At 39.1% G+C, this 72,089-nt stretch overlaps 1 long non-coding RNA gene across 1 annotated transcript; it reads right to left on the reverse strand.

Annotated features, from left to right (window-relative positions):
- Positions 1-18,690: 18,690 nt before the first annotated feature.
- On the reverse strand, positions 18,691-54,984 carry LOC135418225 (uncharacterized). Its single transcript, XR_010432347.1, has 4 exons — positions 54,124-54,984; positions 53,003-53,038; positions 26,056-26,680; positions 18,691-19,814 (listed from the first exon to the last, which is right to left on the reverse strand). It is a non-coding gene; the product is annotated as an uncharacterized LOC135418225 (long non-coding RNA).
- Between the last annotated feature and the right edge of the window lie 17,105 nt (positions 54,985-72,089).

Genomic DNA, 72,089 nt, shown 5'->3' on the forward strand with positions numbered 1-72,089 from the left:
AGACAGTGACTATAACATTCACAGCCATAGAGCTCATGTCTTACCAGGCACAGGAGGTTTCCTATGGAGAAAAGAAAACCTCAAAAGCCATAAAACAAAATCCTTGATAAAAACAAAGATGTAGAAATTCTGCTACTCGGAATTATTTGTTTGATTAAATCTGAGCTATCCTAACCTTTTTCTGCAATGATAATTCATCCACAAACATCTGACACTTCAAACATCTTTTACATTTTCCTTTTCTCTGTGGCTCCGGTGCATCTGTGTTCTCACAGCAGAAGCATCACCACTGTTTCTCTATCCTTTTCATTTTCTGTAATGAATCTGATGCACTCACAGAATTGGTGAAGTCATTAGACACATCTTTAAAAGACTGTCACAGCATGGACTCCTGAGGATATGGTGTTCTTGTCTCTTTAAATGAATCAGCTATGTAGAAGCTAAATTGGGAAAGCAGCCAAAAAATTCCCAAGAGACCTGCTGGCAGAAGGGCATCATAGTCCTGTAATATAAAAATATGAACTCTCTGGCATTAGAGCTCCTTTGTTGTAATGCTTTCCAAGATGACTTTGAATAACAACATGTAACGGCAATCACAGAATCATATGGGATTTGAGGGCATAGACAAAAATCACCCAAGTTTTCCACACTTCTTCCTGCCTGTCTGGAGGTGCTCTCTGATGCCTAAAAGAAAATTCAGAGAGAAAAAAAAATTACGTGGCAAATTAGTTTCAAAGACGAGATAAGGAAAGGATTTTAATTTGTGCCTAGGCATAAAGTTACCAGACGCTCACCTGCCCCTGTGTTACAGATGTTACAATTTATAATACTGCCTGTCCAATCCGAGGTTCTCCCACCCTCTGGCTTTTGCTCTGGTCCTGCCCCTTGGGAATTGGGGCTGGAGGGTTTAAGACTGTCTTACTTTATCCTTCTAGTCTTCCTCAGAGCACAAAGTGCACATAGTTACCCAGAGTTTGACTGTACGCTGCGGTTTAGGCCAAAGTACAAGTGTTCTCTAAACAGAATAGGCCTACCTTGACAAGAGACTAAACATTTTCTAATGGAATTCAGGGGATAATTGATATGGGGAGCATGGAATGGGGTAATAGGGTTGGGGAATGTGTGTAGTTACTATGCTAAGGGTAAGGGAATAAGTGCTGCTGCTTCTAAATCTATTTCTATTATATAACTACTTATAAAACTTATAAAAATTAGAAAAATCAAAAAACCAGATGGACCTTAAGGCATCATCTCAGCTCTGTGTCAGCCAAAAATGAGACAACAGACCAGTGTTGATTGGCATTTTCAGTTGAGTTGTCTATACCTATATTGGTCATGCTGTGATTCCTGGCAGTGCAAAGCTATGGGAACATGTGGGACAGGCACTTGGAAACCCTAAATGGGCCTCACTTTGCTGCTGTTCAGACACGGGGAAAGACACCAGATACAAACCTGAGGCAACAGATGAGACTGAATTAAAAAAAAAAAAAACAAAACCAAAACCCAAACAACAAACCCCAAACAAAGGAACACTCTCTTTGTTTAAACAAACTTTTGATATCTCTACGACATGAGTAAAGCCCTTTCCTGTGTAAGGTAGGGAAGAGTTTTTCAGGCCCAAACTCCATGCAAGCAAAGACAAAAGTACTCTCTTAAGCATGAGTCAGGACCTTAATAAAACTGAGCCCTGAAGAATAACCTCTGTGATTTTTGCCCTAAGGAAAGGTCTCAAATCAGAGGCAAAACTGAAAAACCTGAGCCCAGATGGTTTGAATCACAGCCTGGGGCCCAGCTTGGTTAGTTTTCATGTCTGTCTGATGACAACAGCCTCACAGCCAACCACTGGAAGTTCATTCTTACAAGAGCAAGTTGAGATGTTGCTCACTGTGAAAATATATGACTGTGACATATAGGGAAAATATAACTGCTTTGAAGTCTCACAGAAATAATGCTTTCTGCTGAGATTCAGCAGGAAAGTAGCAACCAGTGGTTTGACTGTCAAAAATCCACCTGACATTCAGAAAAATAACAACTGTTTTATATATGTCTGCAATAGCCAGATGCTATGAATCTTGTGCAGCCTCAGGGAATATCAAGGTACTGGATAACATGTGATTTGATATTCCAAAGAGAAAAATAACCTGACAAAACTTTGCTAAAGAAACATTACCAGAAGCATCCAACTGTTGCAATTTCTTTCTCATGCAATGTCTCCGTGGTACCCAACAGGAAAAACTGAAAGTACAAGCTTGCCACCACCAGACAGAAAGATCAAGAGCCATTTTTATAATATGCAATCCAGTGCAAATATAGTATTTAATTCTATTGTCACTGAAGGGATGAGCATCTGTTTACCACCCAAATAATAAACCATATTCTGTGCTGAAGATTAGTTGCCCATTTAAATATTTAAGTCTACAGGTATTTCCCATTGAAAAGCATGATTTATGGGAAAAAAATCACTAACTTACTGAAACAATAATTATTCTCAGACAATGTGAAGAGAGGAAGCAGTCTTGGTAAAGCTATTGACTTTGTGGTCCACAGATAAATCCACTCGTACTCTTGACTTTTAGAAATATTCTGGGCTGTGCACGGACAAGGTGGTTTCAGCATCCTTTTAGGAAGTAGAGCTACAAGGGCAGTGACTAAGTGCTGAAGGGATTTATCTGCTCAGCTCTGGGGCAGCCATCAGAGATATATTCCTGTAGAGTCTTGGCCAATGAAAACAAACTTGCCTGAGAGAGGAGGGAAGTTCTCCTTCTGTGTTATGAGCCATATGGTAACTGGGTTCACACAAATAAACAAATAAAAGCAGTTTCTCTCCTACTCTGGCTCCCCATACACTAAAAAAAAAAAAAATAAATCCTGAAGCAGCACGACCAGGCTTTCTAAAAATAAAGAAGCTGGTTTTGTTTTATTTTTGTAGCTCATGAGGAAAGCTGCTCTAATTTTGCTTGTAGAGCACAATCAGAACTGAAATAAAATATTGCATTTTTTTGCTAAAATCCTTGCTGCCTGGTGCTTTATCCCAATGGTTAGTTAAAATACCAAAGATATTGGTCCCAAACACTGCTTATCATCAGCTCCCAGTACAGCCTCTAGGATAGAGCATCTAAAGATGAAGTTGCAGACAAGATCTAACAGATGTGAAGAACCACAAATTTCCTTTCTGCTAGAGGTTGGAAACAAGATGTCTCCAACCTGAAACAGGATAACATGCTTACAATAAGGACCTGTGAGACAGCTGGTTTTGCAAGTGATGGGTAATTATGATATTTAACTTAATAATTTCAATATTAATGTTGAGCTCCCCCAGATCCTTCAGAGATAATGTTTTCAGTCAGGCAGCTGGACATTTAAATATCCATTCTGTTAATCTATAGGCATTATGTACTGACTACAGCTTTACTGAGAACACTGACCCAGTTCCTGTGAATATATGGCACAGACAGAAAGCTGACATATGGACTAATTACTTTATTTAAGAACAGATGCAAAAATCTACCCCTAAATAAAGGATGTTTGTGGTGGCTATTTAAATTTCATCCAAGAACAACATGCAAACAGATATTTTATACAACTATAAAGCCTTGCTGAATTTTGGGCTGCCTATGTCTGACCTACACCAGTTTTGATTAAATTTACTGGTACAATTCAGTGGTCCGGAATACCTATTTCAAGAATCAGGAGAGCCCCTTTATTTAGTACTGCTTTGTAACACAGAATCTGGATGTTTGTTTCCCTCTCAGGAGTAACATAAACAAGGACAATGCTTTTGTAGGTCTCTGATTGAGATTTAGCTCAGGCTTAAGAAGGGTTTTTACTCGAAAAATATTCACAGTTATATGTAGATAAAATGAAAAAATATAATAAATCTGCAACAGCTACTTTTGGTCAGAAGTAAATTATATTAGCCAGCCCAATCCTATAAGTGAATATTAGTCTCCAGCTTCTTGTCAAAAAATCTCAGGAGTTCTGATACTAATGTGGAAAGTATTGGAGTTCACTGATTACCAGCGGGATAATCATTCCATGTTTCTGGATCTTTGCTTTTAGCAGTTTTCATTACCTAAATTATAGTAAGTGCAGTTTTGTTTCACAGGAGTTATCATCACCATATTCTCTTTAAAGAAAATCCTGACACAAAAGACCACCCAAGACTGAGCTCTCCCTTGCAAGTTGATGTTAAGGGCTAAAGCTGTGTGTGTGAAGACAACATTCGGGTCACCCGGTTCCAACGTCCTCAATTGCTTTCTGTAGTTTCTCAGTCTGAGATCTTATTCTGGCAACTTCAAACAATATTTCATCTAAAACTGGATATGTTTTCTTTCATTTTTAGGGAATTAAATTGGCTTGTACAATATTCTAGTTCTGAACTTTGCTCCAGGTCACGTGACAGCTCTGCGAAACGCTGGGGAGAGGGTAAGTCCACAGCACTCCCCCTCCCCCAAGTACCACTCCTCTTACAGACATTCTGAAAATTGTAAATTTATAATTCAAAGCTTAAATTGGTTTCTCAGAAGGCCTTTTTCTGGGTGCTTTTTGGCAATTATAAGGAGTGTCTTGCTCTGGCTAACAAACATGACATTTTTACATTGCTGTGAAAAGCCTTAAACCTCCATCTGGTTTAGAGAATACCAGGTTCCTTTCTGCAGTGTGAGGAACATAGGAATGGGTTCCTTGTGACAGAGGGATGCCTGTAGTCACTTTTCTTTTATGCTGTTTCTCCTAGGGAATAACATAAGGTCCATGTGCTCTCTTCAGAGTTGCACTCTTATTCTACCTATTGACCCCTGAACTTGTTCTGGTTTCTGAATCACAAACTAAATTTCCTACTTTGCTGGAAATTACAGGGTGCCTTCATTCTGTCAAAAATGGCAGCTTCTCTTTATGGATTTTTTTTGTTTGGTTGGTTTGTTTGTTTTTCCATTCTTTCAAAGGGACACATATACTTTGTTGGCTGGATATGTTCCTATAGCTTTTCTTTCCCCTCTACAGATTGCCACATAATAACATGTGTTTATGATTATTTTGAAAGCATTTACAGAGAAGAATGGAAAGCTCGCTACCAACACAATCCCTGTATCAGCTTTCCCTTTCTTTAATACTTAATACTGGCTACAGAAGAAGAAAACAAAATCTAAAAATGAAACACTTAAGTGTATCCACACAACTCTTTCCCCCTTGCTTTCCATGACCTTGGACTGTGGTATTAGCTTCTCATATAGAACAAAGCTTTGCAGCAAGCAGCCTGGAAAAATAAATTGACTAGTATTTTAATACCATACGCCTAAAGAGTTTCCAAATGTTTATGAGAAGGGAACTCGAAGTACTGAAAACAATGCTCACGTCATGCTTTTGCAAGCTTTCCATTTTTATTTGTTAAAAATATCTCCCCAGACTTTCCCATAACTACATGTTCACAGCTCTATCACCTCCAGCTGTGATCTCATCAGATGTCTCAGGCACAGCAAGGTCAGACCTAGCTGATCCGTGCACACAGAGCTTCCAAGAAAGGCCATTCTGCAGTATGCAATACCAGTAATACTGAATACCAAAGTGCTGGATAATGGCAGCTCTAATTTAACCTTGGCTTTTGCTACCCACCAAACAAAAAAAAAAGTTCGTTGACAATGAAACTCAACGGCAGTGAGTGAATTAATAACTGTTTACATTAACAATTTTTTGTAAGTCATAAGTGCAAATCAAATGTTCAAAGATGGCCTGGGTTGGGAATAAGACCACTTCACTTCATGTGCACAATAATGAGAGAAGTGGCTTGGATTGGCAAAGAGGATCTGTAAAAGGACTGTGGAATTTAAGATATACTTTGACACAAGCTTTCAATGACTGTAGAGCTCCACTGGATAGTCAAGGTAAGAAGCACAGTGATTGCTACTGAGTGTTTCTCTGAGCCCAGGAGTAACATCACACAAGATAGTATACCTCAATTGTTATGGAAATTACAGAATTTATGGAGGAGAAGAATTACATGGGAAATGAGAGATCAATTCCAGGGACTACCTTCTTGGTAAAGGGAGTTTTGTTTGTTTTGAAGAGCCTCTAGTGACCTGAAACCTCATTTGCACTGTCTTTGCTCACTAGTGAGACAGCTGAGGTTCTGTTCATTGAGTGTTAAAACCAGGCTGGTTCCCTCTTCTCAGCCATGATAAGCAGCCTTGCAGTAGCGTGTTCATACTCTCACAATCCTACTTTATTAACTTGGATGAATCCTCACTAGCCTGCCAAGAAGGTCTTTGCTTTGTCAGCTCAAACTGTTTTCATGCATAATGTCACATTTGCATTTCTTTCATGATGTCATTATGCCTGAATCTTCATCTCCTCTTTTCTCCCCTATGAACAGCAGTTCAATGTTCTGTTTCTTGCTTCAGTTGCCCATACTCAGAAGAAATGCACTACTCAAGTTCACAGGAGTTTATCTTTAGACCTGAGGACAAGCAAATCCTGTCCTCCACACACATCATACCTGCCTCCCAGTGTCACACCAGATCAAAGGGACAAGGGACCTGTGAATTTCAGAACAACATCATTCATATAAGTAGTTTTACATGCCCAGAGGCTGTATTTTTTTAATGACTGAAGCTAAGATTTGGGATCCACACCACTCTGATATATCCAAGCAGACTGGGAACCCACATGTGCTGCATAACCTCCAGCTCCCACTGGAGCTGATTTTGAGAATGCTTTTGTATCACTTAGAAGAACACGCTTGCTAGGGTGTTTTTATCTAAGTGTAACTATTAAAGCTCTGAATAGAAGATGCCAAAGGCTGTGACACACATTTATGTGCACCGCATCTCTCTAGGATTTAAAATTATGTTGAAGAAGTCAAAGATTTCAGTAAGTCTAGTTTATTCAGAGGAATCAGATTTTCTCACCTCCATTAGGGAGGACAATGACAAACAGCAAGAAAACCTTGGGCAAGTTAATTATTTACTTGCCTCTGCTGAATTCAGGAACTAAGCCTTAGGCATTCGACCTTGAAAACCATTAGCTAAAAATCTTTGAACACTGGAAACCTGACAACACAGTACCCATGCCAAGCAGAGCAGACAAGGACAGGTACAAAAGTTTTGTAGAAATAAGTACAAGGGAAAGAGACAGAAAGAAACTGAAGAGAAACATTTACTTTGTTGTGCTAGGATGAACCGCAAAAGTTTCAAGACTGGCTTCTTGAAGGACTGGTTGCTAGCCTGACTGAGAGGAGCAAGAATAGTAACAACTTCTAGCAACATTAGTTTTAGTTGCTGCAACATGCAAGACAACTCGAAGAGAAATGGGTGTAATAAAATATAGCAAGATTAAAATAAAAATCCAGAATAGTGGCTCAGTATTGATACTTCTCTCTCAAAAGACTGGATGGTGCAATAAACCTAGCAGTACTCTTTGTCAATCATAATGAAGACATAAGAATAGGAGCAGATGATCCAGAGACAACAAACAATTACTTAGAGAGCCACCAAAGAGCTAGATGGGGCCTACATCTAACCTTAGCAATGTGTGAGAACAGTGGCACTTTGATAACACCCTCTAAATTTTAGCTCTTAGGCTTCTAGAAATTGTGACAGGTGAGCAGTACGGAGAACAAAAAAAAAACAAAGCAAACAAAAAAACAACCAAAAAAAAAATCCCAGCCATATGCAATTTGGAGGAACTTGCAGCAAACAGTCTCTCTCTAAACATGTTAATTTTTCAATAGCCTCAAATTGACTCCCAGATGTAGCTCAGGACATGATAGAGAATGAACAATAACTCCAAGAACAACTGCTCTCAACTGTGCCTTATTAAATTACACATATGTAACCATACTAACCACTGTCCTGTTTATGCTATGTCTCTCAAAAGCCACAAAAAATAAATCAAACCCCTTATCTTTATAATAAATGCCTCTTGTATACTTTGCAATATGCTGTGTCCGCACACAAGTCTGGAGACAAGTTGATTCCACACATAGGACTGTACAGAGAGCACAAGGTCTGCTCCATAAACACAGAGAAATTATTTGCTTAACACATTTCACTTCTCAGAAAAACACTTTGTAATATGCAGGTATTTTATTAATTTGTACACATGATTCTGATCAGGGATTATGATAAAATTTTGTCTGTTTTTTTAACCCCAAGACAAAGCAAAACATAAAGAGGGAGGCTTAACACACGTTCAGTCTGCAGGACACAGCACTCTCAGTTTCATGTGTTCCTGGAAAAAACTAAGTGTCCTCATGGCTCTGTCATTTTTCATGCTCACAGTAAAATAATCAGTCCATATTTTGGTGAATAACAGGGTTTTTTTATGCAAGAGAACCTCATGTGATGCCTTGGTTATATCAAGAGCAGCACATGTTGGATATAGCAAGGGAATGTAGAAAGGCAAGGGAAGAGAAAACTACTTGTTGAAGAAACAGTTGAGCCTGACTACGTGAAGATGTTTTGTACCACAGCTTGAAAGCCTTCATGTGAATGCAATGGATGTGAAGTCAACTAGAGGAGTGCATGGCACTATAACTGTGTTCCTGGGGTTCTGGGCAAGATAGATGGTCAGTACATCAGGATAAAATTAATCCTACAGTGCCCTGGTGGTGAAGGTAGTTCTGTGTTAAGTAAATCTGGGTTTGGAAGCTAACAAGTCCAGCCTGGAACAGTCTTTTTCCTGTCTTGAACAGGTAAAATTTGGGGACCTTTACCAGTTGGGTGCTACCTGCATGCTCTCACAACTTTCCCAAGGTTTTAGAGAGCTCCCTGTTTGTTCTAGAGCCACAGTAGCAGCAAATCCCTCAATGACCTTCTTGGCACTCCCATCAGAGTGATGCAACAGGAGCCATCCACACATGGAACACACTTGGCACAATAGAAATCATGTGGCTGCTACAGAAAGCAGATGACACAGCAAGTGTCCCAACAACTTTAACCAGCCAACAACCCAAATGTTCCCTGTACCTGCACGTGCTTGAGCAGCCATCAGTGCCTCTCTACAACAGGCAATCAGAGAGCTAAATCAAAGTAGAACTTAAGCCAAACCCTCCAGGAGGTATCTATATGTGAAGGCATAATCCTACACATAGTCTACAAAGACAGGTTTGCAATATGGAGACTGAGCACCTCAGATACACTTGCAACTGTGAGATTTGGAGCTTGGGAAACCAGCAGAGCTTGTGGCTACTCTCAGTAGAAGCATCTGAGAACTCCTCTGAGCTTCCTTACCAAAGGCTGACAGAAGGTTCAAGAGAGACATGGTACAAAGCTACTAATGAAGAATCAAATCAAAGTATTTGCCAGCTACCTCTTTTAGATGCAAGAAAGAAGCTCAATTCATTCACTTCTAATAAAAATGTAAAACAACAAGGAGTCAGATTTGGTAGATATTACCTTTGTTGGGTCTCCAGAATTCCCCTTGCTCTTGCAGTGACAAATCCCGAGAGCAACAGTTGCATCATTTCTGCTTTTGAAACATCTTTCCCTTTCCTGCCTTTGAATTTCTTACTCTCAGGGAGAGAAAGGCTCAAAAACCAAAACACGACAAAACAAAAAAACAGCCAAAACCCAAACCAAACACAAACAAACAAACAAACAAACAAACAAAACCACCAAAAACCCCACACACTTTCTAGAAAACAACTATTATTATTCAGAAATCAGTTTTGCCTCAATATTTATCCTCATACTATAGCTAAATCACTGGGGGGGAAAAAAAGACAGAAAGAAACAATCCCTCTTACCATGTTCCTTTTCTCAGCTACCTCTCTACTACAACCATTGCCTTACCCTTTGTATAAATCAGCTGTTCTTTTAGCAGCTTCAGCTGTAAAGATTCACAGGTGTTCTCTCTGATCTTCCCTCTGCACCTGTCAACACCATCTTCATTAATGCTCTTTGGTGGCAAGCTCAGTGTATTTCCTATTATTGTTTGCAAATGTTTAAGGAAACATTATTAGGAGATTCTTATAAGACATCACACTACTCCTTCTTTAGGGAAAGGAATCTGTTAGTAGAAAAATTTTCAAAAGAGGTCTCTGCACTCTCCGCGCAGTGAAGATCAGAGGCTTTGGAAAATCTGACGGAAAGGGATGTAGATGGAGCTTAGCTGTGAATTTCAGCCTGCTGGCAATTGTCTCCTCTACAAGAATGCATCTAGTAATAAGAGTCTTAGATAAGTGTATAATTGAATTTCTGTTGTAATTAAAAAATCGATCATTTCCTCTAGTTTAAGCATTGACCTGTGGTTTTTCTTTTTTCGTGTGATTTTAGTACTGACAAAGATAATACTGTCATTTGCATAACAAAATGACAGGATGACTCTGCATCTATTGAATATTGCTTTTTAATCCTAAAATGGAGTTTAGGCCTGAGGAAATATGTGTTTAGGGAAATGAATTGCTCTTTCAGAAGTAGACATTTGATGTTGCTTTTGGCTCTGGAGCACATGCAGAAGCATAAGCTATGAATGAACAGAACTTTATCCTCTGTTAATGTGACATTTTCCAAATGGCACTTCTCACAAGAAGTAATTCATGACTTCCCTAAGGGTTTGGGGGTTGATTTTCTTACCATCTGTTGGTGAAGAGGTAGCCAAAAGGACCAAGAAACCATGGGTTCTCACTCCAAAATTACCATCTCAAATACCACTGAGAAAAGGCGATAAACTGAGTCACAGAAAGTGTAAATCGACAGCTGAGGAAGGACCTGAATCTACCTTCTCCTGAATACACATCACATCTTTTAAACAGGTGAAGCTTAAAAATAAGCTCCAATACCAAGCAATGGTAACTCGAGTCCAGACTGTCAAGCTGAGAAACAGGCAGGGTCCTGAATGGGGAACCATGTAGCTGAATGATGGGGACTTGAATGATGGGAACTTGCTTTAATCCATAAATAGCACCTCTGTCAGTAATCTAAAAGAGGAGGACCCTGGAAATGAGTCAGTGGTGACTGACTCTCCTTTACATAGATGCTTTTTATGGAGTTCTTCCTCCTCTGTCAAAAGGATCCACACACGTCTGCTATTATGGGTTAGATTAGGCAGCTGGGACCAATTTTGCACATTTTATCTTTCTTTTTTCCAATACGGCAAAAGAATTTGCTTAGAGGAAAAGAAGAGGAGTAATTGCATTAGCATTGAAAACAGATCACTCTTAGAAAGTAGTGTTTTTTAGGTCTAACCAATTTCATAAAATTTACTTAACTTAAACCACAAGAACAGAGTACAGAACTGCAAATTTTAATCTCATATTTTTTCTGTCTTTCTGTGTGTGGTTTTACATGTACATACATAGATGCATACATATATACACATTTTTTAGTGTATATATTTACAGAAGAACATTCACTATTAAGTGTGTGTGTATAAACAGTGATACATTTAATTTTACTACTTTGGCAGTAAAAAAAAAATCCGTGTTTGAAATATTGCAAAGAGGAAACATTAACCACTATGGTTCCCTAAGAAATAGCGGCTTATTAGACGTGGGAACATATTTTTAATTGCAACAGTATCAACTGACACTGCTTGGGCAATATTGGCTAAATAAGGACCAGTAGGCATGAACTTGGCAAATTATCCTGTTATATTCCAGACACTCCAACATGCACCACATCAGGAAAGCGTGGTTTCCCCTCACACCATTTTTCCCATGAAAATAAAGTAGTTTGAAGAGGAGGAGACCTAGTACAGGCCCAGGAAACATTTTGGGAGTGCTTCACAGTACAGATGGGTTATCCCGGATCCCTTGCCTGGAGACATGTCAGAAGGGGACCACTGTTTTCTTAGGCTTCTCTGTGCACAGCTGAGGGTCTGCTAAAGCTGTAATATTGCTAATGAGAGCAAGTACAATGTCCGTGTCTCACTCTACAGAACATCAAAGATAGGAGGTGTTTTTTAACCACCAGAGGAGAGTCCCGCTCTTAATAGTACCATAAAAGGGATCAGAAGAGTCAAGTTAGAGAAGAGGCTTTTTCTGAGTACTTAGGAACTTTCATTCCCCTTCTTTAATGTGTTTTGTACAGTCAAACTTTAGAAGCCAAGAAACTGATGGGAAAATTAAGGCTGGAGGTGAGAACTAAAATGTATAGGCTGAAGATCACTGGAAGATTTGAGTGAATTTTTTGCAAAAGAAAAAGAGATTTCTATGTACTGTGTGATAAAAAAATATGTAGTGAAAGGAAAATGTGTCTCTTGAAAGTAATTTTTTCTGCTGAGGATTGCATAAAATTCTTCTTTTTTAGCTATTCCCTCAACATTCCAGTTGGCTAATAGCACAGATAGACAGAATGGAAATGATTCCAACCTTCAAGAACATCAGTTCTCATGTCCGGGTTTTTCTAAAAGAAAGAAGAACATAGAACTTGCTTTCCAGGATTGCTTTCTGCAAGTGTGGGCGCTTTCTGAGCTTTAAAATTTACCTCTCTTATCCTCAATAAATTAAAAAGAGTTGTTTCACTTTTCATAAAATTATCTCTCTGAAATAATTTTTTCCATTACTAATTTTATATACTGGAAGGTTTCAGTCCTATTTAATATCTTTGTTGATGATCTGGATGAGGGGATTGAGTGTACCATTAGAAAATTTGAAGATGACACTAAGTTGGGAGGGAGTGTGGATCTGCTGGAAGGCAGGAGGGCTCTTCAGAGAGACCTGGACAAACTGGAGAGATGGTCTGATTCCAACAGGACAAGGTTCAACAAGGCCAGTGCCGGGTCCTGCACTTTGGCCACAACAACCCCCTGCAGTGCTACAGGCTGGGCACAGAGTGGCTGGAGAGCAGCCAGGCAGAAAGGGACCTGGGAGTTTGGATTGACAGGAAGCTGAACATGAGCCATCAGTGTACCCAGGTGGCCAAGAAGGCCAATGGCATCCTGGCCTGTATCAGGAACAGTGTGGCCAGCAGGTCCAGGGAAGTGATTCATCCCCTGGACTCAGCACTGGTGAGGCCACACCCTGAATACTGTGTCCAGTTCTGGGCCCCTCAGTTCAGGAAGGATATTGAGGTGCTGGAGCAGGTCCAGAAAAGAGCAATGAGGCTGCTGAAGGGACTGGAGCACAAGTCCTATGAGGAGAGGCTGAGGGAGCTGGGGTTGTTTAGCCTGGAGAAGAGGAGGCTCAGGGGAGACCTCATCACTCTCTACAACTCCCTGACAGGAGGTTGTAGCCAGGTGGGGGTCGGTCTCTTCTCCCAGGCAATCAGCAGTAGGACAAGAGGGCATGGTCGTAAGCTCTGCCAGGGAAGGTTTAGGTTGGATATTAGGAAGAAATTTTTTACAGAGAGACTAATCAGACATTGTAATGGGCTGCCCAGGGAGGTGGTGGATTCACCGTCCCTGGAGGTTTTTAACATGAGACTGGATGTGGCACTCAGTGCCATGGTCTGGTAACCATGACGGTGTAGGATCAAGGGTTGGACTTGATGATCTCAGAGGTCTTTTCCAACCCTGATTCTATGATTCTATGATTTCCACTGCAAAATTATCCTGATGGATGTATTTCGGCTAACCTGGAAAAGGACACTTTTACTTGCTGTGATAAGGAATGGTAAGGAAGCAAATTCATACCATCTAGTATCAGCTTCTAAATGAGGCACCTAAATGAAGATTTTAGCAGTAATAGGCTTCCACTGAGTTAATGGAACAAGATGGGATCTTGCAGAGAACTATTTGTGAGAACTGGATGTGTGTGTCTGTCTGCTAGCTAAAGAGGGAACTTCAAGGTTCATGAATCCTTTGGTGCTATAGAATTGGAGATGAGTAAGCAATATTACCTCTTTGATAGCAGAAAGAAGGCATTAATGCTCTTCCCTGAGGGTGACAGGAGACTGAGACTTCTTCCCAGTGGACTTACACATATATTATGAGTAAGGATCCTCTAGATTCTTAATTCTGAATTTCCTAAGTGTTTTTCCTTGACCTTCAGAGTTTAAGGGGGCAGGTGACACCAGACATGCCTATGCAGAGACCGTGTAAACGACAGTTGATGGGCCATGCTACTAACTGATACCTACACAGCAGTTTGCAGCACAGTATATGTTGCCCAATCCAGACCCTAACATATTCTGTGAATTTCAAAAAAGATTAATTCACTTGCTGCCATTTTGTGGTACCACACATGCTATGATTGTCCGGTCATAGCAACATGGAATGTCTACATGACATACATGTCTCCATGTCTACCTGGAGAAAGACACAATATCTAGAGTGATTTCATCCCTTAAGGAATTTCATTTGGCAGCTATTAAGGGTAAAAACAATGCATAACTTTAGAGCAGTCTAACAGAACATAGGGTTTAAAAAATATTTTTGTTGCTGCATAGTTGAGTAATGGGTAGGAAAAACACGTTCACAATAAAATATAAATGAAACCCAGCTGAAATCTCTGTCGAGTGTCAAATGAATGGATTGTCTCCCTGCTCAGCCTTGGTGCACTGTATGCCCTGGATCTGAGCCAGGCCAGAATGTATACTAAAACTCTGCTCAGAAAGATCCTTCTGAGTTATTTCCCTTCTGGCATCACAAAACTCAAAATGGCCCCACTGGCTGGTTTCCAGTGCAGAGAGTGTCTGTAAATTCCTCTGAAGTTGTTGATAGATGCTAGTACTTATTCTATAAGATGGAGACAAAATTAAAGTTGCCGTGGATTTATTAGAGATACTGTTTTCTGTGGCACACAATGACCTACCCTGTAAGCCTTTTGCAATAAAGGCTTGCTAATACCCTAGAGCATCTCCTGGGGTTTCATTCAGAAGGCACCAGGACTGCACTTCGCTGGACAGTTCCTGTTTGTCTTGAGCTGCTAGAGATGCTTGGTAGAACCATATATGAGCAGCACCCACTATTTACCAAGGCCCTAACTTAGTTTTACTGCTTCTGTACTCCTGCTTATGACTTTTCCCCCACATATTGCCGTGGCCACAAGGATACACATTATTCTACAGAATACAATATCTGTGCTTCTGCCTTTCAGGACAGGCAAAGATGTCACAGGTCACATCAGCTACACTACAGGGGCTGGGCTCCTTCTGCCTGTTAACCCTCAGGTGCTAATTTTTTTAGACAGACTCTCCTCTGACCAAAGGCTGATGTACCCCACCTTGTTAGAAAGAACATTGCACGGAGCCCAGGGAAATGTAATGGTTCCATGGGAGTGAGGAGCAGCAGCTGTGTCAGCATGGTGCTTGCTATGATTACACACCCAGGTTACTTTATAGTGCACTGCTGGGATTTCTGGGATGAGTTATTGTTTCAGCAGCAGTGTGTGAATCATTGTTGGCACACTCATTTCACTCAGAGGAACTATGAGCAGCTCTGAGATAGTGTTAATTCGCCTCTGTTAATGCACAGGACTGTTGTTTTTGGTGTTTCCAATACCTTGTGCAAGGGCTACATGTCACTTCTTGTCACTGTGACAGCAAAGACTACCAAAATAGTGAGGGCCCAGGGAGTTTGCTGCTATCCTGAGGGAGCATCTCAGTACTCCTTTGCCTTGTTTCATAATAAATTTTGTTTGTGCTCTGCAGAATTCATTTTAAACTGGCTGAAATACAGCTCGGGAGAATGGTGGTCTGGAAGACAGGAATGCTGGGGTTATTATTTCAATCTGCCACTGGTTTGCACTGCAGCTTTGAGCAGACTGGCCTAGAGGTGCAACACCTTCAGGAAAATGTACATGGATATAGATATCAGCACCTGATTTATTACCCCATCAGCAAGCCTAATGTTAACTCTTAGCATTTACTTCACAGCATATGAGCTTACTCATTAAAATCAGCCAGGTGATAGATTGTGGGAGGGGCTTTCCCTGGATGAGGTGCCAGTGGTGGTAGATGATGCAGCATGAAATCCTCCCCATGGCCCTGTGTGGAGGCTGCTGCTGGGCAGGGCATCACTCCTCTTTGTTCCCTGCATCACTTGTGGATTTTGGGTAAGGGCTGCAGCACAGACCCAGGGGAGACCACGTATGATAGGCGCTGGGTGTCCCCACAGCACTGTCCTGAGGATATGAGACACAGGCAGAAGTGTGACGTGGGAGCAAGCAGCATGAGTCAGTCAAAGCAGAGCATGAGCAGAGCTCAGGAAAGCAGAAAAGCTATGGACAACCACATATGTAAATATAGATTAACATGTACACCTTAAAAATACATGCTCATACTCTTATGACCAGACAGCAAATTGTTTGAGCAAGCATTACTCTCTGAATATTGTTTCCCTGTGGGAGAAAAAATGAAACACAGAAAAATAACTGAATTTCTTGGGATCATGTAGCAAGTTCAAGGTACAGTTATGGGGCTGATCATGGATTTGATTTACACCGTGTCATTGTGAGGCAATGGTAACTTAAAAAACTTCGTGTTTCACGATTTAAATCCCTCTTCTAATGTCCAACATCTCCTATAAAGACAAATGTCATCCCAAAATGTCAATATTCTAAGAAATGAAGATCTCTGAATAGGTTGCTATAAAGAACATTTTTTATGAGGCTTACTTCCCTAATTAGAAGTTACCAGGGCTTTACCAGAGCAGTCTTAAAGTGTTTGTGGGGAACATTGAATAAAGCACAGCCTTATGCTAACAGTGACTGTCTTCCATTATGAGCCACAGTTAGTGGCAAGCTCTGCCCATTGTATTTTGTCATCCATGGATTTGCTGTGGACATGTCCTTGTGAGTGCAAAAGATGAAGAGAATTTTTTTCTTTTAGCTTTGCACGGTAGAAAGATATCATAACAACAAAGCAGAGGGACTGTCTGGAAGAGGCAACTGTCTTCCATAATAGGGGAAGAATTTAATGAGAAATCTGTGATGTTTTTAGAAGTACTTATGAGCCCAGCAGTGATTTATTGATGGTAGCTGACATGTAAATTAGAAACTTTGTCACAAAACCTCCTTGAAACAGAAAAAATACTATTTAAAAAACAAAACAAAAGTAAATAAAAACAAAAAAAGCAATCCTTTTTGATTACATCAAGGTCTCTGAAGAAACTGCCAGAACTACTTCCCTACAAATCTACTCCTCTGTGTTGTTAGTTTGTCTTCCAACAGCTCTATACAGAAATGCAATGAATATCACATCTGTTGGGCCATTATTATTTCATGTGTGGGGGTGACATTGCCACTTGATGATGCATGGCAATGACGCAAAGCGGCCTGGTGACACGAGTGGGCTGGATTGTTGTTCTCCGTCACTGGAAGTCTCTGCAACTCTGCCTTTGTTGTGAGAGGAGAAGAAGAGATACAGATTTTATTTGGCATAGCAGGGGTATAATCTTAAGTGCAAGCAAAAGAATAGAGGTGTTGGATGGGGATTTGAGCAACCTGGTCTAGTGGAATTTGTCCCTGCCCAAGGCAAGGAACTAGATGATCTTTAAGGTCCCTTTCAACCCAGGCTGTTCTATGATTCTATGATCCGATTGTGAGGCATTGAACAAGCTTTGAAGGCATGAGGAGGACAGTATAGGAGGGTTTTGCAGAAACTAGCTGATGATAGCTGAAACCACTGACAAGATCCAGGCAAACTGTGTAGGATTCTGCATCTCACCTGGCGCTTCATAACAGGGACTGATGCCAAGTCTCAAAAGTATTCTGTTTCTAGTCCTGTATATGAAAGAGAAAGGCTTAAGCTTGATCTTGGTACAAGGGAGAAACAATGTGGGGGTTAGTATTTTTCCTTTAATGGATCTCTGTATAGTATCTGAGTGCTGCTTATCAATTCTAAGGAGCTAAGTGGTATACTGAATAATAAGCATATTAAGTTTTATTGGAAGGTTATGGAGGCAAAAATCTTCCCATTTTTGTTCTTCTGATGGGTTCTTAAATTTCCTTTCAGTTTTGCACCATATTATTTTGCTAAGCTAAGTAAGCTGAGCTGCTGTAGTTTTCTCCAAAGTTATTCCTTCATCTGCTGGAATTTAACTCCAGCTTCCTTTAACCTGTGGGAATGATGCTTCATGCTGTCCCACACGACCCCACATCAGCCATTTATGACAGTGTCAGTACTGTCCTACCGCTATTGGATATTACTAATACCTTAAAGAAATAGGTATTGGTCAATATATATAACCATCACAGTTGCTTTTCTCATGGGGCAAATTCCACTCCTTCTCTGCCACCTCTGGCTCCTCTGATGGCTGCTGAGTAGGGATTATGGTCTCCTTCCACAGGAAAAGGGGTCTTCAAGGCACTGTTGGGTCACGACTCCTTTTAGAGTCATTTGCTCCATTTTGCCTGCCTGTCTCCAGTTTTGAATGGAGAAAATCAGGCCCAGTTGTGCACATTGTGCCATTGCAGACACTGATCATGCAGCTCTCATTTTGGGTGCCCCCTTTTAGTGCTGCATGTGAGCACTCGGGTCTCATTATGGAACATTTTGTTGCCAATGATTTAATGGGAATACAGCTGTGGATGTATGCACTACCCTGTGTCAGTTCTGCCAGAAACATGGAGGGAGACATCTTAGGAGTTCCATGCAAACTACTTCTATACCTTGAATCCCTCAGACAAAAGCGGTAATTTTGGTTTCCATACTCTCTTTTGCATTGCTTTTCAGCATTTCTGTTCAAAATTTACAGCACCTGTTTTCTCTGTGACTCCTGCATGAATTGCCTTTATGAACATGGTCTCAACCCAAACAATACTTATTAAAAAGAGAAAGAAAAGGAAATTGATAAAAAGAAAGAAAAAGTTTATTTAGCATTCAACATAAATTTATTTACATTCTTCAAAAGTTAAACTGTTCAACTATGTGATAAAAGTAAAAAGAAATATGACTAGTTCATCTTTTCATGAAAATCAATCTTCTGTCTCTTCAAATCCCCTGTTATCATGAACTTTCTGTCTAGAGAGAGATGTGAGTATCCTACTTGGGTCTCAGCAGAGTTTTCTACAGGTAAACATAGAATAGAAGCTGAATCCATCACTTTCCTGACAGCTGGCTCATTGAGGTTGTTATCTAAAGTGTAATTAACCACTGCTTTTCAAATGCTCATTATCTATTTCATAAACTGTCTTGCACAGGTTGTAATATCTCAGGAGAGCAAAAGTTACCGTGGCATCGTCTTTGTCAAATTTTCTTTTACAGTAGTTTTCCATATGAGTCAATTTCTCCTGCACTAAAAAAAATTAATTATGGGCAAATCCCTGGACTTAACATTTGCCCAGTGTGAGTCTTGTGGTAAGTTTGGAACCCTTGAACTGACCATCTCCAGCTTTCTGATATTTGAAACCTGGAATCAACCTGAGGTTTGAATTATCTCTGCTGCCATGAAATAGCACCTAAAATGCAATTACTCTTTGGCATTGTAACAGTACTTCACCTATGCTCAGAACTCCTAAAATGCAAGAAATAAAGGGAAATGATCGTGATGTGTGAGTGACATGGCAGTCTGAGCTGCATGGGCAGTGTGTGAATGAATCTGCTCTTCACCCACTGCCTTCTAAATCAGGTGTGAAGGCAGTGGACTGCTAAAATGGAGAAACTTCAGCTAATGATGTTGCCATGAAAAGATGACAACATTTTGAACAGTTCTTGTGTTTCCAGGATTTCCAGAGGGACTTGGAACAGGAAACTATACCTACTATACCTACTTGGGCGTTTGATGTTATGTTCTTTAGTCTGTTTTACTAAAAGAAATATGAGTCATTTGAAAATCACAAGGTAAATTAATGAAACTGACTGAAATTAGAGGCAATTCTCTTCTAAAAAAGTTGCGAAGTCTCTTCAAGCAAGGAGTTCACTTCTCAGCAATATGTTGTTACTCCATTGATGGTGCACAGAATTTTGTGGTTACAGAATACAAAGGAGTCTTCCACAAAGCTGGAAAAGAAAGGATGCTCAGCTTAGGAGAAATATTCAGCTTGGCACTGCTTGCTTTTTTCTAATTATAATTCTCATGATTCACAGGCAGATACTTTTGGATTTGTGTGTGTGTCTGTCTTTTTACACATATGTACACTTATATCTGTGCTTACATACACCTCCCATACACTCTTATTATGGAATATGAATCCAACTTGTGATTGCAGAAAAACCTTCATATTTTATGTAAAGCAGTGGTAAGCTGTCAGAGAATGGTATCATAGATTGTGAGAGGTTAGTCAGAAAACTGACGTGTTAGAGAGAAGTATTACATCCATCTGAACACGCTGGAAAACTGACAAGATTGTAGTTACATGTACAGTTTGGAAGGAAGTAAACAGGCATATGAAATCCCATTATAGACTTTTGACTATATTACAGTATTTTTCCATATACCTATAGGATTGTTATACATGTTTCATGTACACTCTGGATTAGATGTCACAAGATAAAAGCTGTTGACTTTAATAGAGCTGTCCAGACTCATGTCAGCTGATTATGTGTTGCATTAAATTTATAAAATTAACATTAATGTATATCTTGTTTCTGAGGTATTTAGGTTGTTACTTCATAATTTAAGCTATCTTTAAAGTCTCAGGGGAGAGAATAGATCCTTTAATTTTTCTGAACTGTCTTCACTCAAATGACAATATTTACCTGTGTGTCTGAACAACATAACTTGGATTATAGCTTTGCTATAACATCAGCAATCTTGAGTCTTTCTGAAGATACTGATTTTGATGGCTCAATAAATTGCTCTTAATCCATATATATTTTGTCCCTAGACTGAAAAACCAGCTGTTAGTAAAACCAGCTGTTAGTAATCAAAGACAATTATTATACATCTTCTGTAGGTAGGTTTGGTGTTTAGGACTTTCTCCACACCCCTATATACACATGACCAAAATCTGCTCTTTTTTTCTTAGCTTCTCTAGAGCACAGATGCAACTTTGGTGCATCAGAAGATAGTGCCACTGCTTTTCTTAATGTTTGTTCCATAGAAAAAATCCCCACAAAAAACCAAACCAAAACCCTAAAACCCCACCACGTTTTCTTTCTTTCTTTTTTTTTTTTTCTCCCCTCATTTCATTTCTGGGGCTGTTTGGTCTAAACTGACACACAGAGAAAAACAATAAGGTGGATATTGACTGTAGTGGAAAGAAAACACCTACTCATCAATGCTCCCTCATATTACTCTTGCTAGATTTAATTTCAGACTACCTGTTTTTTATCCCACCTCAAATATCTCATTTCATCTGAAGCCTGTATGGTATTTGAAGAAAGAAGAACCTGAGCCTAACATTTATAGACAAAGTCTTGTAGTCTTTCTTTCACATCCTTGTTTTTGTTTTTATTAATGCCCTTCCTGTTTTCAGAGAAGCAGACTATTTCCCAAACAGTATTGCTGTGAACAACTACTTGAGGACTGAGTCATGTGTCAGCATCTATGCCAAGTCCCTGGTAGGACAGGGAGTTTTGAACCATCCCATTGCTAATCAAACAATCTGGCAACATCCTGCCAACCCTGTCCTCGTCATCTGCTGCTCCCTCTGCATGCGTGTTCAATTAGCTCAGCATCATATTCTCCCTGTTATGCACAAAGTTCCTTTTTCTTTGCTAACAGCCAAAGGAAGGAGGGATGGACTGATTTAAAAGTCTTGGCTCATCTTATCTGGCTCATGACAGATATAGCCTCAAATTAGTCTTGCAAGTCACATTTTCCTAACTAGAAATGACTTTCTACAACAGTTTTATATCTTTCTAGCCTATTGCTCTGTTTTTCTACCCCAGGCTCATTTTCCCAGGCTATTTTTTAGGGTTTGATTCTGAAAAGGGGAACAATTTGCCTTTAGGAAAGTGGTAAAGTAGACAAACACATCCCACTGTTTTCAGACTACGGCTGCCTGTGTTTTTAAAGTTAAGCTTATGGTCAAGTACTGGGCTGTAGTATGGAAAGATCTGTCCCAAAATGCAAAGATTACTAGAGGAAGTAAGTAATGAAATTCATTATCTTTCCCTGGACACAGAGAGTGGTATCTCCTCCTTGTATACAATGGCTCCCAGAGGTTTAGCTGGGAGCTAAACCTCCTCCTTATTCTACAGTCATTGTTCCCTCCTTGCTTCTCTTTCTTACCACAAAAAACAGAGCAGGAGGAAGATTAAGAAAGTAGAAGTCCCCTTGGACAACTCTGATGAAGGATAAAAGACCACTGCTTATAAAGCATAGCTGGAATCATTCCCACGTGCAGGGAAAGGTCAGTGAGAGTGAATGCCAGGGGAGAACTTGTCCACAGGGACTGATAATTTTCAGTGACATAAGACTTCCCAAGAGTATGCAGTAAAAGGAAAAGTGCCTCGCAAACAAGCAGCTCATTCTCTTTTGGGCTAAGGCCACCCTGGCAAGATTTGAGAGCACAAACAGGGCTAAAAAAAATTGTTTGATTACATTACTACTAGAAGCAAGCCACATGAGTACTTAGCCTCCCAGGGCTGAACATCAGGCATCTAAATATTCAAATAGTCACGGTTAAAAGGCATCAAATCAAGTTTCTGCAGCAGTGAGTTTACAATCTAAAACCAGAGAATTTTCAAAACATAATAAAAGGCTGAATCTAAGAGTTTAAGCCTTCATAATAAATATATGGATTAAATATTCTTAGGAATTGTTGAGTTAGGCTGCTTCATCCATCACTGATACTACCTTAGCTAGTACAGCATGTAGTGGCTTAGCTGATAGCAGTGTGTTCCACTCCTTTGCACTGGTGGCAAAGCTATGTGTGTGTGCCACTAGTCCTGTGCAATTCAATATAGCCAAGATTCTGCCAACATTTACTAGAGACAGAAGTCCCTTCCTTATCATCCCTGCACTGCATTAGTTGTCAGCACCACCACAATGAAGTGCTAAGTGATGGTGACTTGAGCTGGGTTGGCTGGTTTTCCAGCTGCTTTATTAAGTAAACTGTGAAGGCCTTTATCCTTGAAGACAGAGGAAAGGTTTAAGTTTATGTGGGATCTAGTTAACCCTACTGTGGTAAGCACAGATCTGCACTGACACCAATTCCATGTTGAGATTCCTTGGGCAGTAGGACATTCGATGATTTCCCACCTTAATTCCCTTTTTACAATTGCTCTGTGTCTACTCTTTAATTGGATAATTTCACAGATCTGTTATTATATATCTGTGTTGTAGGTGCAGCATTTCCTTGGAGGAGTCAGGAACTTCCATCCCAGGAGAAAGACATCCTTTTGAGGTAGGACAGGGTTTGAGGCAAGGAACAGTCCCTGGAAAATCACTGGTGTTCACTGGTCACAATGGGAAAATAGAGGATGTCTCATTTTTACTACAGCTGAAACTGCAGACACATAAAAATGCTGCAAGGCTGTTTGATGGTATAGTCCTCCACACCTGGAAACTGCCAGAGCTCAGTTATGAGCCATTTTACAGCCTTCAAGGCTGCATATATATATAGCTACTCTATTCTAAGTACTCTGTAGAGTTCAGCTTGACCAGCTGCTTCATACCTGAGATCATTTGCAGACAAAAGAAAAATGTCATGTCTTAGCTCTAATGTGGATTCATGCTGAAAATCTGCTGAGGCATATATATTTTAACCATATTACCTGGAAGCTTTTCCATGAAATAAACCAGCAGTCTTCAATTTCTATGAAAATAATCAGGGATTGACTTCGTAATTATTTTTTGTGTAGCACATTGGACTTATTTTTCTCTGCAGGTACCCTGTACAACCTCTTGACAATATGGTTGATTTCCAATAACTACAGTAAACTCCTTTCAGGTCATATAATATGACAATCCCTCCCTGAATACTGGTGAACTTGGATCTATGATCATACTCTTGTACACGGGGACTGTTTTACTCAGCTTATTTTTTGTTCTGAAAGCAGCAATTGCAAATACCTTTTACCCTACAGTGGTGTATGGAGGATGACTGTCATGATGAAGGAAAATCATAAAGGATTGGGTCTGGAATCTGTATTTGAATCAGGGGTCACTGGTGATTTACACTTTGGATGAAATCTCATAATAATTTTGAGGGCAAGATGGGGCTTAATGTCAGCTATATAAATGAAAATCATAGAAAGACAAGTACTCATATTTGTAGATTAGGTAAACAACTTTTAAAAACATCCCCCTAAAATAAAAATCTTGAGAGCTGTAGTTTCAGTTATTCAGCTAATAACAACTGCGGCTAATTTAGCTGAGAGCTCAGAGAAACAAGTCACTGATGGTTTTGTTGTGTGTCAGCCAAGCTGGGATAACTCTCTCTGTGAGCAAACTGGGCTGTTTTATGTGAATGCTGCTCTCCCTCAGCAGGCTCAGCTGAGGGCACTCGGAGGGTGGGAGTAAACACACAGCCAGGTAGTGAGGATCCACTCACACCAGGTCTTTCTTGCACCTGAACCCTAAGCTACACTCAAATTGCAACACCTTTCTCAGAGCACCCCAGACTGGACATCACCTATTTTGAGATGACAGTAATTACACAACATGAAGGATCCCTGAGTGGCTGATTTGCTTGAGTGGTGTCATAGTTCCATATTCATCAAAAGGGAAAACAGAAGAAAAAGCTATAGTTGAAAAATTTCTTCACTTTTAGAGAAAAATGTGGTGGTGTTCAAAGGGAAACTTCTGATATAAAGCCTATGAAAATCAGTGGGGCTCTCTACAGATTTCTGAGATTTTTGGGTCTTACAATCTCAACAGTGGCTATACCTTTGATTAGCAGTCATGTTCAGACCAGCTACCAATTTACTGATGGTTGTCCCTTAAGGTTAGCTGGTTAACTCCCACCTCAGGGAAAACATCACCCTCTCTAAGGTCACCTGTCCATTCTCACAGGAGGACTCTACCTTGAGTTATACTTAGTCTCCTTTCAGTACTGCATTTCCTTGCAAAAAATAGAGCAACGCCTCTGTAAAGAAAACAGGGTGCCTTGCTTTCTCTGCCTCTGTGGTATGCTCCTGACAAGTGATAATGCATCGAATACATTAACAAGCATTATAAGCTCATTTTTGGTAGTTAAAATTTGTTGCACTTTGGATCATTAAGCAATTCTCCACTTAGCATTGTCTTAAAAGAAAACACATTAAAAGGATATCAAAATTGCTGATACCACATTTGTTATCTGAAAATAATGGTTGGCACTGAAGACAGAGCTATTAGATTTTGGCAAATTAACCTCACAACTAACAGTGAAAGCCACATGTCTACTGAGAACCTCATTTTACAACTTGATTTATAGAACTAAATTTCTCTAAAAATTTCAAGCTTGCAATGCTGGATAAATGCAGAATATAAAGTCCTGCAGGATAAGGGCAACTTTCCTCCATCCAGGATGCTGTTTCTATGGAAGAATACAATAGCAAGACAAATGTATATATATTTCTACAACTTTGGTAAAGCTGCTTTCCCAACTTTCAGATGCTTTAAGTACATATTTGTGGGCTGGGAGTGGATGACCATAGCTTCCAAGGGATATTTTTTCTATGCATTTCTCCAGTTTGAAGTCATAAAATTTTAGCGCCCACTAAAGCTTATCCTGCAGCAAGGACATGCATAACTTTGAGTTGTGTGAAGTATATTCCTTGCTTTGTTTTAAACCAGTTTCCTGTTAAGAAACTATAAACACCTCCTAGTCTGTGTTTTGCCAAAGGCAAACCTTTCATATGTCACACAAGATTTAATAGACCTCTATCATGCAACACCTCCTTCCCCACATTCATCTCTTTTCCAGACTAGGCACCACAGTGATATACTCCTTTTTCTACACCACCATAAAAGCACTGAAATCCTGTGAAATTACCCATGTGAGGGGGAGTTCAGACATAAAAAATATTGAATATGGAACACATCCATAAAACCTTATAAATGTTGTAAACAAATGAACACATTTTCTTTGCTCCCATGTGAAAAATTAGCCATATCTTATGAGTAAGATGAATATGATTATGCTGTAGAAGAAATACTAAATAGTTCACTGTGGCTCTCTTCTGGCTATCTGACTGTCTTGTAGCTACTGTGGCTGCCTAGTTGTGGGGATTAAATCATGGGCAGCACTGCAATCCCACGTGAACAGTGGGGTAAAATGATTTTGGCCGTAGTGAGGACTATACTCACAGTTTCACAGCATGTGCAAGACACACACTCTGCTGTCTCTCATTGTACATAGTGACTTACCTGATTCTCCAGAGACCATAGGCTATGGGACCTGACATGGTTCGAGGTCTTCCCCAGTCCTCATCTCGCAGAGCCTGAAGCAGCCTTCCTGGTCACATCAGGAGCTGCACAGACTTTTCTTTCAATGGTCTACTCCACTGCATCTTTTCATGGAATCATAGATTTGTCAAGATTGGAAGAGGTCTTCAAGATCACCAAGTCCAGCCATCCACCCAGCATTATCATTGTAATCCTTAAACTACTAAAGCATATCACCCAGTGCCAGATCCAGATGGCTCTAAAACACCTCGAGGGTGTTTTTGCTGGCTGTCATTTTACAGACTAGCCTGCCTTTGAGTTTCTCAGTCTCCTGAGGTACCTATTCTCATGAGACTTCTCTTGCAGCAGATCCAGTACAAGATAGCAGATACTCCTGTGTCTCTGAGCCAACACCTTGGAATGATAAATGGATTCAACCTTGATTCTCTTCAGTATAAAATAAAAATAGGAAACCAAGGTCTGGAATGAATGGATTTGAAATTCCAGTGAGAGCATATCCCTTGTAGTTGTGTATTTTGCACTTAAATACCAGCCACTGACTTGCAGCCGCTTCTGGGACAGGGAGTAGGCCCCACTCAGTGACCTGCTGAGATAGACCAGCAAAAACAGGTGGAATAGAAAATTAGAATGGCAACAATAGGACAAACCCTCATCAAAGAAAACTGTGAGGTGCTGTAGAACTTTTTATAGCAGCACAGAGAACTTGAAACCTTGTTGAGCCTGAGCATCTTTCAGTCAGTGAACATTTAAGCTGCATGATATTTGGCGTTGCTTTCTCTAAACATGTAAAGAATCACACAGATGCATTTGAGGCTGGAGCCTAAAATTCTGAGGGGTTTAGACCAGAGGTTCAGCTCTATGAACCATTACCTCCTGTTATGAAAACTGCAGAATTTTATTTTTTATACTTTCAGGAACTCCACAAACACAAACAAGAAACTTCCTGCTTTTTACACTTTCCATGAAAAAGAAAGACGATCAGGAAAATTCCCATACTTGAGTATTGAAGAAACCCAAAATGAACCTTGAAGTGCAAGTTTACTGTTTTGAACATCCCAGGGTAGCTTTTCCTCAAATCCCATCTCTGTACATGGATAATTCTCTCTCTAGTGTTCATTAGTACCTTACATGTTTTTATGGGATATGGTCTCTGGATGTACAGATGTCAAAAGCAAATATTGTATAAAACCCTGTAGATTAAACAGCTCTGATTTAATCAGAAAGCATCTCAGATCTTACTGAGTAGCTGAAGAACTGAATATCTGGCCAGAAGAGCACAGATGAAGCTGACTGTCTCAAGACGACACCCTTGATTACAACCATCATGTGGACCATGAGGAATGACAACCAGCAGACATGTTGCCCCCATTATTTAACTGGGAAGATGTTTGATTCAACGCCTTATGAAGAAGATGAAAAAGTTTGCATCTAATACTCAACAGAGAAGAAAAACATACCTCAAAGAGATTTTAGAAGAAAAGATCTCCATTCAAACTTTTTCTGTAGAAAATAGGGCTTTTTTTCCTTGGGGAAATAAATGAGTAAATTAAACTTTTCCTATTTTCTTTAACTGTAGAACAATTCCGTAACAGGTAAAAAGCTGAAAAATAGTCAGAAAATGATGGACAAGATGCTTTCTTTGAAAGTAACATCATCACTTTTATGTGACACCAATGGAGGGAATGCTACTTTAAAACTGAAAATTAGCACTTAGCTATGAAGACACTACACTTTACTCTCTGTCTAAGCTTTTATAATGATTTTTAAGTGGAAAAAATAGTGAAAAAAGAACCTTTTGCAGACAAAAGTATTAAAATCGGATTTTGAGCAAGAAAGAAAACTACTTTTTCCTATGAAAATCCATTTCAGCAGGTCATTATTACACCTCTTGCTATTTTGGTTTTGTCAGAAGGGGAATTAGTTCACTCTGCAGTATTAATACCCATCACTGCAGATCATTTTTCTTCTGAAAAAAATGCACTAAACATTGGACTAAAGTCCCTGTTTTTTTCATGGCTCAGCACTATAGAGGCGTAAAGGCAAAATTGGACAAAGATCCAACTCAAAGCCCATTAAAAATCAATGAAAAGCTTTGCAATGGACTTCTAGTGTGGGTTACCTCCCCACTGACTATAAATGAAATTAATCTGTCAGGCAGAAATAATACAGTGATATAATTAACTTGCTTAGAATACAATCACTTTAACTTTCATTAAAAGTGATGAGTTTCTTTCAATTATATCACCAAGATGCATTTTGTTGTTGTTTGCTTGTTTGCTTCTGAAAAAAAAAGAAATAAATCCTTTTTTGGATAATTTCCCCCTGGACTGGGGATTGTTGCTGTAATGAAGTCCAACTTCCAGGGTCATACTTGAGAATGTAGTGACAAATAGGGACATCTGTAGAACAGGGAAATAACATCCATTTTCTTACTGGAGCCAAGAGCATGCACATTTCACCCAAAAGTTAATGAGAACTCGATGCAATATTGATTCTGCCTGAACAGCAACTCAAGTAGTAAGATGGTATTAGAGTAAGGGATTACACAAGTTTTCCAAACAGACATGAGCTGGAGAGGGGAAAACATGGGCCCAGAGTCCGGAGACACCACGACTTTGGGCCTCTTTGTTCTGAAAAATTCCCTGAGAGGCTGTTGTCCTGTACCTCAGGATTTCCTTGGGCTTCGGAAACTCAAGAATTTTCATTGACTTCTCAGTGCCATGGTTGGATTGTGCCTTCTCTTGGAGCAAGAACTAGAAATAAGCAGCGACTGCCTCATCTGCTGCAGCCCCTCCCTTCTCAGTAGAATCTCAGGCCACTTCTGACTGTCTTCTTGTGACTTGGTTCCAGTTGGAATCTCACATCTATCCAGGATGACAGGGAGGTGGAGAGGTTTGCTCTTCTCCCAAGCACACGATGCTTCTCGCCTGCGCATCTTAATGGCAATTACAGAGGAGAGCTGCACCAAGTCACAGACAGGGAAAAAGAGCATTAAATAAAGATGAGACTATATCAAGCAGAGCTATGAGAAACTTGGCATGTTTGATTCCCATAGGTTCACAAAAGCATCTTCAGCTGCGATTCACTGAACAGCTGCCAAAGACAGTAGTCACAGGGGCAGATTCAGCCTAGGCTACAGAGAAGGAGAGGCCAACTAGAGTGTGAATTTTCCTTGCATTCACTCCCTGCCCCATTTTTTGCACATTAAGGTTTATATTCCTCTCCAGTTTCTTTTAGTTTTCGATCTCTTGCCTGAAAATATCAAAAGAAAATCCACCATTTTCAGCAGTCAGAGATAGAATATAGTCAGCTTTCAAAGACCCCTAAGAAGGACTGGTTTTGACCTCATAAAATAACCATAGATATTTCTTTATTCTTTGAAAAATCTAAGGCAGAGGATGCTTGAAGGTATGAAAGTCATAGTGTATAGTCTCAGAAAAGTCCCAGTACAGTGTCAGCCTGTATTGTGGTAGTAACACTTTAAAAAAGGGTCAGATGCATCTTTAAGCATAAACATAGGGCTAAATAAGCAAAGTTCTTGTAAAAGAGTCAGAAGACTGAAGAGCCAGAGAAGGAATTTTGTTCGTGTTGATCTGGAAGAATTTAGAGAAATGGAGCAAAGGAGAAAAAAAGTGCATGTATGCATTTTTAATCTGGGTGAACCTATCCTGTTTTCACTTTTTTAAACAGTTCTTTTAATATTAAAATCTATCTTAATTTTTAATGGGGTAAAAATGCCATTTAGATGGCAAAGAAATAAAACAGAGAAATTCCAGTTTGAGAAAGCTGACATAGGATGTGATCATGTCCCTGCCCATTGTTCCTTCCTGCCCTTCCTCACCCCTAATACACATCACAGGACAGATTCAACCAAACACCTTCAGTTGCTCTGGAAACCCATTTTTAGGTGAAATTTCTATTCATCTGAGAGGGTTTGCCTAGGTCCCCCTAACCTGATATTGGATGTACAGTTCTGCTTTGTTTTTCCACACAGCAAGCTCCCTGTATCATGGACAAGTCCTCCAGTGCGTTGCTCAGGATTTACCATCCCTTCAGAAGGAAAAGTTAGTGTCTTTTGCTTGGGCAGGTGTTGTTCTGTGTGGTACCAGCATAGTGCTGAGCTGGACTATGTGGGCAACACAGCACTTCCAAAATAAAAGCACCAGGCATTGAGCATTAGTCCATTTTTGTAGGTGTGAAAGAGCAGGACAGATATCAGTACCAGGAGAAAAAAGTAGGATATCTTTCCCTAAAAACATCAGGACATCTTTGCAAATTTCACTTTTCAGCCTCACCCTGATTTTTGCAAGATGCATCATTTACAGGTCCAATTTAAATAGCTCCTTGCTCTATTTCTTGTCTTTTCTGGTCCTTGCTTTGAATAAGGCAGCACTTATTCAGGTATGCTATTTTGCAGTGACCTCTACTAAAAATGGAATAACAAGACGAGCTGGCAGAAGTGGTAGAAGCTGCACAAGAGGGCAATAACATTCTTCTGCCCTGGTGGATACTTGTAAGCAGGGTAACAGTTGACCTTTTAAACTCTGATTTAGGTCTCTTCTTCTTAAGATTCCCTCAGGATATCTTTCCTCATTCTGTGCAATCCTTAATGTATGCGATGGTTGGCAAGGAAATGCCTTATTAAATCTGGCTTAGTATTCAGCAAATATCCAAAGGGCTGAATGCTACTCTAATTAAAACCTATTTGCCTCAAACTTCCTCTTTATGTATCAGCTTTCCTCTGTGACTGCTCTTTATCCCTTAGCATTATGTTCGATGTTATCCCACCCCCTTCCTCCTTCAGCCGGTGGATTCATTACCAGCTCCATAGGTCAGCGTGAATTTTGCAGGGAGCAGCAGGACTTTGGACTCTGAGCTCCCTTGAAAGAGAGACTCAGTAAACACAGAGCTTTTCACTGATGAGCTCAGAGTCTCAAGTGCAAACAGCTTACAGCTTGGGGCAAGATAACCTGAGGATGAGGGGGTAAATATGCTATCATTTTTATTCTCCAGGGCAAAGTAGGTCTCCACTGGCAGAGCCGTGAGGAGGTGTTCAAAGCTATGAAGCCACTTGCAGTGGGGCACTTCATGTGAAACATGTTGGTGAAATGGGCCAGTTTTTGTTTCTGGACACGTTTGGTGGTTAAAGGTACAAGACAGGCATGCCTGGGTCCCATAGAGATGGCAAATCCTACATAGAGTTCTGTGTGTTTGTTCTGAGTACAGCTTGAATTCATATGGGATCACTGTCTTTTCTGAAATCCATTTACATCTGCTGTGATTGAATTTGTATCTTTACTGTAATACCTTTGAAAAAGCTCAAACGACACTCTTTCCCCAGTATTAAATGTGGTCAAGAGAAGGGAAAGTTGGGGCCATGGCCTGCCACAAGGATAGAGATATTATCCTCCCACCTCTCTGGCATCTTCTTCCATCCTTTTTTTCCTCACGCTTCCATGGGGAAGTGGAAGGGGCAGAGATCACCTTTACACTAAGTACCTGGCATGGTACGGATGAATTTGATTTCTCAGCACTGCAGCCACATGCACTGTTGCAATGTATAATTAAGGACATGAACAACATCAGGATCTGTCTCTTGCTTCCAGCCCAGGATCAATGTCAAAGAGGATTGTATCCTCACTGCTTTCAAGTCATCAGCTCCTGTCAACTCTCATGGGCATCTGAAGACTGTGTTGGCTTCTCATGCTTTGAGGCCTTCAGGATTTGAAAAAGAAGCTCAGAAATTATGCCCTTTATTTGAAAACTTTCTTATCCACCAATTTATTAAACATTATATTTTTTAAAAAAGGCTATCAGAAAAATAATCCTACTGACACAAAGCCTTTAGGCCAAGTGCTAAAATTAAGTCATGACATAAGCAATACTAACATGGAGGGTCTGTTGGCTTCCTTGTATAACAGATTTCTCAAGGTGTATTAATTCACCATTCAGACACTCCTCTGTAGTATGTCCTGGATGACCTCTTCCCCCCGGCTAAGTTACAGACTGAAATTTAACTAAAATACTTGAGAAGAGCATGATGGGCAGGCAATTTCCTAACAATGCCTCCAACTTGGCACCCCAGAACACATTAGCTTTCCACTATTGTTGTTTTCACACACAAATTGCTCCATTTTCTAAGACTGACAGATTAGCAGAAAGAGCGTGCAGCTTTTGCTGAAAAACAGTGAAAATCATTAAATAAGGTTTGGGGCTAGTTTCTTTCTGGGAAAATCCACACAAACCTTATTTAGTATTTTGTAAGATTAATCTATATTTACTGTGGGGCCAGTTTAGTTCAAGGTGCTCCGTGGCTCCTCTTTGGCCACACTTGGCAGCCAGCCCAATCTCTATGGGGCCCTTCCTTTACAAGGGGAGGAAATTTCATTTTTTTCCGGTCAGCTTTATTTTCTATGTAATTATTTTCTACTTTCTTTTCAGAGTTCTTTGCTTAAATTACAATAGAAGATATGTTTAAATCTCTTCCACACTTCCCTTTTTAGTCCTGCCCTGCTGTGATTTACTAGACGCTGTAAAACACAGATCACCGGCTGGGAAACCCATGGCTGAGTTGAAGACAATGGTGGCTGAAGTTTTCTCGGAAGGTAGCCAGTCTTGTTTCGATCCAGCTCATACTTTGAGAGTGCTTGCCACCTTCTGGTTCGGGAAAGGATTACAATTAACTCGGGCACATTGAGGAAGTCGACTGTAAAAATGCTTGTTCTGGTCCTAATCCCCATGAAATGGATTAGAGATTTTCAAGATGTCATAATGCTGATTGGAGAGCTTTGAAGAGAAAGGATGGATTTTTTTTCTTTTTTTTTTTTTTAGAAGAATGTAATGACATCTGACAAGAAACAAATTAAGGAGATGTTTTAAATTAAATACTTCATTTGACACAATTGGTATAATTGGAAAACGCCCTTAAACCATTACGTAAAACGTTCAGGAAAAATACTGAAAGCAAGAACAATGAAAAATTATTCTTGTAAGTGAGACAGGTACAAATTCTTCAGAAGAAAAAGAATTTTGAAATTGGAAACTTTTTTTTTCTCACAAAATTGCTTCCAGATTTTGACCAGTCTCAGACACTTCCATTTGATCTTGTCAGTTGTCAGCAGTCCACCCCATTTCAGCAAGACCACTTAAGAGTATTGTATGTGCCATTTGTGTCAGAGGAGGAGATACATTATATCTAAAAAAGCCACTTCCCAATTATGGGTACTCAGATATTATGAATAGCATCACTATCAAGAATCAAGGCATACCTCAGCCAGTCATCTGCAATTTAGCCAGATGAAAGCACTCCACAAAACACATATATTTGTTGAAGGTTGCTACATGCTTATTCTAATGGATGTCACATTTGTTTGGCTTGATATAATTCATACTTAATTTTAGATGTCACAGTTCTGTCCAAAAAAATCATTTATACAGAGATCCTAATTGAAGGCACCAGAGTATCTGAAAACATTCCAGCAGTGCATGAAGCAAAGTGACAAGCATATGGCATTGGATTGTTCAATTTGTTCCTTCCCAGCAAGGGACAATGGGCAGCGAAGCAGTTCTTTTTGTTGTGCATTTTAATGACACACACACATAGAATTATGTTAATGTTGGAAAAGGCAGGTCAAAGCCAATGTTCCTCACAGAGAGAGAATGGCAGTAAAGTTCCAATGCTCCACAGTTCTTGGCAGTTCACAAAAGGTTTTTGGCAAAAAAATGGTTGCTCGGTTGTTTTCTTGTATCTAACTTGGCCTTGCATATCTTCACATTGCAACATAGTCCTTGTTTGTCTCTGTTAATTAGAGGGGACTTTGCTGTACCCCACCACCGAGCGCAACTTGAATGATGACTGTAGCCACGGAGAGGTGAGCAACAGCTATTTGTTGGGTGTGATCCACTAAGATGTGGGAAGAGAAAGTGAAAATTGGAGGAAAGTTGGCAGGGTGGAACAATTCAGTGATGTGCTGTAAAACTCCTTGCTGGGGATGCTGCATCTCTGTGCATGCTTGAGTCTACAGGCAACACATGAAAAAACTGGAAAAATAAACAAAATGAAGTCATGGCTTTCATGCAGAAGAGCTGGAGGTAAAAACTGCCAACTCTTTCTGTCCAACAGAAGAAAGCAAAACAGGGTCAGAGTAAAGAAAGAACATGGAATAAGAGGTCTGTGAGGCACAAAGAACTATTTCTGCACCTTTTGAATTTTGCAGCGTAAGTTCCTTTACTCCCAGGCCTTCACCTGGGACCCTGCTCAGTTAAAACAACATCTTGGGGATGAGCAGCCCAGATGCCAAAGCACAGTTAGCTGAAGAAGCATCTGGCTACTGACCCAGGAGACTGAGTAATGGCCTTTCTCAGTTTTGCCCTAATCCCTCACAAATCACTACCAGGCTTATTTTGTAGCTGGGAGGTTTTGTCAGGGCTTCTTTCACTGACCAGGAGATGTGTCAGGTTTATGAAAAGTGGGAGCATCCTATCCAGCTAATTTATCCCTCTGTCCCTACCTGGATGAAAAATTACAGCTGTTCATTCCCAAACTCATTTGATAGAGCCCTAAAATACGTGAGGTCCAGAGGGACTGCAGGTTTGAAGAACATTCCTCCTGCACAGCCTGCTGCTGTGTATTGCAGTTTTGATATCCAGGAGAGATCTACAGAGTATGTGTGAATTGGGTTTCTCCCTCTCATGTTCAATGCATATATCAGCCTGTTGTGTCTTTGTATTGGTTGAGACAATTGTCCTGCCTTCTGTCCAGCCATTTGAGAATTACTGATGGGAAATGGTGGCAAACAAGTTAACTTAAGAGGCTTGTTTGTTATATACCAAGCTCTGTCCATTTGCCAGACCAAAACAGGGTACATTTTTCAATGAATATTTGAGTTGACTGTTAACAACAAATCTGGCTGTCCATGTTATAGGCTGAATGCTTATGTTTGAGCCTTCATTCACTGTGCAGTTGTTAATTCAGGAACTCATTTTAGAAATAATAGGATCAGATATTGTAACTGTGACAATAAAAGGCTCTGCAGATCTGCAAGATCTCAGGTATCTACCATCACTACCTGAGTTTCTCAAACAATGACTAAGAAACAAATTAATTTTCCAGAAATAGTATTTGTACCATCCAGAGCAAAACCAACAAATAAATCTTTGGAGGCTGAATAACCTCTGATAATGACTAAGGTATCTGTACTTTTCACAGCATTTTTTTTTTCCATCCTTAGGATCAGTTTGATGACTTCTCAGATTTATCCATGTGAATAATTTCTGCTTGATAGATCCCTTTTTAAAAACTTTTGGCATATTGCGGAAAGAAAGTTTTATTGCTCTGACTGGTACTAAGTTATACAGTATGTATCTGCTCATTATTTGTTTGAATACAATCCAGATTTTGAGGACAATATATTTAAAATTCTCTCTTGGCAAATGTTTTTTGTGTTTTGGGGTTTTGTTTGTTTGTTTGTTTGGTTGGTTTGTTTTTGGGTTTTTTTAATACTTTCTTAAATAAATAGTTTCCATGGATGTTCCTGCCAATATACTTTTTCATTCAGAACTTTGGGCTTTATCCCAACTAACCACTTATTTATCAGTCAAAATGAACAGATACAGGATGTCAGCATTTTCTAAGGTCAAGCCATAAAAAAGAAATTTTAGCTTCAAGCTCTTTCCATGCTGTTGAGAGTACTTTTCATCTTAAGCACGACTGATCCCACAGCTTCTAGATGACATTTTCAGAAGACAAATTATAAAACTGCTGTGGAATCTGATGGATTTCTCAGCATATGTGAGACAACAGTAGAGGAGGTACTACAGCAGGGTAAGATACCATTCCCACTAAAGGAAGGAACGTAGCTGGCTTTATCTTGCCATGCCATTTGCAGCTGAAATTAAAAAGCCTCACAGGTATGTAGTGCCACCGGATGATGCCAAATACATGCAAACTTTGCTTGAGATACCTGCTATTTGAAGACTTCTGCCTGCTGTAACTCATCACAGAGGTAAAAGGATGATTAAGTGTCGGTGAGTGTAGCCATCAGCCAAAAGCTTCCAGATGAAACAAAGCTCCCTCTCCCAGCAGAAGCAATTACAATGTACCTGTCTGTATTGTGTTTAATGTTGCTACTAAAAGGCTGCGTTGCTCTCAAGTACAGAAGTGGTAGTACCTGAATTTTTATGGGTAAAGAGTAGCTTCTGCTGAATACATCCTAAAACCTCTGGAACTTCATGGGAAGCCACAGAACATCCCTGCAGGCGCTCAGAATACCTGTTTTGGGTATGACTACATAACTTGCAAAGAAACTGTGTATGTATGCCTTCCTTTTTACATACATAAGCACATATGGAGAGGAAAAAAAACCCCTACTCTTAAACTCATTTGGCTTTATCTCTTAGATGAATCACTACTTCTTGGGCTGGAGGAAAAATTCTCTTCATAGTTCCTCTATTTTGGACATAGGATACATTTTCATGAGAAAAATGTGATTTCTTTTGCCATAAAATGAGCACAGAACTGATAAACAGGTTGATTTGGCATTTTGTTGTGTGGGGTGTGTTTTTTATTTCTTTAAATTATTTATTTTTATTTTACAGGAGTGAGAAAAAGATATTCACTTTTCCCTCATCTGAATCTGAACTATTTCTTGCTTTTCAAAATTTTGAATTTTATTTTTAATGACAGCTAAAAAAAGTTAAGGTTTCCTATCCATGTCTGTGAGCTGCGTCCATGTGTTCAAGTGCTTTGCATAACTCTCAGCAATTTACAGGAAGTTCAAATTCCTCATGAGATGACAAGTAGAAACCAGTATCATGCCTCCTGCACTGCCTCCACCATGGAGTGATGTGCTCCAAGCTCACCGTGCCCTGCTCCTCCTGACCTGAACGGGTCAGACTGTGAAACATGAGTGAATCCATGCTGGGAACTGACGATCAGAAGAATTCCATGAATTCCATATTTTTACAGACATAAGGGTAAACTAGCCAAGTCTTCCCCCTCAGACATATGCCAGAGGTTTTAGCACTGCCCAATAAATTAGTTTCAGGCTCATAATTTGATCTGGAGTCCTCAAGAAGTAGAGAGGTCACCATGGCTCTAGACAGTTAATTAGGTGATTAGTTACCTCCATCGCTTAAGCAAACATTTTTACTTATTTATCACTAGACTATATCTGGCTTCATAAGTTTTCCAGATCAAGTAGACTTCCACTGCACAGTTTTCTACACTCTGACTGTGGAAAATGCAGCTCTGATATAGTTCCTCCAGGCAGGACATTGTAGTTGCTTCTGAAACTTGAGGTTGTATCTCCATAAAATGCTGTGCTATGTGATCTGGATCTACAGGTCAGGGTAGGTTTGATTTGGAGGTCTTTTACACAACATAGATCTGCTTTCTCTAAGAAAGGTATTGCAGGATTTAACTCAGCATACTGTAAAAAGTGAGCTTACAAATCCTAAATTCATTCACTGCTTATTGCTCTTTATTTCTCTGATAGATAAGCCAAGAATAATGGAAAAGGAGAACTGGATTTCAAGAAGTGAAGTTTTTTTTTTCATCACCTTCAGCTATAACCTACATAGTTCAAGAAGCATTTGTGAAATTCTTAGAGAGACTTCCCATGATCTTGAGCGGTTACACTCATTAATTTCTTGAATATGACTCCTAAACCCTTTTTTGGGAACCCTGTTTTCCATAATATCATAACATATAATTCTGTACAAGAGTTTTTTGAAGTTATTTGAATAGGCCAGATTATAACCAGATGATACTATGTCCCTCTGCATAATAGTCTTGCCCTTATCTTTGTTTAACAGGATACCAGGCTTTATCCGTACTTAAAAATGACTTTTCATTTCCCTGATACTCCTTTATGAAACATCCACAACAGCATAATTCTGAGGAAGAATCACCCTAAGAACTACCCCTTTATGCTAATGATTACCTATTGATAGATCTCTTTTAGGATTTGTCAGTCACTTCTTTGTCCATATATGATATTCTTCATAGATTCTGATGTTTAATCAGACTTGGAGGCAATTCTATTTCAAACACTTAAAAAAAAAAAGGTAACATCATGTATTAATAGCAAGTACAACTGGGTGAAATAAAAGGATGATTAATTCTTTTCCTCACCCCTAGACAAGTTTAGCTGTACCAATACCTCATTCCAAGAATATTACAACTTGAGAGACACCTTTATCATACAGTCGTACATCCTTTCAAAGAACAAATTAGGTTTTATGTGACAAGACCTCCTTTCCACAGAGCAATGTGTATTGCCAGAATATACTTTCCTTTCCTGCCCATTATATTTTTAAAAATGCCTTCTAATTTGAAGTGTTCACATTTGAACATCTTTTCAAATGTAGAAATTAAGAATCTTCACTCTGCACTGTAAGAAATTTCATCTATTTCCAACTAGATATGATCAAGCTTTTAATCTCTAGCAAAAATTACAGCTCGATTCATAGATCATTAAAGCCAATGGGAGTATTTGCAATTATTTAATAAGCCAGGTCTTTTCTACTTTTTCAAATGTTTGAATATCTGTCAGCTACTAAGTCTAAAGACAAGTTCCAAATGGGTAAATTTCATTCTACTAGGACAAAATAAGATCTGGGAAAGCTTGGAACAGTTGTCTTTTCATATTCACATGCCAAGATGATGTTGGAGAATTAGATTCCCTCTTATAGTAACAACCTACAAAACACCCTTGGTTGCTGAAGAGTGAGATATGAGCGGAAAGCAAAGTTTGTTGGTAAGAAGCCCAAAGCCTCAGACAGATAAAAAGCATCTAAGAGAAAACTATGTGCTTCAGATCTTGTTTTCCTTACACAAGTTTTGTTTCTTAGAGATACATATCTTAAGGACACTGGATTTTCTCTGAACTTTTCATGTATTAGATCAGAATAAACTTTCTAAAAACATCTTTGTATGAAAGTCTAAATACCCACCCAATATTATTTTTTTTAGTCTTCACTATTCATTACAGAGTGTATTGTAAACTAGAGACTTTTATTAATGTTTTTCTTTATTTGTTTGCTCTCATCTATTCTTCTATTTGATCAGATCTGCTTTTCCTGAGCAGTTTAAAAGAAAATTAGTATCCTGGAGTGACACCTAAAGTATTATTGCCCATTTTCATCTTTCATATAGGGATTTGAAGATTAATGTGTTACATGCCTTAGAAGAACAGCAAGTATAATAAGCTTCTTTCAAGAGAAAAAGCATGGATTTTTGAGAAGGCAATTTCTTGGTAGCACCTTTTGATTTCTGTTTCATGTTTTTCTTTGCTCTTTGAAAATGAATCTGTCTAACCTTGGTTTGATATGATTAGTTAGTAGAAGTCAGCATATTTGGATGGGGGAAGGGAAGGGCAATTGCCACAAATACTACAGGTTTATTATTGAACACATAGCTCCTTACAACTTTAAACTGTGAAGCAATTGATGTAATCTTTCTAAGAGGGCTTTTTCTGCTGGCTGGAAGGGATATAAGCTTGATAATTGCATGCAGTCTTTTCTACCTGGGATACTGGTATTCACTTAGCTGGGGTTCTCATGGAAGAGTATCTTTCACTTTGACACTTTGTGTCACAGTACAAACCTTGGTTCCCAAGGAAGCTGGGTATGCAGTTCCTGCTGTGCGTATTTCACAAGAATTAAGGGGTGCGTGACTTGCAGTTGCATATGTGAATATTCATGGTAAATGCACTTGTTGACACTGCTAAACAGAAGAGAAAAGATTCATTTGGTAGCCTGATGAAAATAGATAACAGAATCCAAATGTTTGTTAATAGTAAAAATTACAGTTCATGCACAGGATCTGCAGAGCAATTCCAGTAGTGGGAAGGCTTTAACACCACTAGCTCAAGGTTTCTGATACTCTAGAGCTGAAACTTGCTACCCTGAAAATGGTGATCCAAATCTTGGTTAAGCCAGGGCTGCCATGTAGAGAAAGGGGAACGGATGAGAGGCACTTGGCTCTGGCTGCAAGGAGTAGACTTGAATTTGATGTTCCTACTGTCAGCCAGAGAATAAGCAGCAGTTGCTCTCAACCTGTGCTCCTAAATCCCTCCTCAGCTGCAGATATCTTTGCTGCTCCTCACACTGCAAACCACAAAGTAGAGGATGTGACCATGGTTACACTGCTGTCCTAATGAGCTGCTGACCTGAATTCATGCATATTTTGTTTGCACTTATGGTTAGCGCTCAGCCTGTGAGTTTGTTTGTATAGGCTGAAGTACAAGCATAAAAAGGAAGATATATTTGATAAACAAATATAGGTGTCATGGATAGATTTCTCTGCAAGATAAAAATTGTTCTTGTTTCAGAGACACATTTCAATCAAAACTAATTAATTTTTTTTTCCATTTATTTAGATGCAAGTAAAATTAAAATTCCAGATTGTTATTTAACTGTTTGTCTTGTTCTTTGTGCTTCACTCTGAATTTTTTTTTCAATGAAACTTCAAAGGCTCAAAAAAGGATAAAATGTTCTGGTCTTTGTTTTCTAATTTTGAGTTGAACCAAAGAAATCGGGTTTTTCTTAAAGCATATGACTACATCTGTTGTTTTCTTAAAAAGCTTTCAATGCCTCCATCATTCAAAACCTGCTCATTACTGTTACAAAAGTTATGATGAATACAATTCTATATTGCATATCATTCAAACATGAGAAAAAGTATGTGAATTATGGAAATTTAAAAGGATAGAAATCCTTTAGCAGATGCATGTGGCATAATTTTGTTGAAGAAGTATTGCAGAATTATATAAAAATACCAGAGAGAAAAGGACTTACATCCCCAAGCTACTAAAATAACAGAACTGACTTGGAATCAAAGAAGAAGAAAGCTGCTCTGGGCGAATTATAGTGTTCCCCCTGGCTGTATTGATCTTTGTTCAAGAATCTTCTCTCTTTTATCTCTTTAGCTGTAAGACCAGGGTTATCTAAGGATCTGCATCTTTAGTGGCATGAGTAGCTTTGTGAAGGGAGTGTTGTAAGTAAGACATAGAAAGACCGGACAGACTACTTCTCTTATCCCTGAGAAGGCTTGTCTGACTTTGAACAATTGTCAAGTCAATATATAGCACAAACAAATTACCTTGTTAAATCTTCAGTGAATATCCTTGCAGTAATTCAAATACTTCTTATTAATGAAGAAAAAGAGTACAGATAGGCAGATCTCAATGGATGACAGCTATCACTGAAGAGTAAGCAAAACAAGTGTTATAATAACAAAATATTTCATCCACCCTGAATGAATTGCTTTGAAATGATGTCTCACTCGGAAACAGATGTTAGAGGGAAACTGAAGTGCTGGTAAATGTCAACAGAGAAGCATCAATATCTTATTTTTCTTGGACTCACTTTTACATTACTTACCCCTAATTGCCATTATTTATTTGGTATTGCTGATTTTGTGCTGCCTCATGAACAAACAACTTTCTTATCGACCTCGTGGTCAAATTTAAAAAATAACTTTATATATGATTTGTTTAGAATTCCACCCCTATTCAGTTACTAAATTAGTTAAATACTAACATTTCAGAGAGATTACAGTGCTCCTTCCCAGAATGATATTTCATTACTAACTCCAGGTAAAACCAGGACACATCCCTTGCTTTCCACCTGTCTGTCTCATAGTCCCTATCTTAGAAACACCTTGCTTGGCCAAACACAGTGGTGTTTGTGCAGAGCAATTTGTCACAGTCCTAACAGTGACTGGTGAAACCACAGCAGACCTGGACAGTCAGACAGCAATCCGATGGCTATTCCTGTTGCTGAAAACAACACAGAGTATGCATGGATGATTGATGTGATCAAATTCAGATTATATTTCCTCCCTCTTCTTGTTTGCTGGAAGTAGGAAGTGCACTCCCTGAAGGGTGCTAACTTATTATTACAGTCAATTGAGTGTACTGTGTGGTTATGTCTCAAAATACCCATGTGAGAATATATTCTAAGTCTTCTTGGGAGTCATGAGTAAACTCTGACAATGCTGACGAGCCCATGGAGAGTTATTAAATGCAGAAATATACCTCTGGCACAGAAAATCTCTCAACCACAATTTCCTGGAGGCCAAGAGAGCACTTTGGGAAAAGGATCATCATACAGTCATCTTGTTTAATGTTTTCCAAAAGGCATCTTCTATTGGCCAGTGGATACATCATGGAAATCAGAATTATTGATCTCACTTAGTGAAGCTGATGAGGGGTTTACTGAGCAGATTGGTGGGAAAAGGCTTTTCTCACAGCTTTCATATGGCAAAATTTCAGTACTGAAGTAAAAGTTCTGAATAAACTTGTTGAGTATCAGCATTAGTCCTTATATTTATTCTAGTACGCAGCTCATTCACACACAGGTGGTTTGGCTATCTTCATACTAAACTGAGGTCTTCTCTTAAACCACTCCTGTTACTTGAAGAGTTCCCTGAATTGCTCAGTTATGGGAAGAACAATCACACATTTGCTGATTTTGTTGGATCTACACTGTTAGTGTATCCCTGTGGTTTAGAACAAGAGTCACTACAGTTTTCTCTGTAGCCATTGCTGTAGTCAGTGTTCATCTGCATTAAGGACTGTGCTAGGAAAGGAAGCAGAACCTGCCACCTTGGCAGTGGAGAGTTACGTGGCTTTTTGTCTCTGATATAACACTTCAAAGCACAGTCATAAAGAAGGAGTTTTCCAAGAGATGTAGGAAAATAAGGAAGACCTGTGGGGCAGGAGGACATCTATCAGGAGAGTGTTTGGTACCATTTGTCCATGTTCAAGAGATATAAGATCTGCTTCTGTATGGATAATCACAGATGTTTTCAGAGACTGGATTTTGAAATTGGTTATATTTATTTTAATAATTTGGAGTGAGTATGTCAGAAGAAAGGAGGATATTGAACCACAGGACCATGAGAACAGTATATATACATACATATATATATATATATATATATATATATATAAATGACTGTACTTGACCCCTCCTGCAATTTCAATTTTAAATCTAGAAAGTCCAATATCAGCTAAAGTATCTGGGACAAAAAAGAAGTAGTTCCTTCTGCAGTGCTCATGACAATAACAGTGAATAAAAATCAGACATTTAAGAATCCTCAAGCAGTCAAGTAATCTTGGAAAAAACCCCAGATATCAAAGAGCAGGCAACAGACTTTGCCCATAAAATTGCTCCACTGTTTGTATTTTGCATTTTTTCCATTCACTCATTTTTCTGTCTTCTCAGATGTCGCATAAATCCCTCCAGTGAATTTTCTACCATGTCTAAAATAAACTCCAGACTTTGGAGGGCATGATCATTTGAAAAGGCACTTGATATGCATCACTGTTTTCCACTCCCATATATAAGTAAAGCATAGTTACTCCTGGTGTATGGTTTCCATTAAGATTTCTCTTCTGACTGTAAACCAAAAATTGAGAAAATAAAACCTACTTGTTCCAAAATACCTTACTGCCTCTTGTTTCAGTGCATGAAGAGCAATTGCTTTAGATTCAACGTGACTTCCTCTCTATATTGGTTTGGGTTTTTTTCCACCAACAGGTCTAATGGAGCTGTATATACTATTTATGTAATACTAAAGCAGATGTCTTTTACTTGAGCATAGTTCTGGTTTCTATTTAAAATTTATGGAAATTTATCATTGGTTTCAGGTGGGAGGTGGCTGGGTCTGAAATTAATGTGACAGACTGCACTCCTGTCTAAGCAACTCCTTGAAGTATAATAAGAGTGATGAAATTCAGGAGAACCAATGACTTTTTTCTGTGGTAGATTTCCAGAAGGTATAAATTTTGGTAGGGTGGTCACAAAGCTAATCTGTAGATGATGTCAGTAGGCAACAGTACCCTTGGCAGCCTGGACATTGCCTTTGTAACAAAACCGTGCTCTTAACTATATGGGTTCAGTGAGAAGACACCAAACATTCATATAAAAATTGAAATGAGGTTATATGGATTTGAATTAGCTTTGGTCAATTCAGTACACCATTTCTGCCCACACTTTCTCCCCAAAACCCACATCTCTATCCCTGTCATGACTCACACACCACCTGGATTTCTGTTTCCGTGTCCCTGAGGTGATGCCTTTGCCCTATATCTTCCTCCATCTTCCAAATAAACTCTTTAGAATCACATAACCACCCTGGGATTGTCCCTGACAACCAGGAATACTAGCTCATATGAAATTATAGCTTCAGTTTACCCACTTGAAAAATGTGACTAGTGGTATTGTCTTCCTTCATTAAGCTATTTGAGACTTATGGGAATGAAATATATTACATGAAAGAAAAGTTGTGGATGCCCCATTCCTAGAAGTGTTCAAGGCCAAGTTGATGGAGCTTTGAGCACCTAGCGGAAAGTGTCCCTGCCCATGGTAGGGGGGTTGGAATGAGATGATCTCTAAGGTGTTTTCCAATCTCTGTGATTCTATAAGAGCTCATGGCTTTCCTTTGTGTGTGTGTTGACCATGCTTCCCTTCTCTCTATACAACAGTTTGCCCTTTGTATGCTCACTGGAGTGAATCCTTCTCTTACAATCATAAGTTTGAATCAGGTCAGACACCTTCAAACCCTTGGTCTAGTTATGCTATCTAATGTTAAAGTGGAGCTGAGCATGGATCTGAACACATTATTTACTTCTCTTCTTGGAAAATGTCTTATGTGTGTATTTTTTGGGCACAATTGCCTCGAGTTTTACACAGTAAATCTTGCAACAATGCTGCAAAATAGTCACAGGAACTGGCATGACATTTCAGGAAATTTTTCATATTTAATGGCACGCTATACAAGAGAGTAAATAACCAGGCCCTGTTCCAGTCCACTTTACAACCCACTCAGGTTATAAGGTTGGCTCACATGACAATTTGCTTTGGACTGAATCATCCACAGAGCCTGAACTCACAACCTCTGCAACTGCAATTTTCTATGACGACCTAAAACCACCAGGTTCGTTGCCTCAGAGGCAGTAAGAGCCTTATCAACCTCCTCTGCACTTCAGCCAACAGGAAGAAAGAAAAAAACATCAGGAAGAGCATTGTGTCAAGTGTAACCCATGGCCCAAAAAGCCCTTGGATCTGTTTTGTCAAATGTGTAAGCCTCACCTGTCCATTTCACTTTACAGTAAACTTCAAAAATCAGAGATCCTCTTTAACATGTGCTACTTAATGCAGTACCTGATTCCTTGAAAATTAATTCACCTGACTCTACAACTCATGCAAACTTGTGTGATTTATCTGCTTAAAACAAGACAAAACAGTGCTTTTCATTTCAGAGACAGTGAGAGACAGAACAAGGACTAATGTATCCTGTGATAAGGGTGTTGTGTCAGTTGAATATTAAAACAGTCATATAAAATCTGGGTGATATGCTAACAGCTAAGCAGAGGCAGGATAAGCTCTGCAGGAATGGCAAAAAGCCACAGATATTTACAAATATATTCTTTGCAAAGGCCACAAAACGTTCCAGATTAAAATGTTCACCTAGTTTCAACTAGGATGAGTGAGTCAAAATCGTGTGGGGAAATTTTTATCCAAACTTTAGATGGATTTTTTTTTTCAGCCAAAATCTTCCTTTCAGGCTTTCTCTTTGAGTAGCAGGAACCATTAGGATCTGAGAGGGCTCAAGTCCTCATGTCTAGTCTCAGTACACCTGCACAATGGGGTTCTGGCTAGTTGGACTTGGCTAAGTTGCACCTTTTAGTAAAAACTCTTTTTTTTAGGCATCAGTGGTGGTGTTAGGACTCTACTGGTCTCTCTAGCTTGATTCAGTCTGAACTTAACTGTTGTGGCATGCAGTGAGGGTTGCTTAGCATTTACCTGAATAGAATTTCTTGAGCTTTCTTTCGCAGCGACTCAGATGCTCACCTGCAGATACTCATAATTTATGAGCTGGGCATGGGAAGCTGAAGTCGCTCTCCAGTAACTATTCCCCTGGGTGAGAAGTGATTTTGAAAGGAAACTTTCATGGAAGAAACCAAGGTCCTTTGTAGTCACTGTCTTTGCATGGTAATACAACCAACAAGTGGTGTTAAAACAACTTTACACCAAGCTTAATGACTTTGCCTTGCTCATCTCTTTAGCGGCTAATGAAACATTATGAATGTAAAGCAAATACTGTGTTCAGGCTAGTTCACGATCCACATGACATCTGAATGTGCTGCATGAATTATTCACGCTGTTTTTTCTTCGCTAGTGTCATCCTTCCCCATCACAGACTAAGGCTCCTTTTCTGGCCGCTAGCAGACTCCTCTAAAGCTGTTTCTGTTCCACTGAGGAAAGTTTCATTTCTAGTGTGTCAAAAACATACGAGCCAGGTCACCCAGTAAATGAGAAGTGATAAAATATTAATATGCTCAAGGAAGAAGGGAGAGAGGGGAGGAGCTGGCAAGCTTCCTCCCCATGTGAGTGAAGGTCTTCTTTCTCCTTTTTTATTTTTTCAACAAAGTATCCCAAGAGTATTGCGCTTTTCTGTACCACTGCTCCTTCTTCTGCTTCAGCTTATAAATGAGCTAGCTGGATAGACAGTGTTGAGCTGCTCTTGAGGCAGAAAAAGCCTGTTTGGCACAACCCAAATTTCCTCAAAATTAAGGTGTGCTTAGTTATAGTGTTAGCATTCAGAACCAACCCTACTTTGAATCACTATGGACTACCTCCCCCACCCCTTTCTCCAATCTCTGTTGCCAAAAGCAGTGTGATAATTGCTGTTTGACCTCTGTGACCTTTTTGCAGCTGGAAAAATAAGGGTATTCAATTTTGACCTCAAAACCAATATAATCTCTTTTTCAGCATTGACCCACTGTTTGTCTGTTAGCAGGAAGCCAATATTTACACTGATTTGGTAGACACATAGAAAGCAGATTGATAGAGAGTCAATCAGCATGCCAAATACTTTGCTCTTTGCCCTCATGAAAGGCTGGTGAATCTGCTTATTTGTTTGTTTGTTTGTTTGTTTTTTTGGTTGGTTTTTTTGTGGTTTTTTTTGGGTTTTTTTTTTTGGTTTTTTTTCAGTTTGGTCCTGTATGATTGTCTCACCTAGAGGAAAGCTGATGAATTTGTCAGCACCTCATTTTAATCTCTATCACTCCAATGAAGACAGTGTTTTAACTTCTTATTTTTAAGATTTCCAGGGTTTTCAGAGTCACACAAGTCTCAGTCTGACAGACCAAGGTATACAATATGTCACAGCATTGATGCCCGTCAGAGAAAATCTAGAGATAGAAAGCAAGCTAACACATTGATTGAAAAGTCCTTGGACCTTTTAATATGGGAAGAAATAAGAAGTGTGAGTGTAATTGGGGTGTGGAATATTTGGGGTCCTACCCCCTCACTAGCAATAACCCAGAAGGGTACAATTGGCTCTGCATTGAGAAAGCCTGGAAAATTACTATGCCCCTCTCTGGACTCCTGGAACAAAAAGATGCATGAAAGTTGTTTATAGGAATGGGAGGTAAAGCTTAAGTGATGGGAAGTTGTCAGAGTTTATTGTTTTTGGCTGTGTGTGGAAGTATTAGAGTATATACCACCTTGAAGTGAGCTTTTCTGCAAAATCCAATGGTTGTGCTCCCTTAATTCTTCATACTTTGCCATCTTAACTTATTGCTAGTTGTGTGCTAAGTCCCTATGCTGACCATGTATTGGGGTCAGTCATTGCAGGTGAGCCATGGTAACTCATCCTTGTACTATCCTTCCTACTCTTAAGGTCCCTCCCAAGGCATTGCAACAGGCTGCACAGGAAAGTCGTGGAATCACCATTCCTACCTTCTCAGCTATTATTGTTAATCCATGCAGGCAGCATAAACAAAGTGACATGTTTATTAGCTCACATTCAGATGTGCTTGATTGATAGCTATACAATAGTGAAACATCTGCAACCATTTTCAATGAAGGATGCTGTTTTGTCATAGTCAGTTGAACGTCTGCATGTGGCTGAAGAACTCAGGGTTACACACCAGCTGTTACTGCAGGATTAATGAATGGCATGTTCTGTTCACACAAACTGACATTGAGCTAAGTGACCACATAGAAAAAGGATCTTGATTAGTAATTGACTAAGGACTGAAGGCAAGGAAGTCAAAACTGCAAGCATCCAGGGTCTTTCTTAGAAGGCATTTTATTTCTAGACAGGAAATCTTTTACTCCTTTGAGAATTATGACCGTAATATTTGCTCTTCTCAACCATTGTAATGAAGACATATAATAGTGGTAGTGCTTTTAATTATTTTATGAGTGCTTAAGAAATTGAATAGGGTTTCATGTGGAAGTAGGTTAATTTCCCAGGTCCATCACAGATATTTTATATAATAGAGCCCAATATAATAATCTTTGAAGTCAAGAAACATTTTCCATCAAATTCAGTGTTATTTAGACTAGCCCTAACATCATAAAATTCGGCTCCTAATTCTCATTCTTTACTTACCTTGGTGGTGAGGGAAGCAGAAATAGAAAAACAGAGCTAACAAAACTTATTTGAGTGTTTGTGATCAACATAAATGAACAAAAGCTGTGTAGCCTTCCAATACTCAGTGAGTATTTGGACAGACAGCAGATAAAATCTTTTTACAATTAGTCAGAATAAACTTTCTCTTTGCTTTTTGGCCAATATAGTACATACTATTCATATGTGACACTGCTCTGTATTATGGAAAATGGTCCGTGGTAGAACTTATACTAAATTGGATAAAGCTCTTAGTTTTAAAACATCATTTTTTAAAAAATATCACTAACTAGAAGGATACATGAAGCAGCACTGGGAAAAAGTTAATTTTTAATGCAGTTGGCATTTTTTTTTTTATATACTAATTTACTATATAGAATATTTATAAAGGATAGAGCTTGGCATAAACTCTCTTTTGTGATAAATCTTTTAAGAGAATGACAGTGAGGTTCATATGCAGAAATTCAGAAAGAATAGGGAATATGATTTCCTGAGATGATTTTTCACTGAACTGTTAAATTTGAAATCAAGCAATCTTATGAGCAATGCTACAGAGTTGAGCAAGGTCAGATTCTTGGACACTGCCCAGAAATGACAATTAAAGTCAGTGGAAGTCAATTAATAAAATCCCCATTGGAACCTGATGCAAAAATGCCTTACCTCTGAAAAGTCAGTGCTATCAACCCCTTTTACATCCTGCACTGCTGTTTTCTCCTAGTATCTCTTTGCATATATCCCTATAGGGAACAGGAAACAGGGAGTCTGTGCCCAAAATTAGTAATAGTGGACCTCTGTGATGTCTAGACTAAATTTGTGGCTAAAAATCTTGGAGTAAATACAGGTGGCTGGTACCAGAACAGATCTCTGATAGCGCCAATGGTTTGCCATCCCTGGGACAAGGGGGTAGTTTCTTTGTAGTTGGGAGCACATTGGGTATTGTTGGAGGCTTTGAGACACGAGCAGGGGTGGCTTGAAGAGGGTGGTCTTGCAACTTGTTAAAGCCAGTGCTCAAGGGGACAACTAAATCTGAGCTTTTTGATCTCTTGAGAATAGAACTCAGATTTTCAGGAATTAATTAAAAAAAGACAAACTGAAAGAATTTAGGGGAACTTTCCAACTTGTAGAGGCCGAAAAGACATTGGTGCCACAAGCCCAGCTGTCATTATTCCCCAAATGTGGGATTAGTTTTTATTACATTCTATATTTCACATACTGCATCCATCTGTCTTCCATTCATTCCTTCTAATCCTTGAGAGAGTGAAATGAAATTGGAATATCCCTGAACTCTTTTAACTTTGAAATTGGAAGCTGAAGGTTCACTAGGTTGATTCCACGTTATAGGAGAAAGGACTTGCATAAACATGTTGTGATGATCCACAAACATTAAGGTCATTTGTTTTGAAGACAGATTTCTAGTTTGCATTTTTGCTGTCCACTGGTATACTCGTGATCCAGATACTAGTTTAGAAGCTTGTCAAAGGTAACTTAAATAATTTCATTATTCATTAACAAAAGAAAAATAGTTTAGGGATATTTTGGTAAGTTTATCCCATTCAGTCACCTTTAAATATATATTAATTGATTTTTTCCATCGCTGTAATTGATTAAAGTTTAGTTATTTGACACACATTTAAAATATGAGAAAAATAATTATGAATGGCAAGGCATCTTATCCAGAAAGCAATTGTTCCATTAAGTCTTTCTCTTCAGTGAAGTATTAGGGTCCTAAAGCATCAATCCTGTGAAATTCTAACCACTGGTTCTCATCTGAGAAAAACACTTGCGTATGTGCTTACAGATGTCCTAAAATGTGACTGAGCTGAAAGCAGAATATTTAGCAACTAAAAGGTACCATCCTATTTAATGGTTGTTTCTGATGCAAGAAAGAGACATCAAATTCATTCTAAAGTGTTACCTTAAAAGAAGAAGAAATAATTAATTCCTTTAATGCAATCGATAATAGGATTAATCCCAGAGAGGAAACATTTGCTGGAGCAAAGATGCATTACATAATTCCACTGTAGTTTATGAATAAATGTTCACTTTGTTCTTATATAATTATCTATGAGGTTAGTCCTCAGAGCAAGCTTGAGGGATTTCAGAGACTTGAGAAAACCTGGGAGAAGCTGCCAGGGTTTTGGTGGAGGTCAGGTGTGGAAGAGGAAGGGAAGCCAGGAGGGTGTCTATTTGTCCTGGGAGAGATCATGCCTCTTTCTCTCTCCCTCTTTCTTTGACTGAAGCAGCTGGATCTGCTGGCACAGGTGACACTGTTGCCTGATTTGCCTTCTGGCTTGAGTTAGTTTTGGTAGCTCATCACTTTTGCAATGTGATGTACAAAATGCTTTTCTTACACGTGATTTGCACAAATCATGACTAAGGCAATACATTGCACTGAACTGACAAGAGATAACAAATGACACAAAGACAGGCAATCAGCTTGATTTTGTACTTGACTGCACCAACAGGGTGATAAATTTGCTACGAGACATGCTTCTGCTGATAGTGAATTTCAGTTACAGAACTCATGCACTGGGATGAGAGAATTAGTAGCTTTATGGTGAGGACAAAGCAGTAGCTAAAATCAGGGATTTCTTTTCTTCGTTCGCGAAGCCCAGCCATGACTGACTTTTCACTAGCCCTATCCTGCAGAAATTTATTGCTTGATTTTTAATGTTATAGTTATTGTCTCTAAATCAAAAGAGAGATTAAACATTGCTTTTGTTAATCTGAAAACCTAGAAATCTGCATTTGCTGGCATAGACCGATAAATATATACCTGACGAAAACTGTCTGAGCTCTTTAAATTGGGCTTGTTAAAATGAGAATTTTCAAGTCACCTGTCTGGGTTTTGTTGACATTTGGCAAACCCAGGGTTCAAAACCAGTTGTTTTACTCAGAGAATATTTTGTTAGATTATGGCATGATTTATTTTCCTAACCTTACATGTCTCTGCTGCAGTGGCACAGACTATTAGCTATTGGAAGTAAAAGAACATTCCTGTTATGTTTATTTCTCCCTACATCCAAACAAACAAAAATGTCTCCATGAAGGATAAGAAAAATCTATTCATTTCATTTAGAGGAATCTCAATTTCCTCTCTTTTACCAGCTCAAATATTAGTGAGGGTTAATGAAAACAAAACAAATGAAGCTCAGTATATTTTCATAAACTCTGTTCATGTTGCTCAGTCTCAGTCTTTCTGTGGAAGTCAGCAATCAGTTTATGAGCCCCCATGCAGAAGGTTCATAAGAAAAAGATTTTTAAAAATGGATAATTTTGTTTATTTATATATCCAATATTTCATAAATGGGAAGTGAAAGGAGGAGAGACAACATCATTCTCTTACTCAACTTGTTAGTCATTCACCATGAGCAAGAGCACGTTGGTTCAGCATTTCATGGGGAGAGGATAGCCTCACTAGTGAGAGGAGTGGATCAAAACCTATGTGCTGCCAACACTTTTTCAGCTGTTCTGAGTCAAGCAAACTCCTGGAAATACAGAGGGTTTCTCAAAAATAACTGCAATAACTGTGAAAAATGTCTTAAACACATATTCAAAAATAATCCTCCCTTTGATGTGAGAGAAAATCTGTCTCTTCCCCTTTCCCCAGTTTTCACTCCTGTTCCTGTCATACACTTTACCATGGGAGGAGAAAATCATCTCCTCACATGCTGAAAGTAATGCAAGATTGGCCCTTGATTCTGAATATCTTAGATTGCACACAGTGCAAATTATCCAAAATGAGAGGCATGTAAGACTCGCAGAAGTTCCCTTACCCATCAGTAGCTGACATCAGATATCACTTATACAGGTAATTAGTACTCATCAGGGATAGATCAAAGTAGGAAGCCAGACTGGTATTATGCAAACTGTCTAGCTGTGGAGAATAGTAAGAAGTCCTATTAGTTGGAGAGAAAATTATGATGGGAAACTGGCAGGCTGGTGAGCAGGGATGCAGCTAAGGGAACACCCAGCCTTCCTCCATCAAGTCTCTGCTGGAGGATGAAACCAGATCAGCAATGCCATGGAATCACATGTGTCTGACAGCTGTAATTCACATCAATCAATGGGTCAAAGGGCCCAGCTCTCAAAGGACAGTTGGCAAACCCTACATAAAGTGCTGGCTCCACAACTGTTTTCTCTATGTCCAAGTCATATGGATTAAGATGTGGAGGTCCTAATGAGTATGGGAATGTAACACCACCTCCTAAGGGTACAGGCAGCAGGATTGAGAGAGATGCATTCTATGTGCAGGTATGATGAAATTTCACACTACTAATGGGAAAGCTGTGGCTTTTTGCAAGTTCTGTCTTCTTAAAATCTTACATGTAACAAACATGTATTTATCTGTGTGAAAAATGAAAATGAAAAGATAGATTTAGACACCTGCTATTGCACTAATGAGTTTTGACATGAATTTAAAACATTCAATATATTCATAATTACCCAAGGTAGAGTTAGTTAGCAGATTCTTACATTAAGAAGCCAGAAGGTATGGGGTGATCATCCAGTCTATCTGCAATACAGGACAATGTAAAAAGTCTGAACTAATTTCTGTTTGAACTAGAACACCTTCATCAGTACATTTCAAACTTATTTGTATTTAACTTACAACACACATCTCCCTATTTTTCATGCATGGCAGTGTTCTACTATCATAGCAATTACTAAACTGATGTCAGATGAATAAACCTATGAAGAGACTTGATATCACTCTTACTCATTTAAATAAACTGAATAAAAAATATATTACAGGATCTTCACTTTCTCGTCAAGCTCCTATTGCATGATTTCGGGAGTAAATTGGAAAGCTAAGCCAGAATTTACTCAATCACAGAATGGTTGGGGTTGGAAGGGACCTCTGAAGATCACCTGGTTCAATTCCACTGCTAAAGCAGGTTCCCCCAGAGCAGATCCATGCACAGGATCGCATCCAGGAGGGTTTTTGGATATCTTCAGAGGAGGAGACTTTCTGGGCAGCCTGTTCCAGTAAAGAAGTTCTTCCTCATACTCATTTACTCATTTACCCCTGAAACTATTACTTTACATTTACCACAGAAAACCTGATCACCCCAGCGGATTTGATGGTAAAGAATTTGTACATGAGAACCAGATAGTGTAAGACTTTTATCCAAAATGAAAGGTATAGTTAAATAACCTTTCTTTGACTTTTTTTTCTTTCTCTTTCCAAAGAGCATTTTGCATTTGTAATAGAGGATACTTGCTTATCTATTTCTGGAACAGCTTGACTGCCCTGACAAAGTACCATTTGACCTCTTTCCTGGCTTTCTTTCCAAAAGTAAATATCCCATAATATTTGACACTGTTTACAAAAACATTACTGCAGTACATTAGATTACATTATTCCTAGATGCAAGCTTTTAGATTTCCTTTTATAGGAACCCAAATTTTACTTCATGTAAGTAGATATGCACCAAAGTCTTAGAGTAACTAGAGAGGAAAAGAAAAAAATTAGTTGTATAAAGTTAAGTCCTGAAAATGAGCTGAAGAACTACTGCTTTTTAGCTATCAATTGAATTCTCAGTGATGGCTGAAGCAGAGACAGGAATTAATTAAAACACCCAATTGATAGATACATTCAATAGCATGAAGGTCCAGCTGTGTCTGAGGGACCTTCCTGTTCTATGGAAAGGAAAAAAACAAATAATATTTCAGCACTATCCTTTTCTGTGAGCTATTTCTTTTCCTAAAATGACTGTAATGATTTACAAAGACACATTTACCACAAAGCTCTTCATAAATTATCCTTATAATGACAAGTCAAGTGACTCTATGGTTTCACTAATTGAAAGGAGGTTTGAACAGATTTGCTTTGTAAAGTAGTGAACAGGAAAGAGAACTTTTCCTGTCCTTCCAGTTCTCCACCTTTATTTCCCTGTATGATCTCAGATTCCCCTGAAACTAGTCCTTTGATGTATTTAGGGAATTCAGGATGGTTTGATCTTCAGTTATTGCTTGAATCTTAAATTATTCTTAGAACAGCACTGTATTAAACAATTCCAATAGGGTTTCCACTGTGCAAATGAAGGGTGCTGTCAGAATACACTCCCCTGTATTAGGTACTCTCATGGCACTGTTTTCTTGCATGTCCGACTCTTATGAGGCAAGAAATGTGTTAGGCTGTTAACTTCAAGGAGAAATTATTTGGACAGAGGCAGGCAGAAAAAGACAAAAAAAAAACCAAACAGAAAAAGTGGGGGAAAAAAGAGAACAGTGAAGCTTTTGTAACTGACTGATACAAAGATAGGAATAAGCATAGGTTTTTTTGTTTAAAAGCAAGCCCAGGTGTTGAAGCTTACAAGTGCAATGATGAATGAATACAGCACATGCTGTCTATGTGAACATAGTCTATATGTTCACTTTTTCTTTTCCAATCTTTTCAGCACAGGCACAGCACATCTATGTGTTTTAAATTGGTCAGAGCTCCATTGCACCTTATATATATTAAACAAATATCTCCCAGGACACAGGTAGCCAACTTCTGGCAACAACTTTCTCCCAGAGATGACTTGATTGAAAGTGATAAAAAATATCATTTGAAACTGCCCTTTTACTGAAATTTGACTTGAAATACCATAGAAATTTTCCTAATAAATAAATAAAACCTCTGCTTGATGGAAGTTTTTTGTTTTGTTCTTTTTAATTTCAAATTTACCTGGTTTGTTCTTGTCTTTTTTAAAAGTTAGGGGGAGAAATACAAAGAAATATGCAAAACCACCACAGAAACTATGATTTTAGAATATTTTCAAGGAAAAAAAAATATTGTTCAATCAGTTTCACAAATCACCAGATGGTTTAAAATCAAAACAACCCTGACTACAACCAAACTTTCCATGACATCTAGGAGTCTAGACAAAAAGCTGCAGATAACGCTGCTTTCCTTCATGTTTGTCTAATACAAACACTATATCTTCACAACAAACAAAAGTGTCTACACCCAAGTGTATAACTTGTTATATGCCACTGTCAACAAGGCAAATTGAAATTTGAAGGATAAAGTGTTATAGGTGAATGCCTGATGTGCACTGGCTTTCACTGGGTGCCCCACCTGCTTCATTAAAAACCAATGACATAATTGCAACGAGCAAAAAAAATTCACTGACCTAACTGTGCTTAAAATGTGGTTGTTTCATTTAACCTACTTCAAAGGCTGGTACTGAGCCTGAGTATTGTAGCAGGCTAAATACCATTCATTCATGATTGTATTGTTCTGTATCTCTGGGGATGGATGAGAAGATTTTTATTGAAGTTCTAGGCAGTCATGAAGAATTGTAAGCTGACATCTAGCGCAGGTATTTACCTGATTTCTCATCCATCAGGAAAAACAAAACTGCTCTCTGCTGTCCACTGCTATGTATAAGCAAGGCATGGGCTAGTGAGGAACATAACAGTGGTGGGCAGTGCTGACACAACTCTCAATCTTGTGAAACTCCATTTTTTACTCTCTCCTTAAAAAAACAAACTACCTAAGGTTAACCATGGCAAAGACAAGCCTCTCAGTGTGAGCTGGAGATAAAAGGTGTAATGTTTTTTGTGTATCTGCAGAGAGCTGGACAATAACTCTTGAGTGAACTGTACCATTTGTTTCAATGAGGAGTTAATTCAGACACCCAGGGATAACAATTTATTGTGACAACCACGTTTTTCTCTCAGATCGTAGTCTCTCTCATGCAGATTCTCTCATCCTGCCCTGCAGCTCTCTGCTGTGTGTCTTCCTACCCAGCAAGTAATTCCTGATGGCACAGTCCAGTCACTCTCTGTTCCCCTCTTCTGGGGTGAGGAGCATTTCCACACTGCCATGCCAGCTGCTAAAGCACTATGGTTTGAGTATGTTCTTACATCACTCCCACCATCACATCAAATTTACAGTACCATTTGACAAATCAGTGTGTGCTAAGCCTGTGCATCCTTTGGAGCCAGATACAACATCACAGCAGGGAAGCAATGGCTGTTGAACCCATCTCACACCTGTAAAGAACTGTGTGAAGGCTCCTGACCCCTCCATGACAAAGACAAATGACTGAGTTAAAATCCTTTTCAACAAAGCCTTGTTGAACTCTGAGTACTGTGATGGATGCAAAGACATTCTTGGGGACTCAGAAGCCTGTCCTGAACCTCTTGCAGTCACTATGGGACAACTTCCTCACCAGTTTCTCAGCTGTGGCTGACTGCACAAATGCTTTCACTGTAAAGTCAAACAGCATAATTTAGCTTAATGTTAAGGTTGCTTTAAGATGGGCTGAGTAACCTAGCACAAGGCAGAAAAGATCTGAGACTGAAATAAAACATCTTTGGTCTGGAATGCCAACTAGAAGATGAGTGGATAGTTTTGCCTTGTTGGTTTTGGGGGCTTTTTGTGTTTGTTTTTGTGTTTCCCCCCTCCCCCCCAGGCACCTGCAGGTCTTACTAACTAGCCGAACACTTCTATTGTGTCTTGGAGAACAATAAACCAAGTTAAAATAAACTGATTTCACTAGGGTTTAAATCAACTGTATTTTGTCCTGGAAGGTGCACACACTCTTCTCTCTCCAGACATGCAAATGGCTATTTGCTGAGCACTGCACATTATGGAAGGACGGTATGAGGCTCTACCTGTGCTATATCTAGAGATTTGTAACAGGTGTGAAAACAGTTCAGACATGGCCACAAGTCAGGTGATTACACTTGTATGGGCTCGGGATGGTACCAACATAAATTGGTAGATGTGTTTTGTTTTCTTTGTAGAAAGGCTGTATCCATGCACTGTACTTTGGGAAGGAGATAATCCTCACCAGGGAAATAGAAGAGATTGTTTAAAGAAACCTCACCATGGAATACCTTTAAGCTACAGACAAAGTCCTAGACATGACAACCAAGCCTAGAGAGATCAGTATGAACATTGTGCTTCTCACTGGTGGGGAACCAAGGAGAAGTCAAGAAGCCAGGACAGCTCTCCTTTATAACTCTGCATGATATACCTTGAAGAGTCTGGGGAAGTAATGGCTGGAAGCAGGTGAAGTCCCCTAAAGTCTCTCCCACAGATTGTTCCCTCCTACCCTGTGCAGAGCTCTACCTTTTTCTTGTCCTTATGACAACAGTGTATTTCTTTTCAGTGGTAAAAATGGGAATATGTATTTTTAATATACTTTTTTTTTCTCCTTGGCAACTACAGATTGAGAAATACAGAAAAGAGAATAAGGTCTTACCCCTGTAAGGCCTTTGAAGAAAATGGCTTTTAGAACAGCCACACTCCACTCACTAATTGTCTAGTATTTTCTCAAGGTCTAGCAAAGGGCTTGAATCAATAATAAGTTGCACACAACAATCTAGACAGGTTAACTAGACTTAGAATTCCTGTCAAAGTACATGACATTAATTAACATTATGAAAGCAAAATAATAGAACTACCCCATAAAAACTGTATTAGAAAGGAGATAGAATAACACAGGTCATGTTAACTTAGTGCAAAAGGAAAAGGAGGGGGTAGCATTTTTTTCTGGTGAGAATTAGGAAACTATATAGTTCAGAGGCTATAAAGAGACCTGAAATATCTCAGATCAGAGGCCTCAGGTGGTCCCACATAGGCAAACTGGTGGACTCAGGTGAAGTTCCACTGAGAAATGGTGGAATGTTACTTAATGTTACATTCAGATGGGCTAAATCCCGTTGCAATAGTTGGGTTTTGATGTTTACTTTGCTCTTAAAAAGAAGAAAGAAGGGAGGAAAAGAAAGACAGAAAGGACAATATACAACATAAGGAAGAAAGAACTAAAAGAAACAAGCAAAGTGGAAGAGACATTCATCCTAGCAGGGCCTACGCCTGCCTTCCTTTTTTCCTGTGTCACTAGTGGATGATCATGAACCAGCGGGAAGAAAGGAAATGGGAAGGGGAAAGAGGGAGAAACTGTACCTTGAAGGTGTATAGGATTGCTGCTGGTGTGTGTGCTACTGTCAACGCCACTGATAGAGTGAAGTACTCACGTTAAGGAAAAGCAGCAGTATCAAAGCTTGTCCTTGGCCACACCAGGATTCAATCCTGCCTGTGTTGGGGTGACCTGTTTCCTGATCTACTGCTATGACCTTGTTGCTGATTTATGTCTTCTTGCCTGAGACAGTGCAAAGAGTCATAAAATTTTTTTTCAATTCTATATTGCTGCCATCAATAGCTCCTCTTTGAATGTGCTCTGCAGGTCTGTGAAATAGAAGAACCCCCAGGCCTCTTGACCCTTATATTATTTTCTCTTCTATCTTTTTGTGCCACGTAGGAACTATAAAAGAATAAAAACTCAGCAAACTCTCCTACTGGTTCATGATGCACTTTAAGTACACTTTTACAGCAAGTTTAATGTTAATGAGCACCAATTACACTTTGAAATCATCATAAAAGGCATAAAAAGGCTGATATTGTGTATTTGATATCCTCTGGAGGCTATCTCCAAGATGGAAGTGTAGTTTTGAGAAGCATAAACAAACTCCCTCTGTGAGAGGATAATTTCTGAGTACATGCTGATTTTATGGTTTGGGTATGTATCACATTTACAGGCCAGACTACTACTCATCTTTGAGAGACAGAATTTGCACCCTTCTGTAACAAAACAAAACAAAACAAAATCACTTTATTGGGAAGGTGTCCTCAAAATTGTTACTTTAAAGTCATCTTTGAGTGCAGAATATTGTTATTAAACAAATAGGAGCTAATCAGCCCTTTTTCTTTTCTGGTTGGTTGTGCAGACTAAGATTTCTTTCAGAAAACAATTAGATTGGCATGAAGCGAATCAGCAAGGCTGAGAAACTGTTGATAGTTCTGTGAAATCATATTAATAACAAAAATAACAGCAGCAATAACAATAGTAACAATAATGTCTCAGCAACCATGACTTCTAGGTGGTAATTTATATCCCAGTGGATTTGACAGGACTTTCTAGGGTTGTAGAAATCTGCTGATATGCCAGTGTTTATGGGACAATCCCATAAACATGCTGCAAGTTCCACAAACATGGTATCTCCTGTCCAAGCCTTTACAGATATTTTTAAGGAATATTTTATTATTTAAGTATGAGTCACAGCTATCATCAGAGGCAAAAAAAGTATTTAAACAACAGATAACACTTTTATTTCTGCCTCTGTGTTCTTTGGTCTCCATGATAGATAGATATAGACTTCCATGTGACTGCTGACAACTTTATGTCCATGGGTTTCCTTCAGGAAAAAGTCAATATTTGTTATTCATCCATGCACTCTTACAGCAGATGAACACATTATATGTGTTTAATATTAATTTATCATTACAATTCTCTTTCAAGCAAGAATTCTGATTTTATCTTACGAATGGCAGGGGAAGACCAAAAGCAGCTGAGCGTTAACAACTAGGCAGATGTCGTGCAATGTAGTACATGTACTGAGAAACTATTTTACTTCCCCTTGGTGTTCAAGTGTTTAAGGGATCATGATTTGTTCCCCTTCAATCTATCAGATGTTATATCTATTGACTTATATATCACCAGTGCTTACAAACTTTAAATTGGTTTCCTGGGAATCAGCAGAGAAACCAGCTTTCCATCAATCAGACTCATCTCCTTTTTTTTGTTTGTTTCTCCAGATAAGCTCAGTTCTCAGGTAAAGCACACAAGACCAACTTGTTTATTCCAAAATAACAAGTTGCAAACAGTGGATGGGAGGGGGACTGGACAAGTTCACAGAAAAAGAAACCCATTGAGGATTACTGAAAACACCACATCTGACTCAGGAAGGCTTGGAGTTGAAAATATAGAATTTCTCTCAAATATTCTTCCTGTTTCTAGCATATCTTTTGTAATCTTTATACTTCCCCTAGCCTTACTATTCCCTTGACAGCTGGGTTTGGGCACTGCTGAAGATGGTCTACATGGATATTTGTTCTCACAACTGCACAGTTCTCACTACTCGCAGCTGTGTAGCCTAATATATTTATGGGTTCTTGGGAAACAACTTGAGGTTCACCAGGCTTCTTAGCCAGCTTTGCATCTCAAGGTAAAAAAAGTAGGTAAGGGAATTTCTTGTTTATGCCTATAAAAAAAGCTTCTGTAATCAGAAGAGAATACAATCATGGTTAAGCAACTGATAAATCCTGCTGAATTGTGGATGTCCTGCAATGTGGACCATAAGGTGATGTATGAGGGGCCTGAAGAAGGCTGAGAGACTTTGCTTATGTCATGGAGCCCTTTAGGTTGCCTGACGTCAGAAGGTATTTCAGAAGGAATAATTCTTTTAAAACAAGGATTACTTACCGAAATCTTGTTCAATTCTGTCTTAGAAAGACAAAAAAAGGAGGAAATTAAAATGATGGGCCCTTGTTAAGATTTTAAATTATCGTCTCTTGCAGATATGTCCAGCCTAGGGCGTGAAAAATAGTAACATCTTTTCTGGTGTCAGCAAGTGGAGTGTGGGATACTGAAAGACAGCCGTCCATTTATCTCCTCCCTCTCTATTAATTAGCAGTGGATAACCCTGTCCTAGCCTACCCTCACACACTGCACTGCTCTTAACACAGAGTGCAGTTGCCATTTCACACAACGTGCTAATATCTGTCAAGTTTTTCTCTAGTTCACTGTCTTCGAACCTTTTATTTATACAAGTGAGATTTTTTCAGAGGAGCTGATGAACTGCTTTGAGATGTAATATTTACAGTGAGTTCTACTGGGATTTTCTCTCATACTGGTTTCTCTTTTCCTCACAAGTAATTTTATTTGCTAATTAATTATCAAGACCCGGACTTGCAAAGAGGATGCATGCTGCAGTTAGAAAACACTCAAAACTTTATAAGTTTTCCCATCTTTCCCCCCTCCTGCAGTACTGGAAGTATTTGTGGCTTTTCGAAACAAATGCAATATGAAAATGCTGAAAAACCTAGCCCAAGTCCTTTCCAAAACATCTGTCACTATGATTGGGCTTTATTTTCATGTCTGAAATTTCAGGTCAGCCTGAACTCTGACTTGAATCATTCCTATACCAGCACTCTTAGAAGAATTTAGAAGAACTAATTTGTGCTGCTCACAAGTTTTCTCCACATGGTTGTAATTCCATGAGACTCTTTGAACATGTTTGCTCAGTAACACAGAGAATTAAATTTGTAGGCTGTGTTTGTTACCATGTGTTGTTTCAAAGGAAGACCTCATTCAGGGTGAGAGGAATTATGAGCTGGGTTTCCATGCAAATTTATATGGGGTCCTTGTATCACTCTGAACCTCAGAAATAAAGTTAAAAAGATGAGGAAAATCTATGCTGGCACATCTGCAGCTCGGGAAGCCACAGCTGAGCTATTTCTGAACTGCTAAAACCACTAAAGCCACAGCAACAAGATTTAGTACCAGCCACAACGCTCAGCAGGGAATGGATACTACAACCATCAGCTTGGGCTTAACTTTAAAATACCAAAATTCCCTTTCCTTGGTATATCCAGCAATTATCTGTATAACACTCCTGTGAGGTTGGCAGGTGTTATTCATTTTGACACCAAACTGTCTGCTGGGACAACCTTTCTGTGGAAAAACTGTGCTTAATTCTGAGTGCCGGAAGACTGGGCAGACAGTTTAACGTGGATCGTAAAGACGAACCAGCTGGAGTGACTGCAGGAGGAGTGGCTTTCCTTGCCCCCAACACCTTGTAATTTCTTGTGAGTCATTTGGAAGATATTAACCGTCACTTAAGCCACCCCAAAAATAACATTTGTTTCTCCTGCTTGAACTAGCAACATTTAATGACGGAGGAGAAATGTAAGTATCTTTGAAACATCTCCAGCTCTGGAAAGCTCCTTTAATATTCAGAATTAGTTGCCAGATTTGTCAAATAGTATATCAAATAGTCCCTTCTCTCCTAATAAGAAAGTGGTAACCAATCAATCTCTGAACTAACCGTTACCAGGCACAGGCACATTGTATTTGGAAACGGTGCCTAGAAATCATTTGGGGGTAAGGGAAGTGGATCCTGGGATTAATATTCTTTATGGTAACTGATTCAGTGCACAATATTTATGAAACAGCAGCAGCTTTGTTACCTGCAGTTGAAACTGGACAGCGAAAAGGAAACTAAAATTGATATAGTTCTGACAAGAGCTGTTGTGGTCCAGCTTTCAGTCACCTCTACCTCAACACAGCTGCACTCAGGAGGCTACTTTGGCTGCACTGTAGCTTTAATTAAACTCATCTGCTCCTTTCAGTTTTGCTTTTAGCAACCAAGTGTTCACATCAGTCAAATCACCACCAACACTGGCAAAAACTGTCCGTATCAATAACATATCCAACAGCAGGACTCGTGGATCTCATAGGCAGAATTCATTTTGGTAAAGTCAGAAGCTGGTTTCTCAGAAACTTTTGGCACATCAGACACAAAGCTACTGAGTGCCTGAAAGGGAGCGAAGGGCCTGTGAAAGTCTGACTCTAGTTGGGCAGAAAGACTGAACTGGACAATAGCCCTTTCAGGCACACTGAAACCTGTCCTGTAGCTGTCAGGTCTGGGCATGTTCAGCAGGTAATCAGTGTGTTCTGGTACTGTGGTTGTCAAATCAGCACCTCTAGTGACCTGTGCAGTGACACACGCATGGGTAAAGCAACATAGGTAGAGATACATTCACAGAAACTTTTCTTGCCCCTGACATGCTTTATCAACACATTTTCAAGTTTAAGAAAAACTGCCATTCACTTCTTGCAATCCAAACTATGACACCTCACAGCTTCCTCCTGAGCTATGCAGCTCACAGCACTAGGTAGTGTTTTTATTGTAATTTGACAGTTGTAAGCTCATGGAGCTAAACACTCCTAAATTGGCTCTCAACTCCAGCTGCCCTCTGCACTTCGACAAGGCTCTTATAAGTGTGCCAACACAATCAGCTTCTGCTATGGACAGAAAAGAACTGCTCTGTCTTTTCAGGAAGAACCTCTTTAATTGTAGGGAAAGACAGATTTTTGCCCGATATAAAGATATACATACACATATTTTTGCACATACTAAAAGGAAATTATGCCTGGCTTGAGAACAACTGCCAGTTCTTGCATTTCCTGACTTCTATCATAGCTCCTTACATTACTTTTCTGGTAATTTACGTTTGTATTTAACCTAGTCTAGGGCAAGATTGCCCAAATGACAGATAAAAAAACCCTGTCTGCTTAAAGCACTGATTTAGGTTTGGCATTATGTAATCATTGCTTTAAAATATTCACAACAGTTTGCTTTTTCAGAAGCCTGTTAAGAATAACTGTTAGATTGGAGGAACACGGAGTAAGTGTACATGGCCTACGGGACAGACAGAAGTCCTTTTTTGAGAAAATAGGATAAAATATGGTAACATGGAAGAAAGTGCTATGGATTAGTTATGCTGAACAGTCAGAAAACTAATGGCTGACAGAGCCCACCAATTCTTGGCAGGCTGATCATCCAGAGACAGAGATTGAGACTCAGCCCAGGACACAGAGGACAGAGGTACCTGTCTCCTATTTCCTTTCATGAAAGAACAATCAATAGAAATTATCATATTTCAATCACAATCCTGGAAATAGAGGATTGATAAAGAAAAATGATTGATTGTCTGATCTAAAGGTAGTATCCATTGCAACAAGAGTAGTCAAAACTCATCAGCTTCAGCAGATCAGGCCTTCAAGGTTGTTTCTACTGATTGATATTTTTTCACTGTTCTTTCAGATATTTTTAAATAGCATAAGTACTGATAAATTCCCAGGAAAAAAAAAAAGCAGATTGAATGGACAGTGTACCAGACCCTTGTGCATCCTGACCAACCTCCCCTTGAAACATATAATTGACTAAACATATCTTTGACTTCTCCTTGAGGCTGCACAAGCATTTTTCATTTCATAGGTCATAACTGAGGTGGCCTCTTGAGGACATGTGATATTAGCCTTATAGGCTTTTCAGAAAAGATTTGTTTCAAATAGAACAAATATAGCCAGGACAGCAGCAACAACACTCTCTGCGTTGTCCAATGAATACTAGCTTCATAATCTGATATGCGTCAGTTAGGGGCGTTCTGGGTTATAGACCAATATACACCGTAACAAACACTGGAATGAGACTAGTGCCATATTTTAAAACATAAATGTCCAAACAGCTGTCATGCAGCAAAGCCTTATAGTACTGCTGAACCGAAATTAATATAAAACCACGATTAAGAGGTGTAAGAGTCTATGGTTAGATGGTTGTCCGGGCACTTGCAACCAAGATCATTTACATCTGCCTTGTTTTGGTTTTCTGTTTGTTATTTCTATTCCTGAAGTACTGAGCAAACATCCAGTCTCCTGGGAGCCAAAGGCAAAACCTGGTGATTTTTTTTTTTTTGCTAATAATAAACATTCAGTAAAAGAAATAAGGAAAATAATACATTTAGATGGGTACATATTCAAAATTCATCTTTCACTATAGTCTTTGTGGAATTTTTAAGAAAAATCATTTTTGTGCAGAGATTGACAGAAAGATAAGCAAGTAATTTAGTGTTAATTGTATCATAAAATTGGCTAATTTTGTTTTTTTTTTTTTTAATACAGGACATTAACAGACGTAAAAGCCACATCTAGAAGAGAAAAATCTCAGCATCTCTTCCAGCAAGATTAAATGGGAGACAATTGCAACACTGTGTGTCAAAAAAAAAAAGTTCAAATGCCTTTAGACATATATAGATGAAACATGAAAAGTTACATTGGCTCAACAGCTGAAATAGTATTGTTTTGAATGTGGAAGTTCAAACACAGAAGAAGTCATCAGAAATACTTGAATTTGAAATAGAAATTTTAATCTGAATTTTGAAATACACATTCTTAAAATCAGATTAATATGCTGATAAAGAAAAACCTGCTATGTCTGGATTGTTTATCTCTGAAATCCTCCTCAGAGAACCACATATCTTTAAAGATGACAAGCTTTTGCCATATTAAATCTGTTTATCTCAATAAAAGAGAAACAGGACAAAAATTGATGGCTCTTATTTTTTAGACTTCAAAACTATATGTTCTGCAGGTTCTTTATGACCTATGATTTATGTCATTACCTGTGGTTCAGGTGAAGGACTGAATAAGAGGATATGGGTTTTTTTCCCCTTTATAGAAGAAAGGGATTACAAGCTGCAGGGATACTATTAAGGATTTCACTAGGGTCCATAAACAGGTACTTGATTTCTGAGTAATATGCAGATTCTTTACAGGCAGAGCTGCTTAAAAGCAACGCTTTTACTCAGTTGCTTTGTTTCTTTTGTTCCTTGTCTAGATCTGTCCTTCTGCGGCAGACATCTGCCACTCTGCCTTTATTGAAAGCTAAGCAAAGAAGGTGGTACAAGTTTCAATATCACTGACAATTCCTGGCTAACATGTAGAACTGTGAAGCAAGAGGAGCATCATTTATTTTAGCTGCTCAGGCCCGCAGTCCACTGGACTCCACTTCTATGCCTTACCATTCTTTATTGCACTTTTTCTGAACAAACCATTACCATCTGGTTTCAGCTTCAGTTGTCCACTTTACAACAAGAAAATATATTGTATACTTTTGACAAGTACTTTAAGTTCTATTGAGTAAAAAACACCAAAACAAGCTATCAGACAAAACAAACCCAAACACCCAGAGCAACAGAAAATTCTCCTTAGGAGAGTTTGCTATGATTCATCATCTGACTTCCAAGATATGAATTATCAGGCACAGGAAATGAATGTTACGTTGTACATTCAGTGTTCACAGAGAGAATTTCAGAAAATTTGATTTTCTGACTGAAAACAAAAATGAAAGATTTTAATCCCTTATCATAAGAAATGCATAGATTTTAAGGGAAAAAGTCTGCATCTATTAAGAATCCCTGCTAGTATCCATCATTAGGAGGAAGCATTTAATTTTGCCTTGCTTTACTGCTATTTTTCTTCTATTTGTGAATGATGTAACTAGGGTAGAAGTTATTCCACAGAGTCAATTCCAGCCAATAAACTGACAGAGAAGCAAATGAGGGTCTCTACATGACACTCTCTTCTCCCTGTGTAATCACTCGAGAAGTCTATTCATAAATGACCCTTGGTTTCCACTTAAAAGCCTATCAGCTCAGTAGGAAAGGTCTTCTAAAGCCTTCTGACTGAGAGGAAAAGCTCTGCTAGCTTGCCTAAGGGCAATTTCTTCCCTCTGTTTACCTCTCCTTGAGAGGCAGCAGCCCAAATACATTACCGTCTAGAAAGCCCTGCCCATAAAACGAGAGGGGGGGAAAGGAAGAAAATAAAAAGAAAAGAGTTTCAAAGCTGAGGCAGAGAGACGATCGGGGTATTGCATACTTTGGTGCAAGCAGCACATATGTCAAGGAGTTCATGATTAGGACTTAATCCAAGATAAGGACAGACCCATGCAACTTTCCCTGACAGTATTGTATAGTTTATGAAAGCCCCTTGTCACAGGAGGCATTGCAGGACCACACGGAAAGTTGGTGATGGGATCAAAATCCAGAATACCAGCTTTGCTGATGAGTTTTACTAATTCTTTCAACCTAACGTAACCTATTAAAATGAAACTCAGCCTCTGCCTGGATCACACTCACGATATGGACTAGACCAGCATGCACACTTGATTGCAAAGCATTCCGCTTCCTGCACCCCCCCCCCCCCCCCCCCCAAAAAACAAACAAAGAAACAAACAAACAAAAAACCAAAACAAAAAAACCCACAAAAAAACCAAACCAAACCAAAACCCGAAAAGGACTGATGTTTTCCTCTTCTCTGGAAAATGATCCTCCAGAACAGCTGCAGCCAGCACCTGCAACACCTCCACAGAGAGCAGTGATCATTTTAAATTCTTAATTGATACATGTGGCATGGATCCCATCATGAGGTATCAAAAGGTCTCAATGAACAAGTCCTCCTTTTCATTGAAAGCAAAACACGTCAAAATGATTTTCAGGACAGGTTAAGCCCCTGGACAGCTTCCTTCACTGGGCAACTCAGCAGAAATAAAGTTCTGTTTTTTTCTCGTTTTGAGCTCCTAGTGCTTATAAAGCTTCAACAGAGGACTTCCTGCAGCTTGGAAAGCTTGCAGTAGCCATTACCATGGTGGTTGTGTCCATTAGCAACTTCCTACGGCAGCACAGGATGTTACCATCAGGCAGGCTTATGTTGCTGCTATCATTTGACATCACCACTGAGCCGCTTATAGACTTTTTCACTTTGGAAGAGCCCCCATCTGTAAGATAGGGACACAGCAATGCTAAGACAACAGGCTCCACACTTCCCTCAAGCTCTCATCCCGATGATACAGGACAAAAGTGTCCCTTTCATGCCTGGAGGTAACTGCCTGTGCCCTTCTTCTCCCACTGCAACCCTTCACAAGCCCATACAAAGCCTCTCATTCCCCACCACTGCATCCTCTTCTTCTGGCCTCTTTGTGAGGAGGACTGCAGCTGAGAGCCTTTCTTCTCCATCCCAAGCATCAGGCCTTCCTCCAGGAGCTTTTTATGCATCCACTAGCATGCCATCTATCCACAGAAACAACCAGCCTCAAACCATAAGAGGCTCCTTCCTCCTTAAGTACCAGACTCAATGGCAGGGCTGCATTTGCATTTCTAGGAAGCTGCAGATTTTCTTAAGCATACCCATAGCCTAGTTTCTGCCTTCTTTCTTCCTTTTGTCACTCCCTGAAATGGCTTACCTGAAGATAAATGACTTCACAGAACTACACTCTGGTTGATCAGTGATAAAACTGAAGCAATGAGATGCTCTCTGGGCTGTCCCAGTTGTGCTGAAAAATGCACTGATTTAGATTTCTGGGGTTTTCTAGAAAGACAGGCTGGAGCTCAACATCACTCACAATCAGACAAAGCTCAATGTGGAAACTGAGGCTTGAAAGATAAAGTGTCTCAGCAAAGATTCACAGCTTGGAACAAATCAGATAACTTGTAGTAATTGCAAGTGGCTCATGCAGAGCCATGGGAAGAGGCCTCCCTTGAATCAACTTGCACTTAAGTTGGACTTCCTCCAAGAGCATATTTGACTCAGGATTTTTTTTTTGTAAGAGCCAAAAAAGGAATTAAAAAAGCTTTTAATCACTGTAAGAATGCCATTTAATCAGACTACTATCTGGTTTGTTTATTTAGTGCTGATGAAATAACCTAATCACAGCTTGATTTAACTAAGAGTTTTGATACAGTAATAATAAAGTTTTTCAGTAGTTACCTGCATCTCTTGCTTGAGGAAAAGGATTGATAAGAGAGATCTTAAATGTAACTCCCATAACCAAATTCATATGCATTTCCATGTTCAGACTCTGCTATTATTATTTTCTAAATGTGCATATTCAAATAATTACTATGAACAAGCCTATGATGCATGTAACGGCATTCTGTTCTGCAAACTTAAATGATGTAAGTAAATGTAGCGTTTCCTAACTGGAGCAGATATCTAAAGAGGAAAGGAAGATAAGAATCCAAAGTAGCTTCAGCCTTTTTCTAGCATTACATGACTTAAGTCATCATCATATTCCCCACTTTTTCCCCCCCTCAGAGTATTAATTCAGACATTGGATTCATAATTTTTGGCTAGCTATTCTGAAATGTACAAGTTAATTAAAACCAACCCACTGCTGAATTTGTAAAGAAAAATAAACTCACAGGTAAGACATGAACCAGTTAATGTGAAATCAGATGTAACAACAATATTAGAGCAATTTTAAACTCATAGCCCTATGGAATTCTTCTGAAACCATATGGTATCTGCCATAAGAATATCAAGAAATATTGTTCCTAGCTGCATAGCTGTCTGAAGGATGGCAGATGGATGAAATAGTACATGTGCCAACATGTCTAATTAGCTCACAGACTCTTAATCCCTTTGTTGTTTTTAAAATGCCACTCTTTCTAAGTCAGATCCAATGTCCATAGAAGTGAAAGAGAGTTTTTCAACTGACTCAGGTAGGTGCTGGCCTCAACTCACACAGTATATGCAATAAAATCTGTGGCTGCTGACTAGTTGCAGAGTTTTTTGCAAGACACAGGCAAGAGAAAAGAGGGGATCAAAAGTAAGTTGGAGATTGGGCTACTTCTGACCATTAACTGCTCAGGGCTTTATTGTGGATCTATAATAATTAAGTGGATGTTTCTCACTAAGTCCAGATCAGGAACACTCTTGTGTGTATGTTGGTATAAACAGAACACCCTGAAGGCTTAGTTTCCTTTTCTTTTTCTCTTCCTCTCAGAAAAGATTTATTTTGCTCTCCCAGTTTAAGCTCTGCTTCTTCTCCTGTCCCCATGTTTTCTTTTCTCCATCCCATGCTCCTGCACATTGACATGCTGCAAGGCATCAGTGCCAGGGATCCCTCTTCCCTCAGGGTTGCTTATTGTCACATCAGCTGACTGGCTGGGTCCAGTTACTGTACTTCATCCCCTGCCTGTTCTCCTCCTCATAGGAAAAACAGGAATATAGCAGAGGGACAGTCACTCCCTCTCTGTGTGGGCTCTAAAAACTTCAAGAACAGAATTTCTTCTGCATAAGGGGATGTCTTGCTATGATGACTCATGACACAGCAGAAGGATGCAGGCCAGATGAGCAAAGAGAGCATTTATTTTCCTTGGCTTTGGGAAGAAGCTGGCAGACTGTGCAGGAAGCCTCTGCCCCAGAGCTGCACTGACCTTGTCAATGGTGCCTGATCATGCCAGGCTGTGAGGAGATCCACTCACTTTGTTTATCTGTCAAAGTGAACCAAGTTGATACCTGCTGCCAAGACAGCCCTCACACAACCCAGTGTAACCAGTCACTCAGATAAGGCAAAACAGTTTAGTACAAGACTTGCAATCCAGTCCTAAACAGTGTCATTCAGTATCACAGGGCATCTTACTCAACTTTGAGAGGAATCTAAAATAAAATCAAGTCCTGTGGTTGTAAGTCATCTGGATCTAGAGATGAATGGTTGGAATAACTGCTCTTTTTCACTGTTCTGTACAGGACCATGCCTAGGTGTTGGATAAAACAGGAACATTTCCAAAAGGCAGACTGCTTTTGTTTTATCCCACTTCTAAGGTCTGCAGTCTGCTCAATCGTCCAGACCTTGATTTGCTGCACAAGGCAAGACCAGAGTGAACACAGTCTGAATCAATCTTTCACTCAGAGAAAGGAAGATGCCATTTAGACTCTGAAAATGTAGTTTTTATAAGCAAAGACAGAAGCATAACCCCTACATAATGCAGTTAAAACCATGTAAAGAGCAGAGGACTCACTTAAACACATGTCCATTGCTGCTCATTACTATAATAGGCATACAACTAAATTTGTAAAGGCTTAAACAATTCCTACACCACAACATGATCAGGAACTTTATTGACTGGGCAGCCACTTATTTTTTGTTTGTTTTCCAAGGAAAATATTTTGTACATTATTTCCATAGCACACAGGCATATTCTCACATTATCTGGACTGGTAACTGTTCTGGGTGCTATATAGATCTTCCCCTAACCACTAGTTCCAGTTCATTAGTTTCCTCTTTAGAATTACTGTCTAATGGGAAGTCAGATCTTTAAACATTGAATTTGTAATTGAAATCTTACTGAATGCTATGTTTCTGGCTTGAGTTTGTTTTACTTGAGGACTCTGCCTTGATAAAAATGGTTTGGAAACTTCATACTCTCTGAAGAGTTCTCCTCTGTTCTTAGAGGATTCAGTATTCTTTAAATATTTGTAGCAACTCTTAATAGGGTACATCCTAAACCAACTCAAAAAACCCAAAAAAACCCCAAAAACCACCACCTCACCAAAAGACTCCAATCAGCCCCAATGTTACATGGGCTGACATAGGATAATTTTATATTTTGGTTTGTTTCACAAATAACTGTAATCAAAACTAATAGATATTTTCCTTCCTTCTTCATATAACTAAATATAGCCAATTAAATATACCCCCCAATGTAACCAACCTCTAAACTTGGAGAATTTATCTTTTTTCTGCCTTGATATTTAAAATTTTACAGTCTAAGTTTTTTTAAAGATTTTGTATGAGAAAATATTTCCCAACAATTATTTATTTTTGAGTCCTTCTTAAACAGACTTCCTGGTTTTGCTTGGCATTTTCTACTCCACAGTTTAAACCTCATTCATAATCCACTCAGCATATGGTAAAATCTAAGAAAATTCAGTCAGAGAGCCATTAGAGTAAGTGGAATGAGACACATTGCCTATTTAGCCTTATATATTGCCTGCAGGAATTGCTTTTGCTTCCAGGGAAAGAAACTTTATTTAGCATGTAGGTCTTCAATTATGAAGTGTAATGACTCAGAAGAAAATGTTGTTATTTTCTGTCCCCTGGAGATAAGTAGCTTATGACTTCAAGCACAATGGTAAATATCCCAAAGCTTGAATTCCAGATAGTAACATTATATCTACAGCTTTGCAAGTCAATACAGAATTCCTGCTTGTTTAGTAAACCCCAGTACTTCACATTGAGATGTGAAGTGATTTGCAAACACACTTGAGGGAAAAAAAGAATGAGTATATCAAATTACAGAAGCATCCCACTTAAAGGACTGAGAAGGAATACTTGCTTTCCACTGGTTTAAAGGTAGGTCAGTCACCACCAACAG

Source organism: Pseudopipra pipra, chromosome 8 (genome assembly GCF_036250125.1).
Source record: "Pseudopipra pipra isolate bDixPip1 chromosome 8, bDixPip1.hap1, whole genome shotgun sequence".
In the NCBI taxonomy this organism is placed as follows: Eukaryota; Metazoa; Chordata; class Aves; order Passeriformes; family Pipridae; genus Pseudopipra; species Pseudopipra pipra.